Source organism: the organism of the source record quoted next, unplaced genomic scaffold, assembly GCF_019419815.1.
Source record: "Pyrus x bretschneideri cultivar Hongxiangsu unplaced genomic scaffold, Pyrus_bretschneideri_v1 Contig22, whole genome shotgun sequence".
In the NCBI taxonomy this organism is placed as follows: domain Eukaryota; kingdom Viridiplantae; phylum Streptophyta; class Magnoliopsida; order Rosales; family Rosaceae; genus Pyrus; species Pyrus x bretschneideri.
The window spans coordinates 541,904-611,216 of NW_025999524.1; the positions used below are offsets into that span (position 1 = coordinate 541,904).

At 37.2% G+C, this 69,313-nt stretch overlaps 11 protein-coding genes across 16 annotated transcripts in view; 7 read left to right on the forward strand and 4 right to left on the reverse strand.

Moving 5' to 3' along the window:
* Positions 1–18,083: 18,083 nt before the first annotated feature.
* LOC125477783 (cyclin-dependent protein kinase inhibitor SMR6-like) lies at positions 18,084–19,021 on the forward strand. Its single transcript, XM_048585236.1, has one exon. It carries the CDS (start codon positions 18,510–18,512, stop codon positions 18,834–18,836), a length of 327 nt encoding a protein of 108 aa, XP_048441193.1. The 5' UTR covers positions 18,084–18,509; the 3' UTR covers positions 18,837–19,021.
* Positions 19,022–24,067: 5,046 nt separating this feature from the next.
* On the reverse strand, positions 24,068–26,298 carry LOC103949829. The gene has a single exon (XM_009360951.3). The coding sequence runs from the start codon at positions 26,210–26,212 to the stop codon at positions 24,344–24,346; it is 1,869 nt and encodes a 622-aa protein (XP_009359226.2). The 5' UTR covers positions 26,213–26,298; the 3' UTR covers positions 24,068–24,343.
* Positions 26,299–32,841: 6,543 nt separating this feature from the next.
* LOC103949830 (protein DETOXIFICATION 29) lies at positions 32,842–37,015 on the forward strand. 2 transcript variants are annotated; one of them, XM_048584798.1, is made up of 7 exons: positions 32,842–33,148; positions 33,709–34,250; positions 35,032–35,118; positions 35,764–35,820; positions 35,931–36,288; positions 36,382–36,468; positions 36,558–37,015. In XM_048584798.1, the coding sequence occupies exons 1-7, from the start codon at positions 32,885–32,887 to the stop codon at positions 36,717–36,719; spliced, it is 1,557 nt and encodes a 518-aa protein (XP_048440755.1). In that variant the 5' UTR covers positions 32,842–32,884; the 3' UTR covers positions 36,720–37,015. The 2 variants fall into 2 exon arrangements, with proteins under 2 accessions (XP_048440755.1, XP_009359227.2); XM_009360952.3 differs by having other exon boundaries at positions 32,843–33,196.
* Positions 37,016–43,762: 6,747 nt separating this feature from the next.
* Positions 43,763–49,463, forward strand: LOC103949932 (protein DETOXIFICATION 30-like). Its single transcript, XM_018648101.2, has 7 exons — positions 43,763–44,500; positions 44,749–45,290; positions 47,001–47,087; positions 47,540–47,596; positions 47,699–48,056; positions 48,148–48,234; positions 48,324–49,463. Exons 1-7 carry the CDS (start codon positions 44,219–44,221, stop codon positions 48,468–48,470), a joined length of 1,560 nt encoding a protein of 519 aa, XP_018503617.2. The 5' UTR covers positions 43,763–44,218; the 3' UTR covers positions 48,471–49,463.
* Positions 49,295–49,904, reverse strand: LOC103949827 (60S ribosomal protein L27a-3). The gene has a single exon (XM_009360948.3). The coding sequence runs from the start codon at positions 49,872–49,874 to the stop codon at positions 49,434–49,436; it is 441 nt and encodes a 146-aa protein (XP_009359223.1). The 5' UTR covers positions 49,875–49,904; the 3' UTR covers positions 49,295–49,433.
* A 565-nt stretch (positions 49,905–50,469) lies between these two features.
* Positions 50,470–52,688, reverse strand: LOC103949826. The gene is made up of 4 exons (XM_009360947.3): positions 52,082–52,688; positions 51,618–51,770; positions 51,306–51,511; positions 50,470–50,809 (listed from the first exon to the last, which is right to left on the reverse strand). The coding sequence occupies exons 1-4, from the start codon at positions 52,571–52,573 to the stop codon at positions 50,602–50,604; spliced, it is 1,059 nt and encodes a 352-aa protein (XP_009359222.2). The 5' UTR covers positions 52,574–52,688; the 3' UTR covers positions 50,470–50,601.
* Positions 52,689–53,617: 929 nt separating this feature from the next.
* LOC125477618 (transcription elongation regulator 1-like) lies at positions 53,618–60,648 on the forward strand. Of its 3 annotated transcripts, XM_048584957.1 has the most exons (12): positions 53,618–54,121; positions 54,388–54,427; positions 54,710–55,132; positions 56,421–56,728; positions 56,811–56,987; positions 57,078–57,266; positions 57,443–57,517; positions 57,595–57,661; positions 57,799–58,807; positions 58,889–58,945; positions 59,879–59,953; positions 60,102–60,648. In XM_048584957.1, exons 1-12 carry the CDS (start codon positions 53,783–53,785, stop codon positions 60,145–60,147), a joined length of 2,805 nt encoding a protein of 934 aa, XP_048440914.1. In that variant the 5' UTR covers positions 53,618–53,782; the 3' UTR covers positions 60,148–60,648. The 3 variants fall into 3 exon arrangements, with proteins under 3 accessions (XP_048440914.1, XP_048440912.1, XP_048440913.1); XM_048584955.1 differs by having other exon boundaries at positions 59,879–60,648; XM_048584956.1 differs by having other exon boundaries at positions 54,725–55,132; positions 59,879–60,648.
* A 526-nt stretch (positions 60,649–61,174) lies between these two features.
* LOC125477619 (beta-arabinofuranosyltransferase RAY1-like) lies at positions 61,175–62,258 on the forward strand. 2 transcript variants are annotated; one of them, XR_007258678.1, is made up of 3 exons: positions 61,175–61,428; positions 61,531–61,774; positions 61,992–62,258. XR_007258678.1 is itself a non-coding variant. In XM_048584958.1 (2 exons), the coding sequence occupies exons 1-2, from the start codon at positions 61,633–61,635 to the stop codon at positions 62,162–62,164; spliced, it is 315 nt and encodes a 104-aa protein (XP_048440915.1). In that variant the 5' UTR covers positions 61,479–61,632; the 3' UTR covers positions 62,165–62,258. The 2 variants fall into 2 exon arrangements, 1 of the variants encoding a protein (XP_048440915.1); XM_048584958.1 differs by lacking the exon at positions 61,175–61,428 and having other exon boundaries at positions 61,479–61,774.
* Positions 62,259–62,681: 423 nt separating this feature from the next.
* Positions 62,682–63,504, forward strand: LOC103949825. The gene has a single exon (XM_009360946.3). It carries the CDS (start codon positions 62,682–62,684, stop codon positions 63,333–63,335), a length of 654 nt encoding a protein of 217 aa, XP_009359221.2. The 3' UTR covers positions 63,336–63,504.
* The window catches only part of LOC103949821 (inorganic phosphate transporter 2-1, chloroplastic), an 11,064-nt gene continuing 5,240 nt past the window's right edge, over positions 63,490–69,313 (reverse strand). Inside the window, 4 exon segments of the mRNA XM_048584961.1 lie at positions 63,490–63,632; positions 63,783–64,642; positions 65,022–65,213; positions 68,566–68,860. Of these exon segments, the coding sequence (XP_048440918.1) occupies positions 63,818–64,642; positions 65,022–65,213; positions 68,566–68,860 (1,312 nt within the window). The 3' untranslated portion in view covers positions 63,490–63,632; positions 63,783–63,817.
* Positions 65,224–67,906, forward strand: LOC125477620. 2 transcript variants are annotated; one of them, XM_048584960.1, is made up of 4 exons: positions 65,224–65,899; positions 65,980–66,078; positions 66,754–66,816; positions 67,318–67,906. In XM_048584960.1, exons 1-4 carry the CDS (start codon positions 65,760–65,762, stop codon positions 67,322–67,324), a joined length of 309 nt encoding a protein of 102 aa, XP_048440917.1. In that variant the 5' UTR covers positions 65,224–65,759; the 3' UTR covers positions 67,325–67,906. The 2 variants fall into 2 exon arrangements, with proteins under 2 accessions (XP_048440917.1, XP_048440916.1); XM_048584959.1 differs by having other exon boundaries at positions 65,226–65,899; positions 67,701–67,906.

Here is a 69,313-nt window from a genome sequence, read left to right on the forward strand (position 1 = left end):
TATATTTAAAGGTCGAATAATCAAATTAAGCTCCCACTTACCACTCAGCAACGCAGAAAAGAAATTCCCATACGAACAACAGAAAGAATCACCACCGAATCAAGATTTGCATAGCATAAAGATGGATCTCGGCACCATAATCTTTTGACGACCTAGATTTTGACTGACACTCTATGTTCATAGCCAACCAAAAAATTATAGGATGATTGCGGAAGCAACAAAGAACTTGACAGAAAAATTTGGCGACAAGACCTTCATCAACAAGCACACCGGACCCGAAATCTTGTCCATGGCCAACGCTAGTTCCATAACCAATGGATCTCAGTTCTTTATCTGCACTGCCAAAATCGGGTGGCTCGACGGCAAGGTTGTGGTCAACAAGGCCGCAACACGACTGCCCCAAGAACGATCAACCCAACAAGAACAATCGCAACAATCACGATCCCAACAATCGCAGAAAAAATGACCCCAAGAACAATTGCGGAAGCGCCAAAAATCTAATGGAAATTTGAAGAGAAACTAAACTAGAAAAAAAAATGTAAACTACTACAAAGAGAAACCACCAGAATCCGTGGCGTGAGCCTAGTGGCTCTGATACCATGTTAACTACATTGCAAATGATGAAGAATTGGTACAGAGGAAGAGGAAGATGATAGAGAGAAACAAGAGAGATTGTATTGATTGATTGGAGAAAATGTATATATCTGAATTTTAGGAAATGGTAGTTATACAATCCCTTATATAGCCCTATATCCCTATTACAATAATACCATTTTAACTATATTAACAAACTTAACCACTAGAATAATGCCATGTGGCATTTCTGTTATATCAGTTATTGGAAACAAAATTTAATTCTTATATTTAAGCCTAAATGTAAGTAAAAGATAAACCTATAAATAAGGAATGACATTTATAATGAAAAGATAATAAGAAAACTGATATGGATATTCACGACCCAACCCAAAAAGTAAACTAAACCCGATAATCACTCACAAAATTGAACTTATATCAACTTACTCCATGCAGTATGGTAGCACACAAAAGTATTGAGGCTATAAATAGAGAAACAAATGCAAACCAAATTATAATTAAGCGTGTGGTAATTAATATTCTCTTAAACTAACATATAATAAGACTAAGGGAATAATCTGTTGGTGTGGGTTGAAGATTTTCCTATAAATATGGCTTGAGCCATGTTTTACAAAAAATTGTTAAAGTAACTGGATGGGGAGTGTTAATTAGGTTCATTGAACAATTTGGCTCATTAAATCTTATACGTACAGAGGTTAATTGGCCCTTCTACATTATATTCATTGTATGAAGAGTAAATGGTGTGTATTTGTATTTAATCCATTCATTTGCATTCTCTATATATTTGTTCATTTGAGGATGAATGAAACCAAAAAGGACTAAACCCAAAATTAGCGTAATCATCAAGAAAAATGAAGTCAGTGGCAGCAATCACCTTTTTGTTGTTTTGTTTCCTTTGCATGGCTGACCATCAAATGGGCGGAATCAAATTAGTAGAAGCCAGCAGCAGTCGGATGCCATTAATGGTCAGCACCAAACATGCTTCTGCAGCTCCTGCTTCTGATATTCATATCGATCGTACGTGTTTCTTATAATTTACTCACACTTTAGGGTTTAGGGTTTCGAATAACTTTTTTTTTCAACTGTTGGTAATTACATTTTACTTTTTTTATTTTGATTGGATGCATGGACTGACATTGATTGCGATTGTACGTGAATCTGCAGTTTGCCACGGGCAGTGTAACCAAAACGAGGTTTGCTGCGATTGCGACGGTAGCAAAGTTCCACCCTTCTGCCTACAGTGCTGCATCGGGGGCACTGATTAAACACATGAAAAACATATTGGATTCTGATCCAATATATTCCTAGCTACCCTTTCAATTTTCAATTTCAATAATATTGTTTCTTCTTAACGAATGTGAAATTTTAATGAATAAAAGTGTTCCTTGGATCTTAGTTAATTGCAAATTTACTCTTCGAGTTAAGTGGTTTGTTCACAAATATGTTTGAAACTTATAAGTGAAAGAATCACTAGTTGCATAAGTGGTGGGTGCGACTCAATCTAATTAGGTTCTTCAAACAGGGTTGGAACAGAAACAAGGGTTAGCAATATTCAGTTTTAGCGTGTGACATAAATCTTATGATGCGCATCACCGAGTCGACTGTAATAAGTTGCACAGCCATATTCGATGGACGCCGTAAATTCTGTTTACACTAGCTGCAAATTAATATACAACAACAGTTTCTATTTGTTTCATTTAACTTACCGCTAAGGAAGACATGCATGCCATCATCAAAGCCCACTTTGACGGTATACAACTGCTGCCACCGCATTGATTTACAATATTTTATTTTACCTATATAATGTATATATATCTATATATATTTAAAGGTCGAATAATCAAATTAAGCTCCCACTTTTCAATCAGCAACGCAGAAGAGAAATTCCCATACGAACAGCAGAAAGAATCACCACCGAGTCGAGATTTGCACAGCATAAAGAAGATGGATCTTGGCACCATAATCTTTTGACGACCTAGATTTTGACTGACACTCTATGTTCATAGCCAACCAAAAAATTATAGGATGATGCGGAAACAACAAAGAACTTGACAGAATGTCTATTGAAAATTTGGCGACAAGACCTTCATCAACAAGCACATCGGACCCTAAATGTTGTCCATGGCCAATGCTGGTTCCAGAACCAATGGATCTCATTTTTTTATCTGCACTGCCAAAATCGAGTGACTCACTACTACAAAAGGGCCTTATAGTGTCAGTTGTTGCTTCGGTTTAATATAATATAGTGTCAAAAAAGAGACTTGCGACACCCATTGAAGATGACATCGAATTTACTATCTCTTATAAGCGTCATAAAATGTCTTTGTCACTTTTTAACTGACGTAAAAATTTAATGTCGCTTATAACCGACACATATTTTAATATTTTTAAGTACTGGCGTCGCTTTAAATAAAATAGTGTCGCTTTTAAGCGACATAAATTATGGGTGTCGCTTCTAGGCGACACTAATTATTGTTTTTAAATATTTTAAAGCCTGCGTCGATTCTAAGCGACGTATATTTTAGTTTTTTTTAAATATTTTGAAACCCGGTGTCGGTTGTAAGCGACAGATTGATGGTCTTTATATACTCTCCCCTGTGTTTTCTTCTTCTTCTCTTGCACTTTTCTTATTCGTTCTTCCAATTTACAAAGCCTCCCCGTGTTCTCTCTCTTTCACCTTTCTTATTTGGTCTTCCAACTTCATTTGTTCCTTCTTCACAACAGTAAGTTTTTCTTTCTTGTAATATTTTTATTTTCTCCTCTTATGTTTAATTTTTAGTTACAATTTATTTTTGTAGGGAATTTATTTGAGCTGGTTGAGTACATAAAGAATTGTTAACGTCGGAATTCTTCAACAAATCAGGTTTGTATCACTAACTTCTTTAATTTTTAAATTGTATAATACACAAGTTTATTTATTTAAAAATTTTAATTTAAGTACTTAGATAAATTTCACTATTTTTGTTAAATTAATAAAAATTTAGTCGAATTAATGAATTTTGTCACTTGAATTGTTATGAGAAAATGGAATGAATAATATTTATAAGTATTTATGTTAAATTAACAATATTAAATATAATATAAACTTATAATATTGAGTAATATAAGAATATATTATGTTAATTTTTTTTTTGGCACTCTAATTGTTATTTTAATTTGTTGTTATTTTGATAATTTTTTGTTGTTATTTACTAGAATGGATTAGATGAACATAATTTGAATTGTTACGAGAAAATAGAATGAATAATATTTATAAGCATTTATGTTAAATTAATAATATTAAATATAACATAAACTTATAATATTTAGTAATATAAGAATATATTATGTTAAATTAATTTTTTTTGCACTCTAATTGTTATTTTAATTTGTTGTTATTTTGATAACTTTTGGTTGTTATTTACTAGTATGGATTAGATGAGCATAATTTGAATTGTTATGAGAAAATGGAATGAATAATATTTATAAGCATTTATGTAAATTAACAATATTAAATATAACCTAAACTTATAATATTTAGGAATATAAGAATATATTATGTTAAATTAATTTTTTTTGGCACTCTAATTGTTATTTTAATTTGTTGTTATTTTGATAACTTTTGGTTGTTATTTACTAGTATGGATTAGATGAGCATAATTTGAATTGTTATGAGAAAATGGAATGAATACTATTTATAAGCATTTATGTTAAATTAACAATATTAAATATAACCTAAACTTATAATATTTAGGAATATAAGAATATATTATGTTAAATTAATTTTTTTTTTGCACTCTAATTGTTATTTTAATTTGTTGTTATTTTGATAACTTTGATAACTTTTGGTTGTTATTTACTAGAATGGATTAGATGAGCATAATTTTGATAACTTTTTGTTGTTATTTTATTTTTTTTTTACTATAATAGGTGATGGAAATTAAAGGATTGCAATCGTGATAGAGTTCGAGGGGTGAAAGATAGAAATTGAAAATTCTAATAGTTATGCCTACATGATAGGGATTGAAAGATTGTAAGCATCTTAGTGTCAACGTAATATTTTGCCTTCGTAAAGTGGTAAAACATGGACAAGAGTTGGTTGACAATACCCCGAAATTTTGAAGCATATACAACTAGAATTAATTTGTTTTTAGATCAAGCAGTTGCAAATGGTGTTGGTCCTGATAAGTTTAGATGTCCTTGCAAAAGATGTTGTAATCGATATACTTTTGTTAGGAACACTATTGTTGAACATCTCATATTGTATGATATGGATAAAGATTATAAAAATGCTTGCTGGCGACATCATGGCTAGCAAAACATTGGAGAGCAAAATGTGGCAATTGGAGAAGAAGAAACAGGAGATGAGGTGATTAGCATGCATGATTTTCTTAATGATGTATTTGTCCAACCATTAACAGAAGAAGGTGTTGGGCCGTCTACTGAACTCCCTATTGGGGAAGGGCGTCCAGAAGATGTGCAAACTTTTTTTAAGTTGCTTAAAGAGGCAGATCAAGATTTGTGGTCAGGTTGTAAGGAGTTTAAGAAATTGGAAGCAGTTGTAAGATTGTATCAGATCAAGTGTTTAGAGAGAATGCCTGACGAGATCTTCACCACTTTACTGGAGTTAATTAAAAGAATGTTGCCTAAAGGGGATTGTTTGCCTGAATCCTGTTATAAGGCAAAAAAACTTATAAATAACTTGGGTCTGTTGTATGTGAAAATTGATGCATGTCCCAATGATTGCATGATCTATTGGAAAGATACTTCGAATTTGACCGTGTGCTCGGTTTGTGGTAAATCAAGATATAAAATTACCAATGCAGAGGATAGCTCGAGGAAAAAGGTCGCAGCTAAGGTTATGTGGTATTTTCCTTTAAAACCACGATTGCAACGATTTTTTATGTCGAAGCATATGGTTGAACATATGAGGTGGCATACAACTAAATGTCCTAAGGATGAGTTTATGAGACATCCTTCAGATTCTCCAGCATGGAAGCATTTGGATAATTTATATCCGGATTTTGCGTCGGAAATTCGAAATGTCCGATTAGGGTTAGCCAGTGATGGATTTAATCCTTTTGGGAAAATGAGGAATGATCATAGCACATGGCCTGTGGTGCTTTCTGTTTATAATTTGCCACCTTGGATGTGCATGAAGTAGCCAAATTTGTTGTTGTCTCTGTTAATACCAGGACCGCACAGTCCTGGTAAAGAGATTGATGTATACATACGTCCATTGATTGACAAGCTGAATGAGTTGTGGGAGGTGGGCACTCCCACTTATGATGCGTATTCCAACCAAAGTTTTACGATGAAAGCTGCCATGTTATGGACTATAAGTGATTTTTCGGCTTATGGAATGTTGTCAGGATGGAGTACACATGGCTATAAAGCTTGTCGACATTGCATGCATGATAAAGAATCTATTTACTTGCCAGCGAGTCGTAAGATTTGTTATATGGGGCATCGACGTTTTCTTGAAGATAATCATAGGTTTCGAAGGCAAACCATAACTTTTAATGGTCGCCGAGCGCATCGTAGTGCACCAAGGTAGTGGACTGGTTTACAATGTCTCGAAGAACTTTCTACATTGAGATTTACTTTTGGAAAACCAAACAAAGATGCTTCAGTTGGGCAACGCAGAAGAAGAACTTCGAGCAGTACAAGTAGTAACAGTCAGTGGAAGAAGAAATCTATTTTTTATGAACTACCTTATTGGAGGCATCTATTGATTAGACACAATCTTGATGTTATGCATATCGAGAAGAATATATGTGACAATGTGGTGGGAACATTGGTAGATATAGAAAAGTCTAAAGATGGATTGGCTGCACGTGCAGATCTTGAATTCTTGAACATAAGACATAGTCAACACCCACGTAGAGAAGGAATAGAACATTTCGACCTCCAGCATTGTTCACATTTAAAAAAGAAGAAAAAACTGCGTTTTGTAAAGTGTTGTCTACTATTCGGGTCCCCGATGGATATTCATCAAATCTGTTGCGATGTGTGCACGTGAATGAACGAAAATACATGGGTTGAAAAGTCACAATTGCCATGTTTTAATGCAGCAGTTACTCCCACTTGCAATATGCCTGGTTTTGCCTAAAGCTGTTACTATGGTTTTATTAGAGTTAAGTGCAATTTTCAGACAGTTGTGTAGTAAGAAGGAGTCTGAGGAAGGATTTAAGCAACTGAATTCAAGAATTACCTTGACATTATGTCAACTTGAAAAAATATTCCCTCCTGCATTTTTTGATATAATGGTGCACCTCCTAGTTCACTTGGCAGATGAAGCAGCTTTTGCAGGGCCTGTTCAATATAGATGGATGTATCCAATTGAACGGTAATGAATTAATTTTTATAAATTTTTTACAATTGTAGTCATAACTTTAATTAATAATTATAATAATTTGTATTTCGTTTTATAATTGTAGGTATTTGCAAACACTGAAGCGCTATGTTCGTAATAAGGGTCGTCCTGAAGGTTCTATTGCTGAAGTATATTTGGTGGATGAGTGTTTGTCCTTCTGTTCCATGTATCTTAGAGACATTGAGTCTCGTCGTACCCGTAGAGGCCGAAATGAAGATGGTATTGGACGTGGAGTAAATATATTAATCATTTTTTGTATTAATTAGACTCTGTTTCATTTTGTATGTTATGATATCGTATCATAAAATTAAATTTCTGTTTTTTTTTGCTTGTTTCCTGTCGCTTTTAATCGACGGCATATATCATCTGTGTCAGACTTGGCGTCGGTTTTAACCGACGCAACCTTAGCCTATTTCGACGCAATGTTAGCCTATTTCGACACAAGGTAAAAACATGTTGTGAATCACATGTATTAATGTGAAACAAGGACGATTATTTTTTATTATTTGCAGTTTTATACCCCTAATAATAATAATTATATATTAATTTAATAGTTTTATACCCCTAAAAACTATAATAATTATATATATAATTATTATACGAATTATACGAAACTAATTTCAACGATCCAACCGTCAAACATGTTTGTATATAATTCGAGATCGTATACGCAAAAAATCGCAAAAAACAAACATTCTGAGATCAAGTAACGGGACAAAAAATTTCGACGGTTATCAACGAAAAATGACGATTTAACGGTTATTTTAAGTCCGATTTTGATGATTTTTTATAGCTACACTCCTTGACCCTATATGAATACAATGAATGAATTCGATCTTCAATTTAAAATATTTATACTAGTGGATACCACAAAATCTTATGTTATACTTAATGAAAGTATGAATAAACTCTTAAGTGTTAGTGAATCTATCATTTTGATGAGATATGCATTCTACGAAACTAATTTCAACGATCCAACCGTCAAACATGTTTGTATATAATTCGAGATTGTATACGCCAAAAATTGCAAAAAACAAACATTCTGGGATGAAGTAACGTGACGAAAAATTTCGACGGTTATCAACGAAAAATGACGATTTAACGGTTATTTTAAGTCCAATTTTGATGATTTTTTATAGCTACACTCCTTGACCCTATATGAATACAATGAATGAATTCGATCTTCAATTTAAAATATTTACACTAGTGGATACCACAAAATCTTATGTTATACTTAATGAAAGTATGAATAAACTCTTAAGTGTTAGTGAATCTATCGTTTTGATGGGATACGCATTATACGAAACTAATTTCAACGATCCAACCCTCAAACATGTTTGTATATAATTCGAGATTGTATACACCAAAAATTGCAAAAAACAAACATTCTGAGATTAAGTAACGGGACAAAAAATTTCGATGGTTATCAACGAAAAATGACGATTTAACGGTTATTTTAAGTCCGATTTTGATGATTTTTTATAGCTACACTCCTTAACCCTATATGAATACAATAAATGAATTCGATCTTCAATTTAAAATATTTAGACTAGTAGATACCACAAAATCTTATGTTATACTTAATGAAAGTATGAATAAACTCTTAAGTGTTAGCGAATCTATCGTTATCGTTTTGATGGTATACGCATTCTACGAAACTAATTTCAATGATCCAACCATCAAACATGTTTGTATATAAATCAAGATCGTATATGCAAAAAATTGCAAAAAACAAACATTCTGAGATCAAGTAATGGGACAAAAATTTTCGACGGTTATCAACGAAAAATGACGATTTAATGGTTATTTTAAGTCCGATTTTGATGATTTTTTCAGCTACACTCCTTGAACCTATATGAATACAATGAATGAATTCGATCTTCAATTTAAAATATTTACACTAGATTTTATGTCATGATGATCAATGAAAATTGAAGACTTTGTAAAAGGAATAAAATGCAAGCTTTGAGTTACATTGGCAAGGTTTAAACTTTTGAGAAATGCTCATCTAATCCATTCTAGTAAATAACAACCAAAAGTTATCAAAGTTATCAAAATAACAACAAATTAAAATAACAATTAGAGTGCAAAAAAAATTAATTTAACATAATATATTCTTATATTCCTAAATATTATAAGTTTAGGTTATATTTAATATTGTTAATTTATCATAAATGCTTATAAATATTATTCATTCCGTTTTCTCATAACAATTCAGATTATGCTCATCTAATCCATACTAGTAAATAACAACCAAAAGTTATCAAAATACCAACAAATTAAAATAACAATTAGAGTGCAAAAAAAATTAATGTAACATAATATATTCTTATATTACTAAATATTATAAGTTTATGTTATATTTAATATTGTTAATTTAACATAAATCCTTATAAATATTATTCATTCCATTTTCTCATAACAACTCAAATTATGTTCATCTAATCCATTCTAGTAAATAACAACAAAAAATTATCAAAATAACAACAAATTAAAATAACAATTACAGTGCAAAAAAAATTAATTCAACTTCATAAATTTATTAATTAAAATATTATATGAGATAACATAACTGATCATTTTTTAATTTTGGGTTAAACTTTTTTATTTTTTTTTGTTTTTGTTTTTATCCTTGTTCCCTTTTTTTTTTTTAAGTTAAAACTTTTTTTTTATGTTGGGCGGGAATTTTCCCGGTTTTTGTGCACGGGGAAATGGATTGGAAGACCTTTGTCAGTCACTATCACGTCAGGCTTACTTTGGTTTTAACCAACGCAAACTTATCCAATTTCGAGACTACCTGCTACGGTGGTCTTTCTGTCAGAGACACTACACAGATTTGTTCTTATTTCGACGCAAATTTGTTCTTATTTCGACACAAACTTGTTCTTATTTCGACGCTATAAAAATCTATCTGGCTAACGTCGGTTTTAACCGACACAATATGACCTTATTTCGACGTTACTGACCTTTCACTGAAAAGTATGTCAGGCTTTCAGTCAAAAGTATGTCAGGCTAGGTGTGTCTAGGTCGAGTCAGATATAGTGTCGGTTTTAAGCGACGCAGATTTGTTCTTATTTCGACGCTATGCAAACTAACGTCAGGCTAGGTGTGTCTAGGTCGAGTCAGATATAGTGTCGATTTTAAGCGACGCAGATTTGTTCTTATTTCGACGCTATGCAAACTAACGTCGGTTTTAACCGACACACTGGGACCTTATTTCGATGCTATGCAAACTAACGTCGGTTTTAACCAACGCATTAGGACCTTATTTCGATGCTATGCAAACTAACTTCGGTTTTAACCGACGCAATGATCTTTCAGTGAAAAGTATGTCAGGCTTTCAGTCAAAAGTATGTCAGGTTACGTGTCTTTAGGTCGAGTCAGACCTTGTGTCGGTTTTAACCTACGTAAAGTGTTCATATTTTGACGCTAAGTTTTTATCCATATTTAATCTCCTTTATTTCCCATCACTTCTGTGATTCCACTTCTCTCTCTCATTTTTTCCCTCTCTTTCTCCCATTTCAGGCTTACTATTTCCCCCATTTCAGCCATATTCCTTCTCCTTCCATTAAATTTTGCTATAGATAATTCTCGTGAAGATCAACTTTCTGAGGAACTTCATTTGGAAGAAGACGAGGGTGATGCTGGTTCTTTTTTGAATGATTATTAATCTCAGTTTTTATTTTTATTTTTTTGTGTATGTTTAAACTATTATTATGCCTAAATTGAAAATATACATTTGTTTCCTGGTTTTTAATTGTGTTTTTGTATTAACAAGGTACATCTCAACGGAGGTGTGGACCCTCAATTCCTAAATGGACGAAACAGCTTTGTTCGTTTGATTCATCTGGAAAATGCATTAGTGATAATGCTAGTGCTTTTTCAAAACATGTAGCAGCGGAGGTTAGAGACTATAGAAATCTCCCATTGGAGAAAGATTGACGTAAGGTTACGGAAGAAGATAAGGAAGCTTTCTGGAATAGAATAAAGTTATAGGTATTTTTATTTTTAGTTGAAAATAGAAGAATAAGTTAATGATTGTAATAATAATTGACTAGCTTGATTTTTTTTTGTTTTTTGTTTTTATGGATGTAGGGAAATATTTTTTTTGAAGATGCAGATATAGTAAAAATACCTTTGATCCGTCATATGACGCTTAAGATTGCAGAGCATGCGCACAAAGAGTTTAGAAATAAGTTAAAAAAAAAGTATTATACTAAAAGAGCAGAAGAGGTGCGCAGCCAGCCTCCTCCTGATGTGATTCCTGCCCAATGGGATGATTTGTTGGCATATTGGAATAGAGACCAAACAAGGGTAAACCTTACATGATTTATTTCGTTATAACTTTAAATTTGCCTAATATAATCCTTTTTTTTTTTAGGAGGTTGCTGAAAAAAATAGGATTAATCGAGGATTGAAATCAATGAACCATACTACTGGTACAAAATCCTTTGCAAGAGTGCAGGAAGAATATGTATGGATTGTACATTTTGAAGAAATGATTAATTTTAAATAATCTATAGTTATAAATTTTATTTTCAGTATGAGATTTGCTTAAAATTGTTTGTATGAAATTTTATTTTTGATAAAGCGGAAAAAGCATGCGAAAGAAGCAGATCTGTAACCTTTTTTTGTGAATGTCATACACGAAAAGATAAAATATGGGTTGATGAAACATCGGAGCGTACAGGGTAATTGATTTTTTCGTGTTAGTATTTCATTTTATTAATTTTTATTATCTATAGCTTATTTTTCTGTTTTACGATTGAATTTTTGTTTTTAAAAATTGTAATGCAAGGCAACAATGGAGAGCAATCTGTAAACGTTGATTGAGTCGGGCCAGGAGGATAATGAAGATCTTAGGACCCGAGTTTATGTTGATACAATGGGTCCTGAGAGGCATAATAGAGTCAGAGGATACGGTCATGGTGTGACTCCTGATATGGTGTCCTATGCATCTTCTTCATCTTCTACATCAATTTCCTCCAGGAGATCATCTAAGAGTTCAATGGCATTGCTAATGACTCAAAATAATGAGTTGAAAATGAGGGACAAAAATAATAATAAACGGATTTCGGACCTAGAGAACAAGCAAAATCAGTTGTTTGCGTAGTTTTTCCAAAGATTTCAGCCACAACCACCGTATAGCCCGGGAACCCAACAGTCAGGCCAGAGTTAGCCTCCTCAACAGTCAGGGCCAAAGTCAGCCTCCCCCTGCATATCCGTATGCTGGCCATAATTAGCAACCTTTATATCCTATGTATCTGATGCTTACGCAGCCCATGACATACATGCAGCAGCCGCCCTATGCCATTCATGCAGCAGCCGCCCATGCCATACATGCAACAGCTGCCTTATTAAGTGCCAGTATATCGACCCGAGATGGCTGCTCCTAGTGGATTTTGTCCTGAAGTTCCAGCTGGGGGGTTTTTTGGAATGCTTGTGGGTGTTGGATTTGATGTGGACTTGTCGAGGATTTTTGGATCAGATGGAGGATCTCAAGGAGAAGGTTCTCAAGCAAAAGGATCTGGACGACATTCAGGCGCAGATTCAGTTGGGTAGTTTATTTGGTTCATTTTCTTGTCGGCTAAATATGACACTTTAATCGTTCTATCTTTTTGTTTTTTTATGTTATGTTTGTAATGTCGGATTTAGTGTTTGTTACTGACGGATGACTTTTTGTATTTTATGTGGAATGTTAGATGTACAGTACTTGTATGTTTTGGCACTACTGTTCTTGTTATTTATTTTCATTAATGTTTATTTAGATCTTGAAATTTATTATTTTGATTATATAATTTATTTTAGTTGGAATTAATTGAAATTGCATGCAGTTGTCCATCTATTTTTATTATTATTAATAAAGATAGTGTCGGTTAAGACCGTTACTAGATTTCATATTTTATTTATTTAATTGTTATCTAACGTCGGTTTAAGGGATATTTTATTTATTTAATTTTATTACAATGTCGATTAAAAGCGACAGTAGGTTGTATATTTTACAATTAAATTGTTGATGCACGTCGCTTTAAACCGACGTTAAATTTAGTGTCGCTTTAAACCGACGTTGTGTAGTGGCGGATTAAGCCCATAAACCGACACTGAAGCCCTTTCGTAACGCTAACAATAGTATCGCTATTCCAATGCGACATTACATTGTTTTATGTTGGATTTGTGCCAAATTTCTAACAAAAATTTGATTTCTCGTCGATTTTTCCTCCGCTGGTGATAGCATATATTGTAGTAGTGACTCGACGGCAAGGTTGTCGTCAACAAGGCTGCAACATGACTGCCCCAAGAACGATCAACCTAACAAGAACAATCGCAACAATCGCGATCCCAACAATCGCAGAAAAAATCAACCCAAGAACAATCGCGGAAGCGCCAAAAATCTAATGGAAATTTGAAGAGAAACTAAACTAGGAAAAAAATGTAAACTACTACGAAGAGAAACCACCAGAATCCATGGCGTGAGCCTGGTGGCTCTGATACCATGTTAACTGCATTGCAAAGATGAAGAATTGGTACAGAGGAAGAGGAAGATGATAGAGAGAAACAAGAGAGATTGTATTGATTGATTGGAGAAAATGTATATATCTGAATTTTAGGAAATGGTAGCTATACAATCCCTTATATAGCCATATATCCCAATTACAATAATACCATTTTAACTATATTAACAAACTTAACCACTAAAATAATGCCATTTGGCATTTCTGTTATATCAGTTATTAGAAACAACATTTAATTCTTATATTTAAGCCTAAATTTAAGTAAAAGATAAACCTATAAATAAGGAATGACATTTATAATGAAAAGATAATAAAAAAACTAATATGGATATTCACGACCCAACCCAAAAAGTGGACTAAACCCGATAATCACTCACAAAATTGAACTTATATCAACTTACTCAATGTAGTATGGTAGCACGCAAAAGAATTGAGGCTATAAATAGAGAAACAAATGCAAACCAAATTATTGTTAAGCGTGTGGTAATTAATATTCTCTTAAACTAACATATAATAAGACTAAGGGAATAATCTGTTGGTGTGGGTTGAAGATTTTCCTATAAATATGGCTTGAGCCATGTTTCACGAAAAATTGTTAAAGTAACTGGATGGGGAGTGTTAATTAGGTTTATTGAACAATTTGGCTCATTAAATCTTATACAAAGGTTCATTGGCCCTTCTGCATTATATTCATTGTATGAAGAGTAAATGGTGTGTATTTGTATTTAATCCATTCATTTGCAGTTTCTATATATTTGTACATTTGAGGATGAATGAAACCATAAAGAACTAAACCCAAAATTAGCATAATCATCAAGAAAAATGAAGTCAGTGGCAGCAATCACCTTTTTGTTGTTTTGTTTCCTCTGCATGGTTGACCATCAAATGGGCGGAATCAAATTAGCAGAAGCCAACGGCAGTCGGATGCCATTAATGGTCAGCACCAAACATGCTTCTGTAGTTCCTGCTTCTGATATTCATATCGTTCGTACGTGTTTCTTATAATTTACTCACACTTTAGGGTTTAGGGTTTCGAATAACTTTTTTTTTTAAACTGTTGGTAATTACATTTTACTTTCTTTATTTTGATTGGATGCATGGACTGACATTGGTTGCGATTGTACGTGAATCTGCAGTTTGCCACGGGCAGTGTAACCAAAACGAGGTTTGCTGCGATTGCGACGGTAGCAAAGTTCCACCCTTCTGCCTACAGTGCTGCATCGGGGGCACTGATTAAATACAAGAAAAACATATTGGATTATGATCCAATATATTCCTAGCTACCCTTTCAATTTTCAATTTCAATAATATTGTTTCTTCTTAACAAATGTGAAATTTTAATGAATAAAAGTGTTCCTTGGATCTTAGTTAATTGCAAATTTACTCTGAGTTAAGTGGTTGTTTATCTTAAATTTTTTTTTTTTTGTCACAGATATGTCTTAAACTTATAAGTGAAAGAATCACAAGTTACATTAGTGGTGGATGTGACTCAATCTAATTAGCTTTTTAGATCAGGGTTCGAATAGAAACAAAGGGTTAACAGTCTTCATTTGTAGCGTGTGACACAAATTTTATGATGCGCATTACTGAGTCTATTGTAATAAGTTGCACAACCGTGATGGACACCGTAAATTCTGTTTATCCTAGCTGCAAATATACACAGTTTCTAAATGTTTCATTTATCTTGCTGCTAATGAAGACATTCCAGCCATCATTAGAGCTCCCCTTGAAGGTGTGCAGGTGGTGCCACTGCACATGGTCCCTAGTTCAGGAGGTCCTTTGATTTACAATTTTACTTTACTATATAAAGTATATATATTTAATGCTTGTTTAAGAAGTGTTTTTAAATAACTGAAAGCGTTTTTAGAAAAACTGCTTTTGAAACAAATTTTTAGTAAAAATGCAAGTTTATCCTGGAGAAGCACTTGCACTGCTTTCTCAAACTTCTTGCAAGAAGCACTTTAAGTGCTTTTGAAACACAAAAACATTTTTTTTTCTAAAAGTGTTTTTAATGATTTAAAAGCACTTCCCAAACGAGTCTTTTAAGGTCGAATAATCAAGTTAAGCTCTTAGCCCAAGTGTTATCTCGCTTCTTATCTCTGTCCAACTGGATTCGATTACTTTTTTTTTTTTTTGGTATTTAAAAGCAAGGAGCTTCAAATCCAAAAACATAGAGGATACGGATAGATAGTCACCACATCATGCATCATTTTCTTTTTTCTTTTTTTTTCTTTTACGTTATATCAATTTATACACAATAATAAAAATATAAAATATAAAAGAAAATGTAGCAATTAAAATTTTAGATTTTCGAAAGATCTCTGTCTGAGTTTTGCACAAAATTTCTAAAATTTCAAGGCCGACCCTGATCATGAATAACTTCAAAAAGTTGAATGACCAGTTCACGGATCAATACTAAGATCAGAGAGGTTATTCGAGGATGTAAAGATCCAGCAAATCAAAAGGTGTCTTATAATCTCCACTTATGCAAACCTGTCCACTGTAAAGTGTCTACTTTTCACATTGGGCTGTATAATCGATAAACTTCCTTCTTCTGTCCAAAATTACTTTCACCTCTTACATATAAATATTGCATATATTTATAATTCTGCTTTCCAACCTCAACTTTAAATTGCAGAAATAAATTCCAACTTTAAGTTAGATGGGGACCAACAGTGATGGGAGACTTCATTAAAGCCTTGCTTTACTGCGTGACATATCAATTCAATAACAAAATATTATGTGTATATTTTCACATGACATTTTATTATTGCATGCAATGTGATGTCATATTGGGTGAAATAGTTTCATGCAAGTTGTTCTTCTAAAAATGGCTTGTTTGCCTAAGATTAGATTAGATTGGATTGAATTATAAGAATCCAGGAATATTGAAGTCAGAATTGAAAGTGAAGGTGAAGTATTTTTTCAGTTTGGGGGAGTATTTCTGGGCATTGAGATAGATAAATTCTCTTCACAAGTAATTCAAATGACCCTTCGTATGGTTTCTCTCCTTACTTAATAGGACTTTGACACAATGCACGTTGTTTTTTATTGAATTTTTTGTGAAAGTTGAGTTTAATTAGCGTATTACTTTATCTCACTCAATACATTGAGCACAAATCTATCTCACTCATCATGTAAACATCATATTGTCAAGTGATGAGATATACGTCGGATCACATGTAAGACTCGCCCTATTTTGAGGTAAAGCATAGTGGCTAGATTTACTTGCCAAGTTGCATTACTTTGAGAAATATGACTTGTCACTTTTCTTGTGCGGGAGGAGTACTGGTGTTTTGTATTTGTGTGAAAGAAATCGGGAAGGTATCCAGACTGTTAAAGGCATGGAGGAATAGGGGGCTCTGACATTTGCATGATCTGGTTACGTAGAACTTGATCTGTCCCTACTGCCCTAATGTACAAGTCTGAAGAGCATCGAATTCGGAACATGGAAAAGGTTGATTTTGGATGTCAAAGCACTTGTTTCTTCTCCTCTTTTTGCTTTTCTTCTTTTTGCCATTAACAATCACTTAGATGCTCAAACTTCCTTTGATTATCACAAACATGCTCCGCATGTGTAAGTGGAATGGAAGGAATTCGAATCAAATCATGGATCAAAAGTATGATTTATTTCCCTTTATATAGGACATCAATGTTGCGTCTAATTTCATATTATTCTTCATTCTTGCACTTATTATGCATAGAAACAAATACGGTGTATGTTTTGATATAAAAATTATCGTTAAATTTAAAGTGACAAAAAATCTATAAAGAGTTTCCTTCAAAAATCTCACATTAGCGATTCTCAAGAATTAAAAAAGAAAAAGAGAAGCAAAGGGTTCACCCACGCAACCAGAGATAAAAATAGAAATGGGGGAAAAGGGCGAGCATCTATAAAAAGAAGGGAATATTTGAGTACTGTTGCCGATCCAAGGCCCCAAATCTTGGCGCCAAAATCCAAGTCATTCTCCCTCTTCCCTCCCTCCCTTCTGGAGCACGTTGTCGTTATCCCCTGCTCTCGGCTGCAATCCCACCGTGGACCCCACCCATGTTAGTAGCGGTTCACCACCTTCGGAAACAATTTCTCAATGCAACGACCACCCCTCACATCCACACACCTACCATAATACAGAAATTGACATGGATTGTGCTTATGTTAAATTTTTCGTAAATTCTAAGTATTTATACCTCTTTTTTATAGTCTCGTTTAAAGTTTTTCTATTTTTTATTCTATTGTTTTTAGAGTCAATAAACACTTTTAAATTTTCAGCTAATTACAGGAAAAACTTTAAGATATGAAAAAGAGAAATGCTAAGAAGGCTCTCTTAAAGTATAATTTTTTATTAATTTTTTATCACCTCATAATTTAATATTAAACTTCGTTGCAACATTATGAAATATTATGTGAAAAAACGTAAGATAATAGAGAATCTCTATTGAGAAGCAGCTTTGACCGTACCATCTAATTTGTAAGATTTAAAAAATAATAATTCAGATAGTTTTCCTATTACCATCTAGTTTTGAATGCACATTAAATTTTTTAAGTAACACAATGATGTAACAAACGAGCACTAAACATTTGTCCGTCTACGAAAGCGGTCAGCTACTTCCCCGGGCATCACCTCCCCTCTCTGCTATTTGTGTAGTTCTTTATCTCTCCCTCTCTCTCTCTCTCTCTCTCTCTCTCTCACTCTCACTATTTCTGTGACTCCCGTCTCTGAAGTCTCTGACTGATCGGTGTAAACAGGACATTAACTCTTCCCACATTTAAAGCGCAATCTTTCCTCTTCCCCTTTCCCTTTCCCTTTCACTGAGAATCCAGAAAGAAAACCCAAATCCAAACCTCTTTTCCATCTCTCTCACTCTCTCTCCTTTCATCTTTTCCCTCTCACTTTCCCGCTGGTTTCCATTTTATTCCTTGCCTCCTCCTCCTCCTCCGTTTTCATCACTCAAAAGGGAAGAAAAAAGAACCCATCTTTTTTTTTATTCCACCCTTTATTCCCTGCTATATTTAGCTCACCGATTCCGCTGCAATTTCCCAGAGAGAAATGGGATTTTCCGGGAAATCTCAGCCGGTGGATCACATGGGTTTCGATTCCGACCCTAAAAAATCATGGGTCGTCGCCGGAATCTCACTACGTGCGCCGTTAAAGCCGTTGTATACAAACCCGGTAGAGCAAGTTGACGGGGAAGAGTGCTCGACGACTCCCACGGCGGAAGAAGCCAGGATTCCGGCGAGGCTGACGTGTCCGCCTCCTCCCAGAAAACGTAAAGCTGCTGCTTCGAAATGCAAATTTAATGGTGCTCGGGAGTTCTTCACTCCTCCAGATTTAGAAACCGTGTTTATACGACGCCATGTTGAAAGGGCCAACTGACTTTCGAAAGTTTCGAATTTAAGACGCACTTTTGGCTCCAATTTCTTTGCCTTTTTTTAGTTTTTGTTGCTTTTTTTTTTAGTCTGAAGTGATGGTCCTTAGGATCTTTGTATTCGGAAGGTAGCTAGGAGATCATTATGTATAGGGTGATTATTATAAATAAATAAAACTTCAGATCTTAGCTTCATTGCTTCATGAATTTTTGCTCTGTTTCTGCCCTGTGAGATCGCTGAAATATCTTGCTTTTGCTCCTCTTCTATTTTTGGGCTTTTTACTCAGATCAAACTTTGGTGCAAAAAGAAAGACGCAATGATTGATTAGCTGACCTATCTCATATCACGATTACGTTTTTCCTAGTCCTTGTCCTATTTTGATCTCTTTTTCTTTAATAATTCTGTGTTCATGATCATGCGTGGGACTGGAGAGTGACAAATTCCAAGTCGAATCTTGGTAAGCATCCAAAAAAGTCGCCAAACGCCGAATCTACTGGGCAAGAAATCCCTTTCAATGGATTACACGAAGTGCGACTGTTTTTACTAAGACTTGCATGAAATGTAAACGTTAAAATGACGGTATTTTAAACCTACCACAAGTTCGCTATGTGTCTTTACTTGTTCACATTTCATCACTTAATTTGAGACACCATAATCTCGACCTCTCTCACGCTTTGCGTCGCTATTTTACATAAAGTTATATAATTGATTTGTATCACCATCATCTTAGCAAGCCCCTTTCCTGTTCAACTAGACTGACCGACAGAAGGAAGCCCTACAGAACCCCTTGAGCCATGGCCCCAGGCGGCTGAGAAAGTCTTTCATCTCTGCCATGATGCCATCATCATATATGTTAAAGACTTGAGAGTCTGGTCATAGTGTCCCACACGCCATGAGTGGTGACCCCCCACCCACCTCGGACTCATAGCTCAAGTCATGCCCAGATGAAAAAGGACAAATCCCATGTGGGGTGGGAGTGGAGGATTTGGAATCCTATGTGAGTTTGAATGGCCCTTATTTTGCACTTTCTTTCAAACTTAAGTTTTGGAGTACCAATAATTGAGGATCCCACTTATCTATTCAGTTTGTAGTTTAATATGATTAAAGTTTCCGTTTTGAAATAGAATATGGAATGTTCATGGAAAACGCGAAGCCCCAATTGTGTGTATAGAGAACTTTAATGAAAAGTTTCCGATACTGTTCATTTTAACGAAAAATCACATTTTTATACTAAAAGGTCAATCATTGTACTATTCACTTTACCCTTTATTTTATCTTTATCGTTAAAACTCAAAGTTTTTAAGTCATTTTCATTAGTTTTCGCTCATGGCAGAGTTTATATATTATATACAATCTGGCTCGGTTTAATTCGCTCTTAAAAATATGACATGTTGAAAAAAAACTCACTTTGAGTTCAATTTTTTTTTTTTTTTTTTTTTTAGGTTGTCGTCTCATACTTGTTAATTTCCTCAATTTTAGGTTTTACACAAGTACTTAAGAGCGAAGCTCTAAAGGACCATTATCAACTCAATCAATGTTAACAAAAATTGGGCACAATAAGTTTTTCTCAACACATCTAGTTTTTAAAGAAAAGACTTACATGAAACGACTTCACTGCGACTATAACTTCTCAGTCTAATGATACAATGTCAGGTTTAACTTTTTTCTTCACTCAACATTGCGTTATTGGATCAAAACATTATAGTACTTGTGAATTCATTTCATATAAATCATTCACATCTTCAATACGTCTTGTGTAGAGAATCTAATATATGTATATCCAAAAATTCTATAATACTTGAAAGTATAGGTCGGCCTTTTAAACTTTTACATTTTGACTATTATATTTTTGAATATAGACCTAACCGTTAAAAAACTTAAAATATCTTATACTTCGGAATACCATAAAAAATCAATGCATGATATATCGAGAATATCCTATAAAAGAATAAGTGAATATGTTAGTTCGGTTCGGTTTGGTTCACTTGACCTAGATTTCTTGTGGTGTATTAAACAAAGGTTATTGGGATCAAGCAGTCTCTCGTACAATAAGGTTGCAACGTCTGGCCCGGATAGCAAATGGTAATATTTGCAGGTATCTAGGCATGCTATTGCTACTTTGCTAAGGCTCGTTTCTTAATCTTATTGGATAATTAGATTCCATATTATTTTGCTAAACCACATTATTGGAGTTCACGTGGAGGCGATCAAGACTACGTATACAAATCCAAGTAACCAAAAAAAAAAAAAAAGCATAAGAAATTGCAAATTTGCAAATAAACCCTTGCTTAAATTTGTGTTTAGTTCTATGATTGAAAAACGACAAGGGAACAAAGAGTTTTTAATCCGTAGTTATGCTAGAATCTGTCATACCACCACCAAATACGGGTTTGGATTACTACATTATGCTTAGCTTAACCCACATAGTGATTAATAATTGGTAATACACTCCACTAATCACGATTTCACATATTACAAAATTTTAGTCTAGTCACTCCAGTCTAGTCATGATTTTCAATGAAATTTTCTCTTTTAGTGAATGAGTGAGTATTGTAACTAAAGAAAGATTCTCTTGTATAATCAAGATTCAGTTTTAATAGGGTCATCGTTTAATAAAAATTTGACACGTGTTCAAAAAATACATTTATTCATCTAATAAACGATAAAGACGTGATAAATTGTTGATTATAAAAATATGTCTCCTAACTAAAGCACCACCATATTAAAGATACGTTTGTGTTGTAATATACATGTGGATGCCCACATATTGAAAGGAGAAGAAAAAACAAGTTGCATTTTCATCCATTTAAGACTTTTGCGCCACACCATTGAATGCTATATCTTGTAATATTCTTATATAAAAGGATTGGTTTGTAGGAAGACAGACACCAATTCTCATGCATCTATATGTAAGACTAAGAGGGCCAGTCGAGGACATAAAATAGTGAGCTACTTTAGTGAGATTGTATACAATAAAAGGGTGTTATTTTATTCTCTTATTATTTCAGATAATGAAATAAATTATTGCCACAATCCTGACGACGTAAATATACTTGTTAAATCTTATAAATATTATGTCTTATTTACTGTATATGATGCTACACATATATTATCTATTTTACAACAATTTGTAGCCAAATCGAAAATATTTAAGATATCTAATGGGGTTCAAAAAAATTAACAAATACTTTGTTATATAAGAAACAATGAAATTTTATCTTGATCATTAAATAGGCAAATGATTTCGGATTGAATTGAATTTTTGTAATGATGATCTATGAATCAAGACTTACAACATAGATACTTGGATCGTTGAAGTTCGATGTAGAATAAGCTTTCCATTTAATCCCTATTTTTTGAAAAAAATGAGAATCTCTTTACATAAAGGATCTATATATATATATATATATATATATATATATATATCCAGGTGTCCTCCCCTCTATAAACATTGAACTGGAAAGCTCGAAATCTTGTTTTATTTTCTTGTGGGGGCAACATGTTACCATGTGTACTGCAAGCAATCCTTTTCCTCGAACTTTACAACTAGTTTTGTGATGAACTGAAGTGTGATTAACATGCCACATTTTAACATTTACATATATAGAAAATTAGAAAGAAACTGATCAGCGATTGGGCGGCATGTGGGGGGCCATTTTGCTGACAGTGGGAGGGTTCATGCTTCAAAAATCTATGCAACCACCTTGGTAGTGGGGTTTTGGGAGCCACCACCATGCACCACCATACAAAATATGGAATGCTCGTGGCAGTGCTTCCACCGCCAAGTTTGACTGTCTCCCCATGTCAATACAAGTCTTTGGTCCGACTTTGAATATTATGAGTCAATACTTGTTACTATGTTGTAGGAGCTCTACCAAGTTTGAACCACCATTAAGTAGTAACAATACCCCATCCTTCCACCAAAGGAAATTAAATTAGAAAGTGTCTAATTGTAGATTTTTAGCCACGGCGTTACAATTTAGTAATATTTTTCTTTATTTTCAAATGCGAGGTTTTAAATTTAATTATCATGAATAATGAGTTCAATATCTAATTATGACAACCATTTTTGTAGTGTAGCCTAAATTTTGCCCTAATATCATTGTAAAGAAAAAGTGGCTTATTCAAACGAGAATATCTTGCATCGGTCATTCCGAACGAACACTAAGTATGTTGTTGAACTTACAAATTATTGGAGAGACTAAACCGTGATGAGTAGGAAAATAAAACACAAGTCTTCAATCTTTTGAATTTGTTCAATCAACTAAGTTTTAATCTAGTGTTCCTCACTATGATGAAAGAAGTCTCAAGTTCAATTTCTTCCTCTAATGCTATAAAAAGAAAATGGCAATAGTAAGAATTATCACTTTTGCAGAAATAATCATATGTCGTTGTGTCATCATTGCGTGATCGTTATTAAATAATGATCATTTCTACAATCAAATGTCAAGAAATGAATTGTAGAAATGATCATTCATGCTAATTGCCAAAAGAAAATTGTTCCAAAACAAAAATAAAACCCTAATTGGAAAAGTAGGATTAGGATAGTGGCTAAGTGGGCTTATTCCAAGCTGTGCATTTCAAACACTGTGGGCCTGCTTGAACTCAAGCCCAACCTCAAATAGTCACCAACCCACCAATCGTCAGAGTGCACTAAGGATTGGCCCATAGTCAATTTCCATTTTTTTAGTAAAATAAAAAAAAATGATTAATCCTGGACCAATCCGTAGATGCCCCAAAATAGTTTGGGTTAAGTCGAATTCCTACTGAAAATGTAAACCATTATTTGGTATTTTTGTTTGTATAAGAAAGTTGCAAGTAAATTAGAGTTGACCTCAAAATTTGGCTATTTTTTTTGTGAGGGGCAAAAGAATGCTCATGTTGTATGGTTCAAATTGCTCTTTGCTTATCATGCCAGTTTGTTACGGGGACGACAGACCATGAGGCCGATGATTATGCATAACAGACCCAAGCAACTGTGGGCCATTGTTCTTCATAACCAAGAATATCCGGATTCGAACCCTACACATTGAACAATTGACTTGTTCACAAGAGGAATTTTGGCATGACTGTCTGGCTAGAATAACTCGAACACTCTGTGTGATCAACATGATCACGGAGTTCCAATGCCCAATTTGCCGATTCACTAATTTTGAACGGCCAGATTTCGGTGTATCAAGAACACCATCCATAGTTTCAAGCACGTCGAAACTCTGAGAGATAAAATAGAGAGGACCCTAAACCCTAAACCCTTTTTCATATTAACAAGTCATCCACATCCACTATAATGTTAAAAAGCTAATAAGTAATTTGAACCAATTTACACTATCAAACTATTGCATTGCATCCCTGCATTTACTATTTGCACTTTTTATCTTAAAATTCAACGATCTTTCTGTGAGCCCTGTGTTCCTTCCATTCGAAAAGTATCAAACTGATGATCCTACTACTACTGCACAGCACGATCATATCAAGCAAAAAAGGTATCGGTCTTCTACCTTCGAGAATTTGTACTCACGGCACAAATGTCAACATTTGCGAGTGACCTCCAGTGTGGTACAGATTGAGGTGATATATCGCCTTGGACACCAACTCTCTCAACTCGGGATGTTGGGGCAGTGCACTGCGGTCGGCCCCTTCAAGGGCAGTCAACACCCTAGTCGGTTCCAAAGAGTTGGTATTGCCAGAGTGTAATGCAAGGTAGCAAAGGAGAACCAACCCGTGTAGCTGCGAGTGCTCGTTGCCTCTTAGCAGTTTCATCAGAGGCAGAATAGCATTGAACTCAATTATTGTCTTCGAATGCTCCATACAGAGAAAATTATCAGGACAAGCAAACTTCCCGAGTGAAATTGCTGCTTCCGTAGCCATGTCTAGATCTTTGTGACTAAGTTGAGTCACTAGCAGACCAATGACCCAGGTCTCTCGAGCAGGGAATGTCCTGGCCAACGAACCAATCGATTTAATGGCAGGTATTTGCAATGTTGGGCTATCCACCTCTTTGATCAGTCTCAAGAGCTGATCCACAACTGCCTTGGCAGCCGGCGAATTGGTCTTGAATGCAGCTCGTCTAAGGTCAGCATTGGATTCAGCTGCGGCTGATATCTCCATTATAGTCATCAAACAGTTGTATTGCAACTCGCCCTGCTCCTTCTCCACCAACTTGGCCAAACAAAGCAGACCTTTGGTCTCGGTTATCTTCCTACTATTCAAAACACTGCCTCTAGCAAGCATCCACAACGCGGCGGCACAGCTAACTTTCAGCTGAAGCTTTACATGAGGCTTCTCATTCTCCCTCTCCTTCCTATAATGCCCGCCTCGACTACTACCCTCCGAATAATAAGAATACGAAGAACTTGAATACGTATTTGAATAATTACAGTCACGACTACTGCTACTGCTACTCGGTTTCGGTTTTGCTAATGTGCTCTTCTCCATTTCCTTACTAATCTGAATCAGAGAGTGAATGCTTTGCTTACCCAATTGATGATTATTCTGATCCTCCCCGAACGTCTCGAACGACAGCAGCGTCACCAGCGGCCTGATCACATTCTCTCTGGCAAAATCCTCCTGGGCAATGCTGTCATGCTCCGCCATTCGCGCCACCAGGGTCGCCACCCGCCTCTGAACCCTCATCGGCGAGTCGCCCAGAACTTGCACAATAATGGGCACCCCAACCTCATTCACAATAGTCCTCACCTTCTCCTGATCACACGCCAGATTATACAGCGCCGTAGCCGCCGCAATTTGGGCATCCGGCGACGAGCCCTCTTTCAACAGTTTCAGCAGCGGCGAGACTCCGCCTTCGTCAACGATAATCTTCTTGTTCCTGTCGTTGTCGTCCGCCAGCGAGGCGAGCTCGTTGGCGGCCTCGATACGAAACGGCAGCTGACCCATTTGGACGGTGGCGATGAATGACCAGACCCACGAGAGAATCGGGTCGTTGCTGGCAATCGGGGCCAGGGAGAGTTCAATTCCGTTGTTGCCCGCGGTGTCTGGGTCGAGTATGCTCAGCAGCCACTTCATGTCGCCGACGGAGGACTCGAGGAAGTTGAAGAGCTTCCGGAAGTCGGTGGCCCTCGTGATCGTAACGACACGTCGTAGGACGCTCCGGCGCTTGCACTTGCGCACCAGGGTTAGGGCCCGCTCCAAATTCTTCGACACCTCGGCGACGATGCACCGAATCGGACGCTCGTACAGAACCGGCGCCGACGTCGCGAACCGGACCACGGTTCGGAGATTTTGCGAGAGGCGATCCACCTGCTTCCCGACCTCGGAGCACTCCAGCTTGAACGACTTTGCCTCGTCGACGGCGGTCCGAACCCGCTCCGACAGCAGAATCGGGTACGACAATTCGTCATCGATTCGCCTCTCCTCCGAAGCCATCGCCCACTTGGATTTCTACTGTTTTTGTTTTTCTGAGGCCGAGTCAACTGAGTCGACGACGAGTCAGCGGACGAGTTAAAAATGCGTGGGAAGTAAAAGGGTAAGGATTTTTTGTCCGTTTTATTCTCCTCGGCATGTTTGCGTGCGGGTTTGATGACTGCTCTGTACCGATGAAATTCTCTTTTTTTTTGGTTTTTTTTTGGTGGGAGTGTAAATCCACTCCCCGGAAAGGCGCGTGGATTGGAAATTCGGGGTGAGCCGAGTCAGTTAGTCTTTTCTGTAACCGTTGTTTACATTGCTTTGTACTTTTTAATTTTTATGTTTTAATTTACATTTTCAATGAAGCGTGTGGGGTCCAGTTGGAGTGGGGAGTGTTTAGTAAACGCGGAGTTTGGAGCGTGGCTTAGGGGATTTTTTCAACTGTTGACTTCAATTTCCATTTCGAGACTCTTCCATTTCTCCTCACGTTGAATTCATTCTTTGAAGTGAGTCAACTACTTAAAATGCTAAAGTTGCCAATATATCAATAAAAAAATATACATGGCGATGAGTTAATTAAAAGAAAAATTAACGAAAAGTTTAAATTTTTTTTAATTTTAATCAATAAAGATGTGGTGAATAATATTATAAAAGTGTAAAAATATAATTTTTCGTTAAAAGTGAATAGTACTGGAAATATTTCGTTAAAACTTCTTTAATTGAAAGGAAAACTTTATGCAATCAAATTCATTTAATAATGTTTTATTTGATTTGATGAAATATATAATAAATATTGTTTTGTGTTCTAGTATTTGATTAGATTTTTTCTGAAAGCCAACCCCGTATTTTGAGCACCACATTATGTATTTAAGGGGCGATAAAAACGAAGTTGAACCATATTATTGCTAGCATCTTGTTAGGTTTAGCCCATCCCTCTCTTTTTGTATAGATAATATTGTTTGTTAAAAAAAAGAAGGCAACAAAGACGTTTATGATTAGCAGATCATCGTCTACCTTAAAAATAATTAGGTGCTCATAACCACGCCACATTATATTAAAATAGTATATGGATTTGTTTTTTTTAACAAATAATATTATCTACACTAAAAGGTGGGGGAATGAGCTAAGTTTAACACTACGTTAGACATAATAATGTGGTTAAGATCTCTCACTTACAAGTAAAAAAGAATATCAATAAACTGTAGTACTAAATGGCAAATATATGAACAGCTTAAATAGCCATTATTTGAATACGGATGGGTACGTAGAATCTCTTCCCTTGATTCGTAGGTACGTCGTTCTTTCAGAGCTTAGCGAGTAACCCGTTCTGAATAGGTTTTGCGGCCATCCCATTGTCCTTGAGGTCCAAATCGCATGTGTTCGGAGGGACATCCACCGCGCGGCGGCATTACAAATAATAAGGTCAATCAGAATTGTGAACCTTTTATCAAATCCATGTGTACATTTTGGAGGTAGCAGCTCAAAAGTATCAGAGGTGCAAATTCATGCAAATATATATGCCTATGATCCCAATAAGTACTGATTTCAAGTTTTACACTATCGATAGTAGGGCTGGTTTCGGTTTGGTAACCAAACTAAAAATGCCAAACAAAAAACCGAATCGAAATTTCAGTTAATTAAAAAATCAAACCCAAAATAAACCGAAATTTTGGATTGGATTTTGTTTGTTAGTCCAAATTTTTTGGGCTCTCCCAATTTTAGCCCATATTTAAGTGACCATTTGGTGTAATGTTTATGTGAGTTTTGAATTTGGATTTGAGTATGAAATTTTATGTAACTTCAAAATTTAAATGGCACAATAAGTTGAGTTCAAGTTGAAAGTTGAAACAAAAAGCAACTGGTTAATGAGTCGAGAGGGAGAGGGAATGAGTCGAGGGGGAGATATAGAGAATGAGTCAAGAGGAAAGAGAGAGAATGACTAAACAAATTTGTCTTTATCAACCAAACGTCTCAATAAAATACACTAATATATTATATATTTTTAATAATAATAAATTTTGGTTCGGTTTGGTAAAACCGAACTGAAAAGTTCAATAATTGTGGGTTCCAGTAATTTCGGTTTCGGTTAATTCGGTTTTGGTATGCGGTTCATAAAATTCCAGCCCTAGTCGACAGCATCATATGTTGAATAAAACTGTCCTAGGAAAGAGGTATATGTAACAAAATATAAAGACAAGTCAACAATTACGAAGAAGTTGAACAAAAACAATAAATTGCGTACCATGAGTGTAAAACCAGTCTCCCGGTCGAGGAATGCGTGTCACTCCAAATACATACCTGTAACATTTGGACATCAATCGGATCATAGAAGTCTTAAGCGAACAAACACTGGAATTCGAATCACAGCAAGGCAAGGCTATTTGGTCCCTCGAATCGCTTGCAATAGCTATCGATATAAACAACGAAAGTGCTGATGCACGGGTGCATATAAGTCCGGGTGCAATAGTTGTACCATACTTTCGGGTTTCTCCTGGTTGCAGTGCACCTACGCTTAGTATTCCTGTAAGTTTCACCTCAGCTTCAATATGCCCATCCTACAGAACGAGAAAGTCGATAAGCATCACCGTCACTTTATTTGCTCATCTCGAGCAACAAAATCATACCCAAAAGAAAGGGAGCAGGGTAGTGTTGGAACAAATCTTATTCTAACATTAACCCTAGACCATAATCAGACATAAGGGTCGAAGACAAACCTGTCGAAGCAGCCATAGTAGTACCATAGCAGTAGTTTCACGAGAGTGCAGCATAACTGTCGAAGCCATCTTGGTTGTCAAAGAACTCTTCTACTCACTTAGAGACCTTTATATTCTAATGGTGATAAGACCCCTTGAACGTAGAACACTTTCTCTATGAGCAGGGAATAGATGCAATTTTAACCAACTTCCATCTATCATGGAGGGTTGGTTATTCACCCGTTGCACCCAATCCCAACCGTGTATGGAGCAATTGTGATTAGTGCTTATTTTCAAACGCACGTTGGAAGTGCATTCCGCAATTATAGGATGTAGCTTTACACGTATTCAAACTCTATTTGATTTGTATTACCAACCTATTACTTCTCCTTTATCCTAACTAGTTGAGTCCACATAGGATTCTTACAGGTAGGTCAACTGGAGAAGAAGCACACAGATCGTCTAACTTCTGCTAAACCTGTTATCCAATCCTGATGCTTCCATAAGATTCCGTGATCCTCCTCATGCAAGCAAACACAATTTTCAATTGTTTCAACACCTGCGGTGAAATTTGTAAAGTTCGCATCAAAGTACTTGATATAGCCTAAACGATCGCAACCTCCGGCCTCGACTTACCGTCAATATATGCGACGGAATAGATAACCAAGCCTTACTTGGAGGTAAAACCAACTCGGAAATTCCACTGCCAACCAGAAATAAAAAGAGAAAACGAACCAACATGACATGCTGATGTGAGACAATCCAATGGTGCAGTTCCAAAAAATAATCAAGTATATTCTGCCATAATTACTTGACGAAAAATCTAACACAAGGATAACGTACAGTGGAAGAAAAGCAAACTAAAGGTATGAATTATTTTGTTAATTAAGCTGATTAGTGAAATGGGCTTTCAGCCTTTTCTGTATGATGTATCTGGGCTGGGCCTATTTTTATGTTCACTAGTGTGCCATGAATGCTCAACTGAGGTTCCAGCTGAACCCCGATTACACAAACTCAAAAAAAAAAAAAAAAAAAAAGAGGCAAATGACAGCGTACTTGTAACGTGCTTGTTCAGAATTGATTTGGATTCGCCCCAGGTGACATGAAAAATTATGGACGTGACAATTATTGTACATTTAGAATTTAAGACACACCTTACATTTACAAGATGAATAAACCTTTAAGTACGGATGACATAATTTTGTGATTGTGTTAGTACATACAAAAATCACCCGACTTCTCGTATTTTGATCCCATCGCTATATAATATTATACCATTGAATTACAATATCATAAGCAGTGTTTAAAATTTTTTTTAATACGATATTTTCATGAAAATATAAAAAAATCAAAGAAATATATGAAAATGGAGGGTAAAGTCTAAACTTCATCTTATATCGCATAAACTCTTAAGTTTAGGCTAAAATCGACAAATATCATTGATATTTATGACGTATCTATTAAATATAGAAGAAATTCTTATATTTTTTTTCCAAATCAATGTTTTAGAATCCTAAAGTTTTTTTTTTTTTTTTTTTTAAATTACTTACATTTCTATTGAAATCAACCGATATCGATATTTCGATATATATGTCAATATTTTTATAAATTTGTATATCGATATTTTAAACAGTAGTCACAAATAACGCTAAGATGTTTCATATAAATCATTTTACATGACGACGTAAGTATTCTGGGATATCATTGATTGTCAGCTGCTTTTAAAAGTACAAATAGCAATGATATGTATATCGGTTGACTAGTAGCATCTGTTCTAACAAGACTAACAAATTATCCGGAGGTGCAAGGACATTGGAGAAAGTGGCCACTCATAATGTAGCAGCTAAATCAATCAAATCAAAAGAAAGCTGTGGAACTAGCCCCGTGTTGTACATGGTTCTAAATTAGTTAACGTGGACAAACAAACAAGACAGTCTCGTGCAGGCACACGTCAATTTTAACCATTTCAACAAAAAATACATCATCAAATAGTCTTCGAGAGCTGAAATTTGGAAAAGGGGAGCGATTTTTTTTACAATATTTTTCGTTTTCGCATGGTCTTTTATAATTTTGGTAAGGTTTTAAAGACGTTAAATGCTAATTGGATGACGGATTAGGATTTACCATTTAGGTAGGACTTAAACGGATTAGATGAATTTAAGTAAAATTATTATATATATGTATAAGTACCTATTTATATTTAATAAACACATAATTGTATTATGATATACATAAATTGCAAAATAAAATGACATATAGATTATAAAGTGATAAAACATATTGAAAACACGAGGAACAAACGTATAATGAGTGCTCATCCAAATATCTAACAAGTGTCTTACATTTTATAATTGACAAAATAAAATACAAAATGAAAGTTAAAGATTTTTGTTTAACTGATAGTCACAACCTATGCGGGTTAAGGCGGGCTAGGTGGGTGCCCATGCAGGCTAGGCAATGTCTGAGCAGGTCCAGTCGCACTTTTTTAATTTCAAACACTTACAAACTAATCGAGACGGTGATCAGCTGTGTAGCACTTAAGCAAAACTTAGACGATGATAGGCATGAGTTTTTAGAACAGTGGGGTCATACAAACAAATAGATTACTTTCAAAACCACTTGGCCCTGACAGATTTTCAAATATCAATAGAGCATCTGATCTTCTGCGCACTACATGCTCCACAAATGCAAATAGAATGAAAGAGTATATGATTCCCTCTAACCATAAGGGCTGATAGAGAGAATATGATCCCCAGCAGCATCTAGCATTTGTATTACATTGGCCGATCTATGCCAGAACTTGTCGTAATTAAATTGTTCCAAACACTAGCTACTTCTGGTCGTTCTATATAACAGGGATACACTCACCCACAAATACAGGTAAGTACCAAACTTAATTACAAACAAATGCATATTTGGTTATCTCATTTACGAGAGTCAAACTCTAACATTGCCTAACCAATTAAAAACACTACCGGACTTGACTAAATCTAGTTGTTTGTGGTTGTTGATTTTACCGTACTGTGACCATCTGGGCTATATTTGAGTGAGAGGCTTCCAAGTCTCAAGGAAGGAGAGGAGTCATGAATTTATGTGTGGGATTGCCAACATAGAAACAAAAAACAAATCATTAACCTTAAAATGTATGGTTAAAATTTGAAAGACAGAAAATGATTATATGTTTAATGATGTACCAAAATAAAGATTGCATCTGAAACTAACCAAAGTTTGGAGGCGAATCTATGGCACCAATTTTTTTCACACATTTGAAGTTCATTCATTCCGTAATATATTTAATGATCCGAGTTGTCTATCTTTTAAAATATCATTCATAAACCATCCGAAAATTAGACAAATCTAAAACCATTTAGACATTTTGTAGTAAAGAAAATGGACGGATACGATTTTACAAAAAAATAATAAGCTCTTAATCCAATGGTCATACGATTTTATATTTGAGTTTTTTTTTTATAGACACGATCTTTAAGAGAATATCTAAAAGTTAGAAGGTTTGAATCCTTAAAATAAAGTACTAACTGAGCCCCACAAAAATATGCATAAAAGATATTATATAAAAAAGTGATGCTACAAATCTGCTTCCCAAAAATTCTATTGTAAACATCTTTCGCAAACTCATATCTTATGCAAACGAAAAAAAAACTTCATATTGGATTAAACACAAGAAAGAAAAGTTATAAGCAATGAATTTCTTTTCTTTCAGACACGTAATTAAGTTCATGTTCCTAATGCCCACAAGCGCCTGTATTGTATAGAGATGTAAACCAAAGACGAAGAGTACATAACCCCAACCTTTTATGTCTTATGGTGGGCCACAAGCATTATTCTTCTACGAAATCATTTCCTAAAACTTACGGTTTAGCTTTGGCTCCGCCAGTGATTAAGACTAAGCGACATTACTCGAAGATATTATATATATATGTGGGATGCCGAATTTGATTCCAACAATATATATAGAGCTAAAGCTAGCATATATTATAATATGATATCAGGCAGGTGGTGGTGTCTGTGCTTGCCGACAACATCCCGGATGGCAATTGTCCAAGAGGATGATCTGGTGGTGGTGCATGCCGGCGACATCCCTCCCATCGTCAGCTTCCGCGGCTTCTCCCACCAGTTCTACAAAGAAACCAAAAAGCTATGGTACCTCGCTGGCCCAGCCATCTTCACTTCCCTTAGCCAATATTCCATCGGCGCCATCACACAGATCTTTGCCGGCCATGTGGGCACCTTAGAGCTTGCCACCGTATCTGTCGAAAACTCTGTCATAGCCGGTTTCTCTTTCGGTTTTATGGTTCTTACCCTCACCATGCATCCATTACATCATATTCAACGTGTGTATATATATATATATATATATATATTTGGAATTGTTATTAACACTTAAAAAAATTTATTTTATATTTATTGGGCATTCAAAAAAATTTATTTTGCCCTTCATACTTTCTATGATTAAAAAAAATACACTTGTAGATTGTGTAGAATGAGATTTTTAAAATGCTAATGACAATTCTCATATTCCTTCTATTTTGTTGAATATATACTTATAAAATACTAATCACATACCAATTATGATAAATTTACAATATAACATTAGGATACTGCTAAGGAGATCAAAATTTTAAACCAAATTAGGTGTCATCAATAGAAAACAAATGCGTTAATCAATAGTTGAGTAATAATATAATCATCAACAATCATTCATTTGATTTTAAAGGTCTCCCTACGATTACCGTCATGTAAAATTATCTCATCTATTTTTTTATTAAAAAACATATTGACTTGTATATTGAAATTTTATTGAAGTATGGCATGGGGAGTGCGCTTGAGACGTTGTGCGGGCAAGCGTTCGGAGCAGGGCAGCTGGACATGTTAGGAATCTACATGCAGAGGTCGTGGGTGATCCTCAACGCCACCGCCGTACTGCTCTCCTTTCTTTACTTTTTTGCAGAGCAACTACTCAAAATGATAGGGCAGACCGACGACATATCGAAGGCGGCGGGACAGTTCGCGATATGGATGATACCACAACTGTTCGCCTACGCCATGAACTTCCCGCTAGCCAAGTTCTTGCAGTCGCAGAGCAAGATCATGGTCATGGCAGCGATATCCGCAGGGGCTTTGGTCTTGCACACGTTGTTCAGCTGGCTTTTGATGTTCAAACTCGGGTGGGGACTGGTGGGCGCCGCCGTCGTGCTCAACGCGTCCTGGTGGTTCATAGTTTTGGCTCAGTTGATTTATATATTTTCTGGGACATGTGGTCGAGCTTGGGTTGGGTTCTCGTTGAAGGCCTTTCACAATCTTTGGGATTTTGTTAAGTTGTCTATGGCTTCTGGAATCATGCTCTGGTAGACTAGCTAAACTCAATTCTAAATTATTTTTGACAGTTATTTCAAAATGCTGAGATATATTAATTTTTCATAAAAAATAAAGGAGAAAGGTGTGGTTCCTCAAGGTTGAGGAGGAGTTCCTCCTCAATTCATTTAGTGGCAGATTCACAGAACTTCGTGCTTATGATCAAAATTGTTCATATTATAAATCATTATGTAAAGATTATTTATACAAAAAATCAATTAAAACAAAAGTTGTTTAATAAATTAATTGTAGCAAATAAATAGACAATTCGTAATAAATTTTTGTTACTACAAAAATGATTCGAATTTAAATGCAAAAAATATGCATTTCTCTCTAACTAACTTGATTATACTTACGTTTGCAAATCTCATATAAAGTTGTTAGTCAAAGGTTGAGATCATGATTGACGTAGCATTATAGCTAAGCTATACGTGTTTAGTGTCAAATTGACCTTTCTCTTTTTGGTATTACATTGAACATAGAATATATATATATAAAGGAATATATCAAAAACATTGAATATCGATTCTTGTCCAATTGCTCTTTTTGTTTTGTAAAGAAATGTTATTTCCATTATTTGTATGCAAAATATTATTTTCAAAGTTAAATGCTCTTTCAGGAATAATGTAAAACTTTTTTGCACAAATTTTATTCATGATACTATATTATATATGTAATCAACCCTAAAAGCAATAATTTGTGGTATAATTTATATTCAAGGGTTTTACAAATTGAATAAGCTCATTTGATTTTATTTTGTTAAATCTTGTGCAGTTTGGAATGTTGGTACTTTATGGCACTGGTTCTTTTTGCTGGGTATCTGAAGAATGCAAGGGTTTCTGTGGATGGCATGTCCATATGGTGAGTGGTTTTTTCTTCTGCTATTTTGTTACGCATTCGGGTTAGTTTTAAGACACATTGGCAAGCCTTGTTTGCATGGCATATAGGGTAAAAATATAGAAATCTTGAACTATGTTTTGAAACTTTTGAGATAACACCAACTCCAAAAATTCCGAGAACTCCAAACATTTTGATTAATTCACAATTAGAAAGAAATTTTGTTTCAGAAATTTAACAGATTAGAATCGGAGATCATGCTCTCGATTCCATCATTTTGAAATCACAACAGATTAGAATCGGAGATCATGCTCTCGATTCCATCATTTTGAAATCACCCCGTACCGGGACTCTTAGAAATAGATGGATCAATCACCAGCAAAAATCCCAATTAGGACCTGCATATTGTAAGCATTATGTAAATTCTTTAAGCAAGTGCATATCCAAGAAAATGAGAGATCTAAAGAAGTTCTGAATCCGAATCCTCTTTCCCTAGCCCAATCAGCGAGTCGGGAGCGCTAAAAAGTTACATTGGCTCAACCGAAATGTGGTGAAACGTACTTGGTGCATAAACATATTTCCTTTTTGTTTTAATATTTCTTCAGGTTTTTTTTTTTTTTTTGGCCAAATGTTTGTTTTTGGTATATGCGCTGTTCATTAATTATGCAGTTTGAACATATTCGGATGGACGCTCATGGCAGCTCTTGGCATGACCACAGCTATAAGGTCAGTCGTTCCGTCCCACATCCATACTAATACATATCAAACCGATCTTCCTAACTTCAGAAGAAACATAAAAAATCTTAATATGAAATGCAACCTTTATCACTTTGTAGTGTGAGAGTGTCTAATGAACTAGGCGCAGCTCACCCAAGAACGGCAAAGTTATCGTTAGTAGTGGCCGTGGTGACTTCGTTTTTGATCGGCGTTGCTCTCTCACTAGCACTCATCATCACCCGGGACATATATCCGTCTTTGTTTTCAAGCGATCCGGAGGTGAAAGCTCTCGTGAAGCATCTCACCCCATTGCTGGCGACGTGCATTGTTATAAACAGCATTCAACCAGTTCTCTCCGGGGTCGCCATTGGAGCAGGATGGCAAGCTGTAGTGGGTTATGTGAACATAGTATGCTACTATGCATTTGGGGTTCCCTTGGGCCTAATCATGGGTTACAAGCTTCACGGGGGTTCTAAGGTGAGTTTTCGCAAAATGACCTAACCAACAGCTGCTTCCATTCTAGTTTTTATGTTTCAATTGGTAAAGTAAATATATATTGATCATTTCCAGGGTATTTGGACCGGAATGCTGTTGGGGACAGTCCTTCAAACTGGTATCCTTTTTTCGATGATTTGTAAAACCAGCTGGAACAAAGAGGTAGCGGTGGTGGTTGATCGATATCGAATATTCTGGTCTGTCCAATAATAAAAACATAATCTGAGACGTAATCTGCAATAATATTGCAGGCATCCATAGCTGAAGACAGGATAAGGAAATGGGGAGGGCAAATAGAATCGAAAGAGAACAGAGGAGGCTATACAGATTCACAAAACAACAACGGTGGTCATAAAGATTTGGAAAAGAACGGAGACCATACAGATTTGAAAGAAAACGGCATAGAAAATTGAAGTTAAGAGATCAAACAACATTCAGAAATTGATAAAGATCACTCGCTCAATCATGTGGAAAGACGAGAGTCCTTCCCAGAGACTGAGTTATAAATAAAATCGAGTTACGTATATGCCAGCATCATGCAGTATAAAGAAAGATTGAACTCAAAGAGTGTTAGAGTAAAGGTTGATTTAGGTCTTATCAAGAAGGAGGGCTACAAATGGGGAAAGGTTGTGATTCTGTGAATCCTATATGGCAATGGAAGTCGACAATGAAAACAGCTGATAAATGAAATCTTATTTAATATTCCCTACAGTTTTATGTCTTTGGATGAACTGGGGCGCCAATATGGCGATAGCCCAACCATAGCATGTATTTTGTCCGCATGAAATTGTGTGATTAGGATTAGGGACTTAATCCAAAAAAAATCGAACTAATAATTTCGGTAAAGGTAAAAAATAATCGAAAATCGAACCGATTTTTTCGGTTAACGGAAATTCGGGAAAGCTGAAAAAGTTTCGGTATTCGGTCGGTTTTGGTTAACCAATTTTTGCCTATTCCCTGTCCGATGTCGCCAGTCTTATGTCTTTGACTTAATAAATTCAAATATAATTAGGGGTTAATAAGGATGTGCATATGACAAATAAACATGCGCGAAAATTATTTCTTTTGCTTTTTATTAAAAATTTCGACATGCTTGTAACAAAAACACTTTCAACGAGTTTTACGAATAGGATTGAAAATAAATGAATTGTTAGTTGTAGAATATTGCTCTCGTCAGGCTTAACATCATCTAAAATAATAAGGATCCGGACAATTTTAACATCTCTATTTTGGTTTAAGTAAAGGGACTCACGTAAGTAACGTAAGGGATTTGATTTGTAGATTTTGATCTCATTCATGTTTCATATACCGGTGGGGAATTTTCTTTCCGAATAAGCACTTTCAAAAGTCTTTAAATTTTGTTTTCACACTTTTTGGTCTCTGAAGATATTGAATAGTTATTGTTTTTAGAGACACACCATTATGTGACGTTTGAAGAAAAGTCGAAGAAGGATGGCGCATTCATTTGTTTGTCATGAATTGCTTGTGAGAGAATCTGGGTTCGTGGCTAGTCAAACGACATTTTCAAAAAGTCATAATTGTGATAATTGCTTGAGTGCAACCATTAATCAACATTATGTAATTAAGATTGCTTGACCCAGTTTGTGGTGTTTATGGTTTACGCGTTGTATCGTTATTCAAAGACACGAGGGCAAAGATGAGAGAGAAAATATGAAAAACATTTGCTCTATCATTTCCGAGAAGCTTGCTTTTCTGCGACTTCAATTTTCTTGTGGACGGAGATGATTTCATGTTCTATTCGCATGAATATTAAAAAAATTGATATCAAGAGTCTTCAAAATTATTTCATGAATGATTAAAAGCATAAAATATTGGAAGTATTTCTTTGCTATCCAAAAGCTTATGGTGGAGGGGAGGCCGGGAGGCTACCTCATCACAGAGTCACGGCATATTACAAGTATTTTTGAGATTTATAGTGGGGTCGTAGTCTTTTTAAAGTATGGACAGCTTAGAATTCAAACTTGGACGTCTACCGAAAAACGATCTTTATCAACTTAAACAAATAAAATTGTAATAGAATATTAGGTTTTTAATTGTTGTGTTATTCTTCTCTCAAGGTGACAATATATATGCAAATTACATAATTGACTAGGGTTACATAGAAATCCCGAACTCACGCCAACACAACCAACCCTCATTAGCAAATTGGAAGCATTTTTAACTCGTAAAAATGTTTTATGAAGATGTACATGTTAAATGCTAAAAAATCACTTGGTTAACCCTCATTAGCCATTTTTATAGATCGAACGTCAATTCTAGTCTGAAGCAGGTGGTGTCCCCAGCTTTTTACAAATTTCTAAAATTAAAATCTACTTTACTAAAAATCCCAAAATTAAAATCTGTATTAATATGAAATATATTACCTTGAATGCCTGGAGAAAACACACATATGTATGATGTATGAACGCAACTAATTTTGATCGGCCTGATTATGGAGTGGAGCGATAGGAGATTCCACTTCTTAGTTTGGTCGTTAGCTTTTTTATTAATTGATGATATGGTAGGATTAGGCTTGATAAAATGGTCGTGTTCGTGTTATGTCTGTTATTTTAATAGGTCATGTTATATCAAACCCAATATCACAGGAAGTTCTTAATAAGGCTATAACGACCTGATTTATTAATGAGTCGTGTCGTTTTATGTAAGGTTAATGGATCATGTAAGAAATTAACATGCCTAATGTTTGGCAAATGATATTTTATCAGGTTCTTAACAGATGACCCGATAACGACCGACATGTTAACAAGTTCTTAACAATTGACCCGATAACAACCCAACTCGTTAACAGGTTGAACCAAAAGTTGTTATTTTCATGTCGGTTAACGAATCTTACAAAAAATGGCCAAGCCTAGGTAGGATAGGTCAAAGTTCCTTCATGTCATCAATTAATGGATCATTTTGACAAAAATGGAAAAACCTAACACAAGTATAAAAGTGGTAGAAAATCAAACTATAGGTATGAAGTTGAGAAGCCATTATTTTATGTTGTTTTGGTTTTTTTTGTTGTTTGTTTGTTTTTTTTATTTTAATTTATGTTGTTTTGTTTTGATTAAGCTGATTAGTGAAATGGGCTTTCAGCCTTTATGGAGTATCTGGGCTGGGCCCATTTTTAGTTCACTAGTGTGCCTTGCTAAATGCTCGAATGAACCTAAATAATTGGAAAGTGATATATAAATACATGAGGCTCCTGCTCAAACCGTGATTAGACAAACTCAACAAAGCAAATGCGTGCTTATTCAGATTTTATTTGGTTGGGCCCAAATGACACTAAAAATTATGGACATGACAAATATTGTACACTAAGAATTTTAGAAACCTCATATTCACAAGCTGGAGAAACTTTTAAGTGCAGAAGACAGAATCTCATGATAGTAATAGTAGATACAAAAACCACCTGACTTGTCGGATTTTGATCCCACCACCTCTTTGTGCCTAGTGCACGCATATGAACGTTCGGATTTAAGAATTCCTTCATAGGCACACCCACACGTCAATAGATCAATTATAAAGATGACTTCTTGACTACTAACTAGCAATGTCTCACGGCTGGAGATATATATATATATATATATATATATTATTCCAACCAAAAAATAATAATTCTGAAATTGTTTAATAATGTTGTGTGTGTGGTTATTTTTGGCTAAGCTAAGGTTGCATGAGCTATTCAGTTTATTTGTATTTGGTGGACAGGTTTTAAAATCCAAGTGGGTTGGTATTCATCATAAAATGCATGTAATAGAACAAAGTATACGATGTATACCTTAGTGTCAATAACTATCGTAATGTGTTGAGTGTATAAATTACACGTAAAAAAATAGGAAAGTGTTATTCGCACTCCAAAAACCTCATTTTACTCTTCACAAGTGTATTTTTCTTTCTTAATATAGAAAGTTTGGAGTGTAGAATAAGATTTTTGGAGTGCTAATAACAATTCCCAGAAAATAATGGGCGTTTGCAAGTGTTTACAAAAAGTTTATTTCTCTATATATTTCATTGATTTTGTAGACTTTTTCATAATATTAAAGCATAGTCAACAACACACTTGCTACTACATCACGCAACATATGTTGTCCATGTGTTAATTTTCAGTGGCCCATAGGTGATGAAGTGCGTTAGGAGTGTCAATCCCATATGGGAAAATTAAAGAATATTGCATGTCTTGGGAGTTGAGCTACGTTTTATATAACTAATAAATTTTACAATGAAATCTCAATTTTCTTCAAGTTTAAACTAATGCTTAAATAAAAACATTGGGGGTACACTTTGAACCTTTGCATAAATAATTTTTGAAAACTTGAATTTTCAAATCTAAATTGCTATATTGATCGTATTTTGGAATAATTTATTTTTTTTCCAATATATCATTTATTTGACATTACAGATGGGGAGATAAATATGTCACTTCAACCATTCTCTTTGAAAAAAAATTCCACATTCCGGTCCGTTAGTTGGCCTGGAATTCCACCAACCATGACTTGAAGCCTTTCGAGGTAAGTGGAGTGTACGGTGGAAATTACTGGCCGAGTGAGTGGGTTGATTTCAGCAAACATCACAATTAAAACCCATTAAAACTATATTTTGATTCCTACTTCCATTCACTATAATTTCCACAAGAAACAAGAGCAGGTCTTCACGCTGCACCCACTTAGACACTCCATTAAATCCAGCAGTGGTGCGCGATGCACGAGGGAAGATTTGCCGGTTAATTTTACAGTTTCAGGCATTAACTTGTACGTTATATCTCGGAAATTGAGTTTCGTTTAAAAATAATGTTAAGGAGGTTAAATTTATAAATAAAATTTTGTAAACTAAATGACCTATATATGGATAATTGGATTATTATTTAAGCATTAATAAACGTGATCATCTCTATTGATGACACATCATTTACTTTATAAATTTTATTTATAAATTTATCTTCTTAACATTACTCTTCGTTTAAATGTTCATAAAAATAAGCACTATTTAGAAATAATAAAATACAAGTACAATAGTGGAAGAAAGTCTGAGGTCCACTTGGCATCTCGAGGACAATGTTGATAATTTTATTGCTAATGAGAATAAAATACGTTAAACGGGAAATGCTAAAGACAATCTTTAAAAATGAAACTCTTCATAAAGAATCTATTATCTTTTGTTATTTGCATAATATTTTATAATGTTGTTATATAAATTAACGTTAAATTGTGAGGTGACAAAAAATTCACGAAAAGTCCCTTTGATATAATCTTCTTAACATTTCTCTTGTTAAGATAATATTCTAAACATCCTTTTGAAGGTTTGAGTTCCATTGAGAAACTCGGGTCTTCTAAAAGTTGTAGGGACATCCACAAAGAATGGGACTTGGCTGCTGAAAGAATCAGCAATACCCTTTGCTGATCATCAATCACGTGTCTAGCCGTAATTAGTGATTAGCAAGGGGTTTTGCTGATTCTCTCTAGAAATTGCATACAACAATAATGTGCCAAAAACCTTTACTTTCAATTTGCGTAATCATACATGATAGAAAGAAATTGCATCCAACAATGATGTGTCGACAACTTTTACTTTCAATTCGCGTAATCATAACATGACAGCAAGAGTAATGATTGTACCATCTTATGTTCCGATCACATTGAAAAATATCTCCACGTGATGGGAGAGTCAGGCTAGACTCATTTTTTGGACAAGTCCGACTAGCATTCCTCTTATAAATTATGCAATGTCTCGCTAATAATAAAAAAGCACGTTGATTAACCTATAAATAATAATTTAATCATCAATAACAATATCATATAATTTTAAAATATAATTTAAATAAATAATATATGATTTACAAAGTATAATTTAAATAGATTATTTCCCTTATATTTTGGGGATAAAAATCATTTATCTCCTATGAAAGTGAGAGTTGAACAAATAAAAGCAGGCTAATTAAGGGATAATATTTGGGTCCTGACACACTGACTGTTGCACGTGGCCTAACTAGATAACGACAACTGTTTATTTTAACTCTCTAAACTCATAGCCAAACACCTCTATCTTTCTAACCAAACGTCATATTCTTTCTCGCAAAAAATCTCCAGCCACCGTCCTCTCCCATCCGGTCACTTGCACCGTTCACTGTCCGCTCCCACCTGGCCAAATGTCCTTCATTGGAGTTCTTCTCAAACTTCGAAAACAGACCATGATACCAAATCGATGACAAATCCTCCATTGACAGCATTCACGTCTCTTCCTCCTGTCTCTCTCCTTCGTCGACCCCAACCCCAATCCACTATTTTTTTTTTTTAGAAAATTAATGAAAATGGCTTGAAAACTTTGAGTTTTAATGATAAGGACAAAATAAAGGGTAAAGTGAATAGTACTAGGATTGACTTTTTAGTGTAAAAATGTGATTTTTCGTTAAAGTGAACAGTACCGTGGACTTTTCGTTAAAACTCCTTTTTTTTTTCTTCCCATGCAACTATGGTAGCAAGGAGAGAAAGGTGGCGCGAGTCGTGACTTGTGAGTGGGTAGGTGCAGATAGTGGCGAAGCCATGTGAGGGCAAAGAGTGGCGGCCGCCACTCCCATCGTCGGAAAACAGGACTGGATTTCCGAGTCCGCTCCTCATTTCGTCGGAAAACCCACTGGTTTAGTCAGGGGTGGATCTATTAAGGGAACTGGGTGGTCCTGAGACCACCCAAGTCTGGGCACAAAGTGAAGGATAAGAGGAGCAGGGCTGCAGAGTTCTGGTGTTCTGCAAATTAGAAGAAGGAAGAAGAAGACTATTTATCATTTAAGTAAAACGGTGTGTTTTACATAGGGCTTGGGTTTGAAAACATCCTTTAGTAAAATGGTGCGTTTGGTGCACTTCTTTAATATATAGTTTTCACAAATTTTTTTTTTTTTTTTGAAAAACAAAAACAAAACAGTTCAAATTTGAAACAGAGAACCATTCCTTATCCCCACCCCACCCCACCGAGGGCCACCCACCAGCACAACACTAGTCTCCTCTCTAGTGTCCACATATCAAATAGTTCAATTTCAATATTGGATGATTTCAATCATATACAGATGTTTTTGCTCTAGTTGACAATAAATCTATCATGACGCATTTTTTAGTATGAAATCTCGTTGGGGACATATTTAGTCTTTGTAATTTGTAATGTTGTGTGTACGAAGATTGTGAATGAAAAGTTGTTTATTGTTTAATTTTTCAATATTATTTTTCATTTAATAATTTTTGGAACTTTAGATTTGGACCACCCAATCTTACAATCCTGGATCCGCCATTGGGTTTAAGTGGTTCAGAGCTCATTGCGGTCCGAAGATGTGTGGGTTCTGCTCCACGCAGTAGTAGACTGCGCTTTTTTTTTTCTTTTCTTTTTTATAATTTAAATCATCCAGGCCAAAGCGACGTCGTTTTGGTCCTGACAAAAAAAAAAATTAAAAAAATAATTGAAACGGCGCCGTTTCGTAGACACTACTTGACTTCGTCTCTACCCCTGTCAATTTCTGGCTTCGCCACTGGGTGCAGACGTCCTTCCATGGCTAAAGAGAGGGTTGGATTATGAGTGGGCAAGGCTGGGTTCGATGGAAGATGTTTTGGTGTAGGGGAGGGCTCAGCAGAGGAGAGGTTTTTGCGGACGAGATCTACGGCAGACAGCAACATAGTCTTACGAGGAGAGAGTGGCTGTTTGGTTATAGGTGCAATGTTAGAGTTGGTTGTTTGGTTATAAATTTAGCAAGAGTTTTGGTTGACATGTGACTTTTATTTATTGGTGGTCAGTAAAACTATACACTAACTAGTCATGTCTAATTATTGTCCCAGATTAAGCAGCACCACTCAAAAATATCATATATACCAGACAAAAGTTAGCATATATTATAATACAATATTGGGCAGGTGGTGCTGTACGTCTCTGCATGCCGACGACATCCCGGATGGCACTTGACCAAGAGGATAATCCGGTAGTGGTGCATGCCGGCGACATCCCTCCCATCCTCAGCTTCCGTGACTTCTCCCGCCTGTTCTACAGAGAAACCAAAACGCTATGGTACCTCGCTGGCCCAGCCATCTTCACTTCCTTAAGCCAATATTCCATCGCCGCCATCACACAGATCTTCGCCGGCCATGTGGGCATCTTAGAGCTTGCAACCGTATCCGTCGCAAACTCTGTCATAACCGGCTTCTCATTTGGTGTTATGGTTCGTACGCTCACCATGCAACCACTACCTTCAATCATATTCAGCAAATATATAAATATATATATATATATATATATTTATGTGTGTATGTTCCTTCTATCTTGTTGTTGACCATATATTTGCTGATAAAATATTAACCACATTCAATTATTGTAAAGTTACAATATATGGCGTAAAAATATCTCAGTTTCGCCAACTATTTTTTATAAAGAAAAAAAAGTTGACCTGTATATCCAAAATTATTGAAGTTGGGCATGGGGAGCGCGCTTGAGACGTTGTGTGGGCAAGCGTTCGGAGCAGGGCGGCTGGACATGTTAGGAATTTACATGCAGAGGTCGTGGGTGATCCTCAACGCCACCGCCGTACTGCTCTCCTTTTTTCACATCTTTGCACAGCAACTACTCAAACTGATAGGGCAGCCCGATGACATATCGAAGGCGGCGGGACAGTTCGCGATATGGATGATACCACAACTGTTTGCCTACGCCATGAACTTCCCGCTAGCCAAGTTCTTGCAGTCGCAGAGCAAGATCATGGTCATGGCAGCGGTATCCGCAGTGGCTCTGGTCTTGCACACGTTGTTCAGCTGGCTTTTGATGTTGAAGCTCGGGTGGGGACTGGCGGGCGCCGCCGTCGTGTTCAACGCGTCCTGGTGGTTCATAGTTTTGGCTCAGTTGGTTTATATATTTTCTGGGACATGTGGTCGAGCTTGGGTTGGGTTCTCGTGGAAGGCCTTTCATAATCTTTGGGGTTTTGTTAAGTTGTCTGTGGCTTCTGGAATCATGATCTGGTACTCAAACAGACTTGCTAAACTCAATTCTAAATTATTTTTACGATTATTGCATAATATTGAGTTAAATTATTTTTTATAAAAAAATAATGATAAAGGCTTGGCTCGTCTACATTAAGGAGGAGTCACTGCTTAATTTTTTTTTAGTGGCTATTTAAAACTTTGTGTTTATAATCGGAATTTTTATGTTATAAATTAATATATAAAAATTATTGCTTTTAGATCTAGATCCAAAAACATAGATGGTTTTTAGGAGTGATTCCAATTATCTAATTACATGTTTTTATTTATTTTATACTCATTTTATATTTTTTTTAAATATTAAAAATCAATTAAAATCTTCTAATATTATGCATTTTTCAACTCCAAAAAATCTAATTAATATCTTACAAAAAAAAAAAAAAAAACTAATATACTAACATAAATTATCTACAAAACATTGTACCTTAACTCAAGTAACAAATATATGAATATATATTATACCTGTAAGTGAGATATGAAACCCAACTAAAAGGTAGGAAAAAACATTATATACCTACAAGCAAGACACATGAATTTGTGACACGTTGATTATAAAAAAGAATATGTCAAATAATTAACCTGTGATATAGGTTGATTATAAAAATTAAAAATAAAATCTATAAATGGGGTTTAAAGCAGGAGGAAGAACAAGAAATTAAAAAAAAAAAAATAATAATCAAAGAGATAATTAGGAAGAAATTTGATTTTTATAATAAATCTTATCATTGAATAGCTAATTATTGATAATAAAATAATTAAATTTAAGGACTTGGACTTATTTTAATAAATTGGACTGTTCCTACTATTGGTTAAAAAAATTGGACTTATATCAAGTTTTCCCTTATTTTTTTTACAAAAAATCAATTAAAATTAAGGTTGTTTAGTCAATTAATTGTAGCAAACAGATAGAGGTTTGTAATTTATTTGCCGAATCCATGTATTACGCATCGTCTATTTGTTTTTGTACAATTTGATAACCAAACGATCTCATAGTTAATTAATTTTTTGTAGAGATAATTTTTATGTAGTGATTTATAACATGGACGATTCGGATTATAAGCATGAGATTCGTGAATTGGCTACATAGTGAATTGAGGAGGAACTCCTCATTCATTCAGGAGCCAAGTTAATTCCAAAATAAAGTTAACTTAATTTTGTGAATAATGGCAAGTGAGGAAAAATATATTCTATTCTAAATTGATCTAAGTTATGAGGAGGGTGATTCGAACTTAAGTGCAAAAGAAAAAACACTACTCTAACTAATTTGAATAAGAATATTTTTATAAACTTATTATTATTAAGGGTGTGGGAAAGGGTTGAAACTATTACAACATTTTCATGAACGAAATTTCAAATTTGAAACGCATGGGTAGAAGGCTAACACCCTATCCACGATGATACGGGCTAAACTATGAGGGTGATTCGACTTAAATGCAACAAAAAAAAAAAAAAAAAAAAAAAGAAAAAAGAAAACTCTTCTCTAACTAGATTAAATTCTATATCTCCAATCTCATAAAAAGTTGTTAGTCACAGCTTACGATCCTTATCGATGTAGCATTATGGCTAAGATTTACACGTTAGCTGTAATTTGGAGTCAACGTTTTGCCAAATTTTAACTTTTAACCTTTATTCAAGGCTTTTGCTAATTGAATAAGCTCATGTGATTTTATTTTTTAAAATCTTGTGCAGTTTGGAATATTGGTACTTTATGGCACTAGTTCTTTTTGCTGGGTATCTGAAGAATGCAAAGGTTGCTGTGGATGGCCTATCCATATGGTGAGTGGTTTCTTCTTCTGCTATTTTGTTACGCGTTCGGGTCAGTTTAAGACACACGGTCGTGCCTTGTTTGCATGACGTCTAGGTAAAAATATAGAAGTCTTGAACTATGTTTTCAAACTTTTGAGATAACACCAACTCCAAAAATGCCGAACTCCAAATATTTTGAATAATTCACATTAGAAAGAAATTTTGAACCACAAATTTAACAGATTAGAATTGCAGATCTTTGAAAAAAAATGAGAGATCTAAAGAAGTTCTGAATCCAAATACCACTTTCTCCCCAGTCAGCCAGTTGTGAGCATTACAAAGTCGCTCTAGCTCAACCGAAATGTGGCGAAACGTACTTGGTGCATAAACATATTTCTTTTTATTTTTTTCAATATTTCTTCAGGGTTTTTTTTTTTTTTGGGAAAATATTTTATTTTGATATAGCGCTGTTCGTTATGCAGTGTGAGCATATCCGGATGGACGTTCATGGTAGCTTTCGGCATGAACACAGCTATAAGGTCATTCGTTCAGTCCCGCATCCATACTACTACATCAAACTTGCTAACTTCAAAAAGCATTAAAAAATCTTAATCTGAAATGCAATCTTTAACACTTTGCAGTGTGAGAGTGTCTAATGAACTAGGCGCATCTCACCCAAGAACGGCAAAGTTTTCGTTAGTAGTGGCCGTGATGACTTCATTTCTGATCGGCGTTGCCCTCTCGCTAGCACTCATCGTCACCCGGGACATATATCCGTCTTTGTTTTCAAGCGATTCGGAGGTGAAAGCTCTTGTGAAGCAACTCACTCCGTTGCTGGCTACCTGTATTGTTATAAACAACGCTCAAACGGTTCTCTCTGGGGTCGCCGTTGGAGCAGGATGGCAAGCTGTAGTGGGTTATATGAACATGATATGCTACTATGCATTTGGGGTTCCCTTGGGCCTAATCATGGGTTACAAGCTTCATGGGGGTGCAAAGGTGAGTTCGCACTGACCTAACCAACGTCTGCTTCCATTCCAGTTTTTATATTTACTGAGTGGTAAAGTAAATATATATTGATAACTTCCAGGGTATTTGGATTGGATTGCTGCTGGGGACTGTCCTTCAAACTGGTATCCTTTTTTCGATGATTTGTAAAACCAGCTGGAACAAAGAGGTAACGGTGGTGGTTGATCGATATCGAATATTCTGGTCTGTCCAATGAGAAAAACATAAGCTGAGACGTAATCTGTAATGATATTGCAGGCATCTATAGCTGAAGACAGGATAAGGAAATGGGGAGGGGAAATAGAATCGAAAGAGAACAGAGGGCATACAGATTCACAGAACAACGATGGACATACAGATTTGGAAAAGAACAACGATTTAGGTCTTATCAGGAAGGAGGGCTAGATACTGTAAGAAGTAACATACATCTTGTGAATCCTAATATGGCAATGGAACTCGACAATGAAAACAGTCGATAAATAAAATCGTGTTAACTATCGCTCAGGTCATGTTCAGTTTTTTCGGTTTTTTTCTTTTTCAGCCCTAATTAGGACACCGTCCCAGTTGCATGTAAGTTCTTCTCCCAAACAGCAGCACTAAAATATATTATTTATTACAGCTCGCATCATATGCTTGTACAGCCTAAAAGAGCAAACTAACAAATGCAGTTATACGGTGCGTAAGAACATCTGATTTGATAGTTACTAAATACTTAACTGAGTGGATTAACAAGGAGGACAGAAGATCAATTCAATTTTACTCTGCCTCTATAACATCTGTTGAACTTGTAAACCAACCAAGAACACATCACAAATGCAAACGAATGTGAATCTTAAGAGGGTCTAATATGCAAAACAATCATAAACTGTTAAGCAGTCGGATGACCTCTACCCAAAACACACCGGCAAAAAGCATTTCTGGCCATTCAACCTGTGCATTGGAGGACTAACAAGATACAGTTGGGGCCTACACCCAGCACATATGTTGTGGAAAATAGACGAAATGCACAAATGCAAAAACTCGATTTCACAAGTGCAAGTGGCGTCGAATCAACATGAATTTCAATGCTGCATTCGGAAAGCATACATAGCAATGCTCACGAGCTTTCGAAAATGGATAATCATACTGCCAAACAAAATTTAACAAACACAAAATCGAAACAAAACCGTCACGATACCACAACGTAATCATACATCCACAGCAAAACCGTTCATTTGGAAAAGCAGAAATGCATATAAATATCCGCTAATTAAACTTCCAAAATATAACATAAACTGTAGCTCAGCAGTCTAAACAGAAATTCCAAATCGAAAAGACAGCAACTTTAATCGAAAACCCTAGTGCTCAAAATTCCAAAACAACCCAAACCTAAGCGGTGAGCACGACGGCGCCACCGGCCTCCTTAATCTTCTTCTCGGCGGTCTTGGAGATGAGCTTGGCCTTGACCACGACGGGCTGGTTCTGCGGTAACACGCCCTTGCCCAGGACCTTAAAGAAGCCGTACTGGGTCACGTCTATGAGCGGCGCGTTGTCCTTGGTGGCCTTGTCCTTGGCCTCCTGGGGGAGGAGCGACCAGAGCTTGTCGACGTTCACGATGGGGCAGTAGAACTTGTTACGAAGCTTGTGAAAGTACCTCATACCGACTTTGCCGAAATACCCTGGATGGTACTTGTCGAAGAGGATCCGGTGGTGGTGCATGCCTCCGGCGTTACCGCGACCTCCGGGATGCTTTCGGTGCTTGCCAATACGACCGTGACCGGCACTGACATGGCCTCTCTTCTTGCGGTTCTTCTTGAATCGGGTCGTCATTTCTCTCTCTCTCTCTCTCTCTCTCTGCGCCTCCTGCTCTCACTCACCTAGCTAGGGTTTCGGCGGCACAGAAGATTGGGGGAGGTTGGGATTTTGGGTATTTATCCGGTGGGAATTCATGTGGATTTACGCTTTTACCCTGAGGATTGAGGATTCGCGAGGCGTTTCACGTAGGGCTAACTGTGGCATTTTAAAGCCAGCCCATATCTTTACTCTTTGTCATAGCCCAATCATCCGGCCCACACCAGAAATAATTTTAGACCTAAAGAACCCCGCAATGTGAAAATTAATATTTAAGACGTCAAATTCTAAGTAGAATGTCACACAACTAAATTTGAAGGTAGGAAGAAACTTTAACCAATATACAATCCTACGTGAATTGACATATAAAGTTTTTAAAACGGTTTTAGCTCACTTCTAGATTCTATAGAGGCCACACTAAAATCATTGAGTGATTCGTTGTCATTTTAGAATATGATTCGCTGTCTGTTCGGAATATGGTTCAATGATTGGGACCTATTTGGTAATATTTGCTTTCTAAGTTGTTAAAAACAGGTTACTCAAACAAAAAGGAGTTGGAAATGAAAAATGCAACTTTGAGAAAGTAGAGAGATTCAACATTTTTGCCATGAAATGTACATATATTACAAGAACAACCAATAATTACATGAATAAGATGACAAACACCTCAATGATACACAAATACAACAAGAAGGATTTGTATAATTCAGTTTTGAATAAAGAGCGCAGCTCCAACTAAACCCAACCACAATGCCAAACCTATCCAAAACGCTTGGTTTTTTTCCAGTCCGATTGGAGGTCGCCATACCATAAAGTCTCCGAAATAGTCTCTAGACGAAGGGAGCTGATTGGTCACTGTCCCGCTGCTAATCGGTGCTTTGTCCTTGTATTTATCACTCCACGTTCCAGCATAGCTGCATAGCTCAAGCATCATAAACCGCATTAGTCAGGGAAGATTTGAGAAGAATTGCAGGAAATGAGAAAAAACCGAGACATAAACGGGTGTTAACCAAGTGTTTTTGTGAAAAACTAAAAGCGATATGGTTATCAAACGACCTCCATGTTATTCAAAACAAAGCTACCGAATTGTGAAGAAAAGAACGGTTTTAGTTCAATATGTTTATTTGCATTTGCAGCCCTGCTTCTCTAGAAAATTCAAGATTATCAAACATCCGTCAAGAGGTTAATTTTCAGACCATCTTAACAAGTCTCCATTACATGTTGGAAGGACCTTAATGCTCAACGAGGGGGGCATCAAATGTTGTAGCCTTGTAATTGATAGACCGAGAACTGGAAAGCCCGATCCAGGTGATTCAGGGATTCCTCTATGCAGGTCAGAGGAAACACATGCACTTTAACCATTGGGTAATTACAATTAGCATGATATGCTTGAGTGAGAAGGGCCCATACCTGTCATAACTAGAACCAATGAGTGGTATGGTTACCATCTCTTCTTGTGTTATCTTGAGCTTTGGTGCTTGCAAAATGTACCGAAGCTCTGCAGCTTGGCGCCGGATGCTGGCGCTCGGGTGTTTCTTCTCCAATTGATGGTAAAGTTCAATGCAATCGGTATGGCGGTTATTAGCCTCGTAGGCCATAGCAAGCCAAATTTGTATCTGAAAACAACACAGAAAGTTTCCATTAGCAACTGAACAAACATGTACTGGCATTAACACAATTGTCCAAAGAAGTTCCACATAGTCAATGGGGAATTAAACCAACCTCACCACCGAATAACGTGGGCCTAGGGATGATCGTAAGGGCGCCTTCTAAAAACTCAATGGCACGGCCGTACATGCCCCTTCCATAAGCCTTCTGCCCCAAATCGAACATCAACTGTGCGGTGGCTCTCCGCTCCGCCTGCTCCTTAGCCACCTGCCCTCATACCACAGCAACAAATTAAACCAATCAATCTTATTACAACTACAATTGAGCCTACCCGTAATTTCCCCACCAACCACGAAATCAAAAACATATTACACGCCTAAAGCAATAAACTTTTCAAGAATCAAGCTTCAATTTGATACATAAGTTTATGTGCCTCCTTTTTATTCAATCTAAAGGCGAAAAATAAACAGGGTGTGCAAGTGAGAAAGGGTGTGCGCAAATCACTTGTCAACGCAAAATCGAAAACTTTTACTCTGTCTTCCGAGGAACCAAACAGTAAATTGGCTCAAAAGACTGACCTTTTCGAGCTCTTTCCTCACTCTCATCCGCTTCTCCTGCTCCGTCTCTTCCCTGCCGCCGTCCTCGAAATCCTCCTCCATGCGGCTCTGTATCTCCTCCGCCTTCTTCTCCAACTCCCTCCTCTCCTCGATCTCCTTCAACCTCTTCCGCATTTCCTTCTCCCAATCCAACGGCTCCTGATCGTCCCCGTCCCCGTCCCCGTACCCATTCCCGTTCCCTTCCTCGTCCCTGTCGTAGTTCACGCCGTTTACTTTCGAATTCGCTTTTCCCCGAGCCACGACTCGCTGGCTCCGAGTCTCCCCGTCCGAGTCAAATCCCTTGACCGCGATAAACCCGTTGTGCGCGTGACTATGCGGGTCCCGCTTCGGCAAGGTCAGGCTCATGTTCAAAAGGGCGTCGAGCGCCACCGGACGGGTCTTCCGGTCAGGAACTGTGGTCCTAGGCGACGTGACGTCTAGTAGCAGAGCTAGGTTTCCGATAACCACGGCCATCGTGTTCCGGAAAGAGTCAGAAAAGAGGAGAGAAGAGTAAGATATGGGGTTCCCGCTGAAAAGACAGTGGGAGAGAGATTTGGGTCGTTGATTTATATAGACGGAAATACCCTTAATTTGATACGTAATTACGTTATTAATCTGGGCGCTCTGGATCATAGATTCTGAGTTTGGCTAGGGCAATAGTCTTGGAAAGCATGTGAACGTGGCGCGTCACAGACGAGAGACGTGTGGCAACTGTAGCAGCCTCGATTTGTCTCGCGAAAACACGTTACTTACGCCGTCGTTTTACGAGTACGCGTGCACGCGTCAATATTTTTTTTTGCGGTAATTTCAGATATGCCCCAAAAAGTTTTGCCTTCAATTAATTATTTATTAATTATTTTTTTTTTTTCAGATGAATGGTGTTACTCATATTTTTTTTTACTTTGCACACATTTCTCTTAATTTTTAATCGTTTGATCAAATTATTGAAGTTCGGGTGCTTGACGTAGGTACCCACCAAACCAAGAGGCTTAGTATCTTTTGTACTTGCTAATCTCTCTCTCATTTCATCTCATCCTATTTGAACGGTTATAATTACATCACGTCAATATTTTATATTGATCATCAAAATTTTTAGAGAATTTGTGTATATACTCACCGTTGTAGTTATGTAAAACGAACAAACACAATTATAGAAATTTTTTTGAGTGATTGATTATGATTTAATTAGCTTGTTTGGCTCTTGGTTTAATTGCTTAATCCTACCACAATTTTGTGACTAACTCACTTTCTTTGTAAATTTTTTTATTTTATTTTATTTTTTTCTTTTTCTCCTGTTGTGAATCTGTGATGGAACCGATATTGGAGGACTTGAACACATGATCTTAATAGTAAATGCTTTTAAATATTCACACGTTTGTTTGAACTTGTTTAATCATAAAAAATAAAAAGAATATAAGAAAGTAAAAGTAGCGTGAAAAATCAGAACCGCAAAAAATAAACCCCCGCGGCCCAAAGGCCCAAGTTATAGAAACCCCCGCGGCCCCGCGGGAGTGGAAACATAGAAACGAAATCAGAGGGCCCTCTCTCTTCCTCCTTCGTCTTCCATTCAATTACACAACACTTGTGCAAACCCTCGCTGCAAATAAGCAAAAAAAGCAAAAAACGAAAAAAATAAATAAATAAACAGGAAAAAGAAGGCCAAAAATCCAAAAGGAAATCGCCATGGATTCGTACCAAGCGCAGCAGCGGTACCTGAGACCGCCCCCGCCGCCGCAACCACGGGTCACGTCGGATCCCTATCACTACCACCACCACCAGCAGCAACCAAGGCCAGACTGGTACCCCAACCAGTACCAGTACCCACCAGCTCCACCACCACCGCCGTACACTGAACATCTCCCTCCCCCGGGTTCTTATCCTCCGCCCCCTCACCCTTATCCTGCGCAACCCCCAAATCACGCCCTCTTCCCTCCTCCCCCTCCCCCTCCTCATCAATCTCGCCCTCACCTGCCTCCCCCTCCGCCTCGCCCTCCTCCACCTCATTCTTATCAGCACGCCCAGGCATTCCCTAAACTCTTTCTCTCTGTCTCTCTGTCTATATATATGTGTATATTTATATGTATATCAGTACATGTATATGTATGCATGTGCACCTGGTGTTGATAAATTGATTTTTGGGTGCATTGAACTCGTTGTTTATCCTTGAATCTTGATGTGAGGGTTAACATTGAGACTTGTTCTTCTTTTGATTAAAACAATCACTGTATCTGTATTTGGGGTCAAAGTTGTAATGCTGATGTTCTAACGCAAAGCATAAACCTTTGCAGGAGTGGGGAGCTGCTCCTCCGAGTTGGTCGAATTACGCAGGTGAGTTCTCTCCGCATCACATTTCATGTAAACCACAACTTTATTTGTTGAATTCATATGCAGTAAAACACCATGTTCCCCGTTATATCTTTGTTGTCCACTTAATCTGTTCGGTGAAATTAGTTCCTTTGTGAAGTAAAACAACCTCGAGGTCCTATTTGTTGAACTATCCAATTGCTTATTTGATCTAGTGTAAGGGTAAAATGCTGCTAGGAATGGGATTTTCTGCTTTTTGCGGGTTAATGGCAATGAATTAAATTTGATTGTTTTATGTAATGGTAGCCCCAAATAATCAAGATTGGGAAGCGAAGGCTAAGGCTTGGGCAGATGCTAGAATGGCAGTGGAGACTCAACATCAACAGTTGCAGTTTCCACTGGCGGGGGGATTAGAAGAACAGAGTCATTATCAGGAACAGTATCCCCACAACGGTGACCCGCACTATTCTGGTAGTCACCATCAGTCATTTTCTGCATCTAGCTATCAACAGGTTCCAGTTTCAGGTGCTCTAACACACTACCCACCGGGAATTCATTCCCAGGAGACTTCATCAATCGGCTCTGAACTATCTCCTTATCTTCATCACGCTGTTAGAGATGGAACGCCAGCTGGGGACTCAAATGCTCTGTTTCACCGTCAAGGAATCTTATCTACAAGTCCATCTGTCCATCAGCAGGAGGTACCTTATAGTTATTCTTCTGTGACAGGTAATAATTCAAATGGTATTGGCTTTGCATGTGAAGCTTGTGTTCCACAACTGCTGTTATGGAACTCAATTTTACTCCTTAGTTCGACATTCTGGATTTTTTTCAATTATACCAAATATAGGACCTTCCATACTGATCATTAAAGTATCTTGATAATCTTAATTGGACATTGCTTCTTTCGGCTGTGATTATTTCAACCAAATTAATCTTGATATAAGTAGGTGGTTGATAATAACTGGTTAAGTGGCTCTCCTTCTTCTCAATTTTTTGTTTTGTTTGAGATAGCTGTTCTCATTCATTAGTTATCTATTTCGAATGGATGCTCAGTTTGTTTTTCACAATCCTATTACCATTTTTTGCTATTGGTTATAGATGTAATGCAATGAAATGCATAAACTTGACAGTCTTTCTGCAGATGTAGGCCTCCATCTGGATTTTTTAAAATAATAATTATATCAATGAGAATGAGAGTATATTATTCCAAACTCCCTTGCCAGACATAGTACTACCTTTCTAATATTTATTATGACTACGAATTGGTAGAATATAATAAAGCTTGTTATAGGTGAACCATGCAAGCCTTAAACATTTACGAATTTCACATGTTGTTTAAGCAAGAAGTGGGGTGAGACCCACATTAGTCGGTGAGTGTTGGGAGTATAAAATATTTATTTGCAAACATCCTAACAACTTAGATTTTTGGGAATAGTTGTAAATTAAATTTCTTTTAATTGCAAGAGACACCTCAGCAAGCAATTGGTGCAAAGTTCAAAGGAGTTTAGAGTAATTGACTCATACCCAATCAGATATGCTGATTTTGTTACCCTGCCAATTAAATTATCTTCTTTTTTTAAGTTGAAGGAGTCGAACCATGCACACAAAGAATACATTTTCCATTTGATTGAGTGGCGACCATCTCCATTAAAAAGAGCAATATTAATTGTCAAGAACTCCATCTTCCCTGTACAGATGCTCTGAGTTGGATTCGTGGAAATATAAATGGGTTTTTGGAAATAATATGCCTATGCAGAGATTAGAAAGAGAATAAGTATCCAACCCTAATACTTGTAGTTGAAATGGAATATTTAGAGTCTGGTTACATCTCTGTTCTCACATTTACATCGGATTTTTATGGTCCATGTAGGAATTCATGCAAAAGAGATGAGCTTTGCTTGTATAACCGGAATGATCCAATTCCTAGTAGTGAATTTGTACCCTTATTTGTTCCAAGGATATTTCCCTTGAAAAGCCTTTTGATTTGCTGTTTGACTATTTACTTGAATGGCAGGCAATGAAGGGACTGCAGCTCAAGAAGGACAACATCACATGCAGCCATCACAGCCCTTTCCTTTTGCCTATGGCAGTCAGTCTGCTGATCCAACAACCAATCTTGCTGACCAGCCTTTAGAATTTGCACCTGGGTTTACCTCTGATCATGGTCCGCACGTGCAGTCCAGCTATACTTATCATGATTCACATGGAACTATAAGAGGTGTCGACCCAGCGACCACAGCACCCTCCGTGAATACCTGGCCTAGTTCTGTTGCACCTGGTGTAGGTTATCCTCATAATGTTCCAGTTCCATCAGGACTACAGGTGTTAATTCTGGTGTCATGTGTCTATCTTTAGTTCTAAGTCCTTTGTATTAATGTCTGCCGACATTTGTTTAATTCTGCAGCATGATCCCTCCAATGCAATACCATCTCCTGTTCCTGGCCATTCTCCACGTTCGTTTGGAAGTTTCCCATCTGCTGCATTGCCCTTTGCTCTCACTGCAGGAACCACAGTTCACCCTACTGCAGCCTTCCCTGGTGATGCGTATGGAGTTTCTACAGTTACTGAGCGCCCCAAAAAGGTAAACTATGCCATTGTTAACATATGTTTATATACTTGATGGTGACTTACATGATTGTTATTAAATCTGTTCTACTGAAATTTCTGCCAGGCTCCAGTGCCTAGTTGGCTTAGAGACGAAATTAAGAAAGCAGTCATCACAAGTTCTTCTATGGACCATCCTAAGGAGGAAACTCAATCTTTTGAGGATGAAGGTTTTGATAGATCTTTTGGGAAAGGTGATCAAGCAGACAGCAAGAGCATCGATTCTTCTAGACCAACAGAAGAAGAGGATGATGAGGTTTTGTTGTCACCTGAAGATGATTCATTTTGCATCTGTATCGCCTCTAGTGAATTGCACTTTCTATAAAATTGCATTTTTTTTTCTTTGTCCATATATTCACCTCATAATAATAGGTATTTCATGCATTTCATTTTCATTGGGGGATCGACAGGCCATATCTTTTTGTTTTGTAGGATCAAGTGGAAGCTGCTAGGACTGCAGCAATTAACCAAGAAATAAAGCGTATCCTAACTGAAGTTTTCTTGAAGGTTGTAGTGTTCAGGAGTGTGGATTGCCTTATTTAACTCCATAATACTGTATCTTTAACTTCTATGTTTCTATACAGGTTACTGATGAGCTGTTTGATGAAATTGCTACAAAAGTTCTTGCTGAAGATGATCTGACAGTTGAAGGTAATTGTACCATAATTGCTCCTTAGATTTGTGCTTATATATTTACATGTTGTTTGTTTAGTCTAGCACTTTTTCTTTGTAATTTTTTTTAATAACAAAGAAGGAAAGAATTTAATCAATTGTGTCATTTGGTATAGTGGAACAGAGGACACTCATTTCAAACCATAAGGTATTGCCATCTCCGCCAGCAGTTACAACTCCCAAGGCTTCTGCAAAAGTTCTAATTGCGGCCAAGTCTAAGGAATATGAGACTGGAGATGTAAAATCTAGTTCTACTTTACCTGGTGATGTATTGGGTCTTGCAAATTATGCTACAGATGATGAAGATGGAGATAGTGATATTCAGAGTTCTGGTGTGCCAAATTCTGGGAAAGATGCTAAGCTTCAGCAGTCAACTGTCAGAAGGCCTTCAAATGATAGGCATGATGCCACTGTAAATGACCGTTCTTCTGTAGAGCTTCAAGAGCATAGTAAAAATCAGACAATTTTGGAGAGTGGACGGGGCAAAACCAGTTCACCTGAGTCTAATAATAGAAACAAGAATGATGATAGTAATGGTGATAGAATTTTGCCAGATGGAACTACTGCCTCTAGGTTGAAGGATACTGTAGGGATATTCAAACCTGAACTACCTAAAGAAACTGTCAAGGTGAAAAACACATCAAAAGATGACCCACAAGTTATGGAGTCCACGATGAAACCTGATAAGCATGATCAAGATGAGAATGAAAAGAGTTCTGTAAAAGATATCAATAAGGAGATAGAAAGTGGTAAGATTAGGACAGATGAGAAGGGTGATGAGAATCGTAAGGGACATTATCCGAGAAAGGAAAGGACAGATGATCGGAATGGCTCAAAAGAAAAGGTGAAAGAGCAAAGTTTTAAGGAATCTGAGTCAAGAAAAAGGTCTTCCCTTGCTGATGCCAAGCAGGACAGAAGAGAAACAGAGCGACTCCATAGGGCTAGTGCTAAAGAAGATAAGGACCGGAAAAGAGGACGGACAAAGGAAAAGGAGGGTGATAAATCAAGACATAAATATTCTACTGACTCAAGCAGGCACAAGGGAAGGCGCTCCTCTTCTGTTGGCAGTAGAGGAAGAAACAGCAAGGATGATTCAAGCGATGAAGCTTCTGATGATTCTAAAAGGTTCTTCATTGTGGTCATCTGACTATGTCTTTTTCAGTTCAACTTATATTACACTGTGATTCATATAATATAATGTGGCAGGAAGCGCCATTCAAGGAGACGTAATTTATCACCATCACCTGTCAAGTCTAGGAGAAGGTACGATTTATCAGTAATTTTTTTTCTTCAGTTTTTTCTTCTCTGCTGCATTATAAGGTTCATCCCAATGAGTTTTACAAAGCTCCGGTAAATCGAAATTGATAATATGTTTTGGACTGTTGTCCTCTTATATCAAAGTTTTATACAGAGAAATCAAAATAAACTAAAGGTAATGTCATTAGCAGGTTAATGCAAAAGGTAAAAGATACAAAATGAACTGATTTTAAATCTGTTTATCTGAGGTTTTTTTTGTGGCTCCAATGTGACTGTTGTGCGAGATTGGAACTTTTTTGTGATGGTTCATGTTTTATACTTTGCAGTAAATCAATGTATATTCTTTTCTCAATTACATTGCATTTGTCTTTTCCCTTTTTTTGTATTAGAATTTGTTAATCTTTCAGCTTTCTCTTTCCTTTTGTGAATGATTTTACTGCCTTAACATTTTGAGGTTACGAAATGTCAGGTATAATATGTTTAGCTCTTTATTTTGAATTGATTCACAAGGTCAGAAATAAAAACTAAAACTCGGGATGAAGAGTGAAAAGGTATACATGGTTTCATTATTGGTGTATTGCCTATATGAATAGAGATCAATCATCTGGATTCTGGTAACCTTGTATGCAATGCTGCAACAACAACATAATCGTGATTTGGGGGGGGGGGGGGGGGGGGTGGTGTGGTACCATTTGGAACTTGTTTTATGTCTAGTTTAAGTTGACATGTAGTAATGTGCAGAAAAAAGCTTAAACCTTTTGTTTTCTCAACCCTTTTGAGAATTATGACTTGCTCATATATGTTCTTTACATAGTCATCAGAAGCCGAAAAGTATGTTCTAATGGGTCACTTCTTATCAAGTATGACTCTGCAAAAGGCTGAGCATTTCTCTTCATGTTTAATTCACCAAATAAGTATCATGGATGTTTTCATTTCTAGACAAGTTTCGCAGTCTCCACATAGCAAGCATTCTCAACACAGGCATTCTCCTTATTCTTCTCTTGAGACGAGCAGGTATGTTGCCATGAAATCGTTGTTGTGTATTGTTTTTCAGACATATACAGCTATCAATAAGCAACTACTCAGGTGATATTGCCAGGCATCTGCTTCTACAACTCTAATCGATCTCTGGTCTGTTTTAACTATACTAATTAATATACAGGGGAAGAAGGTCAAGATCCAGATCACCTGTGCGGCGGCAGAGATGATTGGAGGAAGGATCCTATAGCAATAGAGAGCCAGAGTAATGTTCATTACTAGTCTGAATGTCAGATAAGAGCTGGAACTGAGTTTCACAGCAAAGCCAGTGCACTGTATGCAGATACTGCAGTTGAGTGTTGCTCCAAATATGAAATCGGTGTACATTGTCGGATGGTTCAATTAAGTCCCGAGGATAATGGCAGTATGGCACTGCATGCTCGACGGTTTGAAGCTGGCTGGTGGAGTATGAGCTGATGGTGGTTTTGTAGGAATTATAATAATCCAGTTTTGTGGCATCACGATTTATAGTTGCAGAGTCTTGTGACCCAACATAATTTCTCTTTGTTGCTCCAATGTTCCCACAGTGTTTGTTCATATCAACATCGCTGATTTCACCCCCTTGGTTTGTGTCTAAAGGATCAGAAATATGATGTCTTTTTATTGTTCTACCCAGATGATGTGTAATCCATTTTTTTCCAGAAGAAAATTAGGTCGTCGTTCAAAGACTACTAAAGGACCAGAAACGTTCAAAGAAAATCAATTAAATTAGAGATCAGATCATGTAGGTACAATTTGGCTAACTGGGTTTTGCAGGCATTTAAGGTGGGAGTATGGAGTTTATGGTACAATTTGGCCAACTGGGTTGGCTCTGGTTACCCTCTCCCTGTATGCCACCCAATGCTTTCGTTCCCTCAAAGATCAGATCATGAGGCCCCAGCTTGGCCAACGAGCTGCCGGCGGTTCGGGCGGTTCGGACACTCCGAGGATTACTATATTCTCCATTGATCAGCCAGCCATTCAGGACACCTCCATTGATATTGTGCTCTCTTCCTTGAGTTGCAGGAGATTTTTGTTCAGAGATGGCCATGGACTCCCTGTGAAGGGAACTAGGGAAAACGTTGTTTGTCCAATGGAATGCCAAAGTGCAGGGAGATTACGAAAAGGAAGGATACTGCATTCCTGGTGGAAGGTGAACACTTTGGGTTTGGTTGACGGTTTCAAATCACTAGGCCGGTTATCTAATTGCTCTCTGATGGTTCCACCAAGGCGTTCAAAACCATTAGACTTTCCTTTCTCCTTGGAGACACTTGTACCGTTAAATGCACACAAAAATAACACAATTGTGCTTGCTGCTGCGGGATATAGTTACAAGGACATGCTAATGAGCTGGGTGTGCAGATTGCTGCCAATTGCAAATCACAAATTTTATCATTTGTGCCCTTGACAAGGAAATATACGAGTTTGCTGTCTTGCAGGAAGTTTCGATATTTACTCTGTGTGAAGTTTCGGTAAATGGAAACTCAAACATCGTGATGCTAGTCTGTATTGTAGATTGATCTCCAAATCAAATGCACTCGTCGTTTTGATTGTCTATTTTGTATTACTGTTAGGGCCTACCTGTTTTCAGGGATCCATTAGCTCCGAGTGAGATCAGCAGCGATTGCCACTTTGGAACAAAATGTTTTCAGAAGGTGACCAAAGTGAAGTCCCGAATGGTTTTGAAGATACTGACGCTGGGTTACAACGTGCTTCTTAGAGATGTGGATGTATATTGGTTTGGAAATCCGCTGCCATTGCTCTACTCTCTTTGCCCTGCTATTCTTGTCGTTCAATCTGATGAATTCAACACGACAGGTGCTTTTCTTGAGGATATCCTGTGTACATGATCACTCTTCTTTTCTAATGGTATATAAATACTCGGTACAAACATAGAGTGGAGGAGAAAAAGAAAATTGATGAAATTTATCTGGTGTTTGGAATATTACTTGATAACTTTTCGGTGATATCTCCATCTGTACGACAATTTATCTATCGCCTTAAAAACCTCTCTGTGGTACTTTTTGGTGTGCAGGACCAATTAACGTACCTAGGCGCTTGAACTCTGGCTTTTACTTTGCCCGTCCTGGTAGTTCGACAATCAATGCTATGAAGAAGGTGGTGGCACATGCACCAACTTCGGGTCTATCTGAGCAGCCGCTTCTACGACACGCTATGTGGAGAAGGGGGTTCCAATCGTGTGGGTGACAATAAATGCTTGGAACCTGAAACAAATGTGACTGTCCATTTCTTGGACAGAGATCCCTTCCCAAATGGCGCATATCTGGACCTGTGGCAGAGGAAAAACGTGAGAGCTGCCTGTGCGAAGTGGGGTTGTTTGATTCTCCATAACAACTGGATCAGCGGAAGACTGAAGAAGTTGGGAAGGCAGGCTTCTTCAGGCCTATGGGAATATGATACCAGCATAAGGATATGTCGGCACGAGTTCAAACTAGTAAACAAAATTTGAGTCCTAATTGGTGGTTTATTATATTCATTAGCATCCGCTTTGGTTTTCACATCCGACAGTGACAACGAAATTGTTCCTTCCTGATGTTTGCAACTATGAGAGCCTTGGTTTCATCACAGCTTCCTGTGGAAGAGAATATTATATGAAGGAAAGCCGGCCATGAAAAACCAGGAACTATGCGGTGTGGTCAATGCTCGATAATATCAAGGCAATAGAATGCTCACACTTACCACCAATGGAGTATGCTGAAGGGCTATGCTGAAGCGGTGCATCCAGTTGTTAGGCCTAGCCTGGAATCCTGATAGTGGATCTAAACGAAACAAGCAGTTGACAGGACCTTTCGTGGATGACAGATCCGAAGTAAAGGAAGTAGATGCTGCTTCCATATCATTAGACTTGAGATGGCACTCGAAGGATGTATTTGTGAGGATAGTTCATGCAGGCGGTCGAGAGGAGCTGTACCAGAATGTAGTTCCTGTATCTCAGTTGATGGAAAAGTATCCTGGTATGTGTGTCGCCCGCCCAGAAGTGTTCAAAAATCCACAGGAGGCCCTTTTAAGGCCAGAGGAGAGTCTGTTGGTTGGTCAGAAGTATTATATGATACCATCTACGACAGCACGCAAAATTAAGAAAAAACACCAAAAGAAGTTGATGGCCAAAGAAGCTGCTGAACGCAAAGAGGAGGCTCCGGATGAGAAGATCACCCTGGATTCAGGAGGTTCCGACACAGATGATTCTGTTTGCTCCGCTAAAGAATATTATGGCTCCAAGGAAAGATGGTCAAAATGCAAACGGAGAAAAAATTTCAGAGCAAAGAAGCCCTTCGTTCCCCCACTCCCGAGGACAAGCTCATGTAGAGGAATAAATTGGGAGCCAAGTCTCACTTCTGTGCAAGAGCTTTCTCCGTGACTTTCTGTATGCTGTTAACCTGGTGTTCGGATTCTGGTACGAGGTTGTATTGCTACTGCAAGTATGTTGTCAGTTCCATGAAAATTCTGAGAGAGATGTGTTGAAAAATTTATACACCGTAATAAGTAGTGTACCGTTTTTCCTGCAATATATTCTATCTTCTAGATCAGATCACTTGTGTACGATAATTATAGCAGTTTCTTTGAACAACTTTCCACTGTCAGATTTGCCGAAATACTGATTTTTCCCTGGAAGTAGAAGATCACTTTTGTCATAAAGCTTTTGTATAGGTGGATTCTGCCACAAAAAACATAAATGAATTTAACAGTTCTCCAAAGAAATGCCCGACGAAGGAAATTTGAGAAGAAAAAGGCTTTGAGAACAAGCAGGATCATTAGTAAATCAAATTCAGAAAAAAAGTGATGCCTTTCTTAATTAATAACTTACATCAGGTTTCATCACTTCAATCTTCAAATGTAGTCTCACAAAATATAAGATAAAAGCTTGGTAAAGATCCATGTGTATAAAACCGAAAAGAAAGCACCAGCAGGAATTGTCACAACCCAAGAAGTCACAATTTCCCTCACAGTTTCTGCTCTAACACTATTGAGCCCCCTTGCAAATCCCACCCCCATGACTGCACCCACCAGAGTATGTGTGGCGGAGATGGGCTGTCCCAGCTTTGACGCAAACAGAACCACCGAGGCTCCTGCAAACTCAGCCGCAAATCCTCTAGTAGGTGTCAGTTCAGTAATCTTCTTCCCAATGGTTGCTATCACCCTATACCCCCACATTGTGATACCTGCTACAATTCCGAACCCTCCCCATGCTAGAACATCAGTTGGAATAACAATGTCCGCTCCACTAGCACGGCCATGAAGAATGGATAATGCACCAGCCAAAGGACCTATTGCGTTGGAGACATCATTCCCGCCGTGAGCAAATGACATGAAGCATGCTGAGAGGACTTGCATGTATCCGAAAACCCCATATACTATTTCCAACTGTGTGCCGGTTGGACCTGCAATATCAGTGAGAAATCCGATATTTTTTTGCTGGATGGTACCCTCCATTTGCTCTGCTTCCGATGACATGGCCTTGACGAGGAGATGACCTAGCTGCCTGTGGATAATTCTGTACACGAGGACTGCACCTGCAACTCCACAGGCTAGAGCCTTGGCCAGAGCCAAAGGCAAGCTTTTCCCGAGAGGAAAGACTGCGAATGAGATTCCAGTTACGCCGACTAGTACAGCAATTGGTGCTGCTGCAGCTGCGGCTTGTCCCGGATTTGGAGCGCTGTACACGTACTGAACGGAATAGAGAAGAAGAAGGGTGGTAAGCAGTAAGAACTAAGAAGTGTATCCAAATTCGAACATAAAACCAGGTTATAAGCTCTAAGTGACGATTCTAAGCCCGAAAACAATCAATCACGTCAATAGACGAGATCAAAGTTGAAGAAAACTGAGTAGAAGTGACGATTTCTCATTGCATTGTGTCCTTCATAAAACAAGACGTCCTGCACAGAGTCGGGCTACAATAAGATGGATTAAAGGTTACAAGTGCAACAAATATTGGTGAGCTCAATTTCTGATATGGTATCAGAATTCATAAGCCAACGGCATACCCATATATGATAAAAGGCTGAGGATCATTTGACAGTTGCATCTCCAAGGAAGTAGAACATACCCTACGAATGCATTTGTACACAAGAAAGGACACCAGGGCTCCCATGAACGGAGAGATCACCCACGATGAAGTCACCCTTGCCAACGAACTCCAGAAGACAGCATCTGGACCGCCATAGACAAGCACGAATCCGACCATGGATCCAACTATACAGTGCGTTGTCGAGACCGGCCAGCCATAATATGATGCAACCTGACTAGCAGAAAACAATTACTCATGGATGGAAGAAAGAACATGGCAATGCAGCATATAAAAACTTATGAAACCAATAATAAATCATTTCGTATAAACTTATAAACTTATGAATACTAATTATTTGAATTTCATGTCTCCCAAGAGGCAATAAGATTTGTACCGAGTCCGCAAAAGCTTCTTGTTACCATCTCCCCTTTTGTTTCATGGGAATTTTAGTAATTTTATCCCATAAGTATAAGTTGGGAAACCATAAGGAGGAATTTTGAAAACAATGAAGACACCAACATGCTATGTAATAACTCGTTTCGGATTTTACGGAACGAAAGGACAATGTTGTAATTTCATTTTGATTATGGGATATTTGTTTAAAATAATGTTTTTGGATCTTACTAGGTGTGCCCAGGAGGGGCCCACCTTTGGTTTGTGTCCCCCCGGCCCAGTTTCTCTCTCTCCCTCACCTCTCTCGTGCCTCTCACTCTTGGAACCCTCTCCCCTTCTGCAAGTTCTCCTTCTCCTCTCTATGACTCACCCACACCTGCAACAATGGCGACAGAAACACCACCAAAATATGAACCTTCGTCTCGACCCCTGTCCCAGATTGTGGAGCTTCGGCAGTGGCGGAGTTCACTATTTTGGGTTTTCCCCGATGAACTCCCGGCGAGTTCTCTGTTTTCCCGACCAAGGTAAGCACCCTAGACCTCTTTAGTTGTTGTCATATGTTAAATTAGGCTGTTTTTGAGAAACTTGGAACGTTTGAACGCAGAGATAGCTCCGGGGAAGCATTTCCCAATTTCCCGATGACTAGGCCGCGAGTTGCAGAGGTTTTCCGGCCGCTTTCCGACCACGGCTTGCCCTTATGTTGGTAAATCTTCATTCTCCTTCTCCTTAGCTTCATTTTGATAGTTTATACACTAAAAATGGTTTTGTTTCGAGCTCCATCGGAGCTCGAGAATTCCCGGCGACTTCTCCGGCTTTCTTGTTCGTGGTTCCGGCAGGCCGCGAAACAATTGGGGGGTTACGACCCACAACCCAATTAGGCACCCAACCCAGTTGCTAGGCCAACCTATTGAACCAGCCTAAACCGTTGGGCCGAGTAACCAGCCCAAATCCAAGCCCAACCCATTTAAATTAGAACCCAGAAATCCAAACCTTTGGGCGTGACAGCCCATTAGCCTAGGCCCTAACCCACTAATCCAACTCGGCCCAACCCAACTAAACCTAACCCTAACCCTAACCCAAGTCCTAAACCTTAAACCCTAACTGGATCCAACCTAACCCAACCCAACCCATTTGATCCAACTGAACTGGGCCAACCCACTAATTGTTGACCCGACCTGAACTTGCGTTGTCCCGACCCGAAAGATGACCCCGGTTTGACTTGTAGACTTTGGTCAACGTTGACCGATTGACTTTTTCGGGTTTTGTTCGGGACCCCTTCTAGGCTAATTTCGACGTCTTGAGTCCAATTCCGATGTTCGTTTTCTCAAATTCAACTGTTATGATAGCGTTTTATTAATTGGACCCTTTATGTGCTTAGGTGCAATTGTTTATGGCATTTCTGTCCACCCTTGTTTGCACGGCTTTTCGCTTACGGTGTAAGGTGAGTGGACTCCTTCTAAAATGCATGATTTTGCTACTAGAAATGCATACATGAAAAGCATGATTTAATGGTTATGTTTTATGAGTAAAATAGATTTACAATTTATGAGATATCATGCTTTCTGAGAATATTCTGGAGTACCATACTTTATCAATTTTCACGTTCTTCGTAGTATATATGATTGATGACTATATACAATGAATAAGTTTTACGACATGACGTTTTAGCTACTGAACTCCGATTAAGATAGATAGATAGATAGATAGATAGATATATATACACACACACACACACACACACACACACACACACACTTATGTACTTACTTAATGGTTATTCGAACGATCCTGCCTACGGACGTATGTTCTGCCTACGGGCAAGTGATACTTATATATGCCTTCGGGTGAGTGCTGTAGGAGCCTACGGGCGATTGATACTTATATGCCTTCGGGGGTGCTGTAGGAGCCTACGAGCAATTGATATTTATATTGGCTTCGGCAGGGCGTAGGTTGGTGGCTTCAGCCGGGAGATATTTATATTGGCTTCGACCGGGAGATGTAGTGCTTACGGGCGGAAGATACTTATATTGGCTTTGGCCAGGATATGTAGTGCCTACGGGCAAACGATCTGTCTAAGGGCGCGTGATGTAGAACCTTTGGATGAATAAAGAAGTGTTCTATATACACACACACACTACTTAGCACACTATATATAATATATGTTTTACAAAGGTTTTATGGCATGCTAGGGTTTTCGGAAAACCTATTACATATTATACTATTGAGTTTTCATAAGCTTTGGGGGTTAGTACGTTGTTGAATAACTGTTTTAGTAGTACTATATATCAATTTGGTCCACTCATGTTTTGTTTTGTGCCCCCTCAGGACTTAGAATCGAGGCATACAATCCTGGCATTAAGGCACTTCCGAATTGGCGTCTTCAAGTCCTCTCGGTGTAGCACCCACCCTTTTGTTCATTCAATTTTATATTATTCCTGTTTTAGTGTCACAGATTAGTTGTATGTTCTGAACACGTTCCTCAATTGCATAAGCATTGTATTTAAATTTATAAGTATTGTTTATATTTATTATTTCTCATGCATCCTAATATGGCTTCGTCACCTTCGGATGTCGGCCATCACGTGCCTATCTTGGTGTTTGGGGAATATGAGGATCGGATGTGTCATGCTAGCAACTCCCTTAAGTTGTAGACCTCGTTTCACTTTGCTCTCTGAACTTTCAATTTAGTTTTGAGCCCTCTAAATTTTTGCGTCAATGACCCCTTAACTATCAATTTTGTTACAATAGCACATACAGATCAGTCGACTATGTGGTTCTATTTATTTTATTTCAAATATCGAGTTTCTTCACATGCAATGATGCAATGCATGTGAGTAAATTTTTGGGGCATATACGTCCACAAAATGTTTTTACTAAGTGAATTAATAATTATTTGAAATTTTGATAATCGAGTTGTGACAAACAAATTCAGAAGAATCGTAAACTTATACATTTGCAGTAATTCAAAACTAACGTCGGGGGTAAATTGACACGAATTAAAAGTATAGCGAGGTTCAAACTAAATTGAAACTTTAGGCAACACGAACTGTCATTTAGAGGCATTAGCCTTAATTTGCACTACCATGCACTTTTGGATGCTGAATTGAAATTCCAATAAAATATCACGCAATCAATTAGGATATATAGAATTAGTCTATAAAATGAAAACATAGGAAGAAGAGAAGTACACCTGCAACCAAGTACCAGCAGCAGCAAGAGAAGCAAGCAACCCAGCAAAAAGCAGAGGATCCTTCCCCTGAAACACATTAGCAACAAGGATCCCCTTTTGCATCGTGCTCGTCACGTGAGTCCCCATCAGAAACGCCCCTGAGAATTCCAAAACCGCCGCCGTCAGCACCGCCTGCCGCAGCGACAGCGCTCCCGAGCCCACCAAAGTCCCCATGGCATTGGCCACGTCGTTGGCTCCGATGTTCCACGCCATGTAAAACCCGAAAAGCAGAGTAACATAATGTTAGAAATATATTCTCATTAAAAATAAACTGGGTTACATTGGATGTATTTATACACAGCAACTAATAACATTAGTTAACTACTAATGTAACTAATTAAGCTTAATCTATGAATTAGTTACAGTAGAAAACTTAAGGACTAAGCAATGGACTTTAGCACTGTTGACTGTTAGGTTGACTGAGAAGAATAATGTGTGTCTTTACACCCCCTCAAGCTGAACGGAGGGGAACCAAGTGAAAGCTTGGAACGAAGAAACTGAAATCGACCCTTGGACAGGGACTTGGTGTGAATATCTGCAATTTGATGGAGACTAGGAACAAACTGAACTTTCAGTAGAGAAGCCAAAACCAGTTCCCGAATATAATGGTAGTCGATTTCGACATGCTTCGTTCGAGCATGAAAAACTGGATTGGAAGCAAGAGAAATCGCAGAAACATTATCACACCAGAGAAGAGGAACCCGGGACA

What these genes read in the sequence shown, in the direction of transcription:
- LOC125477783 (XM_048585236.1), top strand. Translation starts at nt 18,510, where the DNA reads ATGGGATTTTCCGGGAAATCTCAGCCGGTGGATCACATGGGTTTCGAT.
- LOC103949829 (XM_009360951.3), bottom strand. Translation starts at nt 26,212, where the DNA reads ATGGCTTCGGAGGAGAGGCGAATCGATGACGAATTGTCGTACCCGATT.
- LOC103949830 (XM_009360952.3), top strand. Translation starts at nt 32,885, where the DNA reads ATGATATCAGGCAGGTGGTGGTGTCTGTGCTTGCCGACAACATCCCGG. An exon ending in GGCATGACCACAGCTATAAG is followed by an intron (nt 35,821 to 35,930) that starts GTCAGTCGTTCC and finishes ATCACTTTGTAG; the next exon opens with TGTGAGAGTGTCTAATGAAC. An exon ending in AGCTTCACGGGGGTTCTAAG is followed by an intron (nt 36,289 to 36,381) that starts GTGAGTTTTCGC and finishes GATCATTTCCAG; the next exon opens with GGTATTTGGACCGGAATGCT.
- LOC103949932 (XM_018648101.2), top strand. Translation starts at nt 44,219, where the DNA reads ATGCCGACGACATCCCGGATGGCACTTGACCAAGAGGATAATCCGGTA. An exon ending in GCTTCTGGAATCATGATCTG is followed by an intron (nt 45,291 to 47,000) that starts GTACTCAAACAG and finishes AATCTTGTGCAG; the next exon opens with TTTGGAATATTGGTACTTTA. An exon ending in AAACCAGCTGGAACAAAGAG is followed by an intron (nt 48,235 to 48,323) that starts GTAACGGTGGTG and finishes ATGATATTGCAG; the next exon opens with GCATCTATAGCTGAAGACAG.
- LOC103949827 (XM_009360948.3), bottom strand. Translation starts at nt 49,874, where the DNA reads ATGACGACCCGATTCAAGAAGAACCGCAAGAAGAGAGGCCATGTCAGT.
- LOC103949826 (XM_009360947.3), bottom strand. Translation starts at nt 52,573, where the DNA reads ATGGCCGTGGTTATCGGAAACCTAGCTCTGCTACTAGACGTCACGTCG. An exon ending in TGAGGAAAGAGCTCGAAAAG is followed by an intron (nt 51,771 to 52,081) that starts GTCAGTCTTTTG and finishes GTATGAGGGCAG; the next exon opens with GTGGCTAAGGAGCAGGCGGA. An exon ending in CCACGTTATTCGGTGGTGAG is followed by an intron (nt 51,512 to 51,617) that starts GTTGGTTTAATT and finishes TGTTGTTTTCAG; the next exon opens with ATACAAATTTGGCTTGCTAT.
- LOC125477618 (XM_048584955.1), top strand. Translation starts at nt 53,783, where the DNA reads ATGGATTCGTACCAAGCGCAGCAGCGGTACCTGAGACCGCCCCCGCCG. An exon ending in CAGAAGAAGAGGATGATGAG is followed by an intron (nt 57,267 to 57,442) that starts GTTTTGTTGTCA and finishes TTTGTTTTGTAG; the next exon opens with GATCAAGTGGAAGCTGCTAG. An exon ending in TAACTGAAGTTTTCTTGAAG is followed by an intron (nt 57,518 to 57,594) that starts GTTGTAGTGTTC and finishes GTTTCTATACAG; the next exon opens with GTTACTGATGAGCTGTTTGA.
- LOC125477619 (XM_048584958.1), top strand. Translation starts at nt 61,633, where the DNA reads ATGGTTTTGAAGATACTGACGCTGGGTTACAACGTGCTTCTTAGAGAT. An exon ending in TGATGAATTCAACACGACAG is followed by an intron (nt 61,775 to 61,991) that starts GTGCTTTTCTTG and finishes TTTGGTGTGCAG; the next exon opens with GACCAATTAACGTACCTAGG.
- LOC103949825 (XM_009360946.3), top strand. Translation starts at nt 62,682, where the DNA reads ATGCTGAAGCGGTGCATCCAGTTGTTAGGCCTAGCCTGGAATCCTGAT.
- LOC125477620 (XM_048584960.1), top strand. Translation starts at nt 65,760, where the DNA reads ATGGCGACAGAAACACCACCAAAATATGAACCTTCGTCTCGACCCCTG. An exon ending in TCTCTGTTTTCCCGACCAAG is followed by an intron (nt 65,900 to 65,979) that starts GTAAGCACCCTA and finishes GTTTGAACGCAG; the next exon opens with AGATAGCTCCGGGGAAGCAT. An exon ending in CACGGCTTGCCCTTATGTTG is followed by an intron (nt 66,079 to 66,753) that starts GTAAATCTTCAT and finishes TTATGTGCTTAG; the next exon opens with GTGCAATTGTTTATGGCATT.